At 45.3% G+C, this 71,808-nt stretch overlaps 1 protein-coding gene across 3 annotated transcripts; it reads left to right on the plus strand.

Annotated features, from left to right (window-relative positions):
• The first annotated feature begins 11,989 nt into the window (after positions 1–11,989).
• CD276 (CD276 molecule) lies at positions 11,990–57,335 on the plus strand. Of its 3 annotated transcripts, XM_088656476.1 has the most exons (9): positions 12,207–12,313; positions 16,784–16,910; positions 26,611–26,736; positions 32,457–32,807; positions 35,227–35,526; positions 48,730–48,870; positions 49,826–49,864; positions 52,987–53,022; positions 54,175–57,335. In XM_088656476.1, exons 3-9 carry the CDS (start codon positions 26,688–26,690, stop codon positions 54,195–54,197), a joined length of 939 nt encoding a protein of 312 aa, XP_088512602.1. In that variant the 5' UTR covers positions 12,207–12,313; positions 16,784–16,910; positions 26,611–26,687; the 3' UTR covers positions 54,198–57,335. The 3 variants fall into 3 exon arrangements, with proteins under 3 accessions (XP_034987330.1, XP_088512602.1, XP_088512601.1); XM_035131439.3 differs by lacking the exon at positions 16,784–16,910 and having other exon boundaries at positions 11,990–12,313; XM_088656475.1 differs by lacking the exons at positions 12,207–12,313; positions 16,784–16,910 and adding an exon at positions 22,364–22,499.
• The last annotated feature ends 14,473 nt before the right edge of the window (positions 57,336–71,808 follow it).

The following is a 71,808-nucleotide window of genomic DNA, read 5'->3' on the forward strand; positions in this document are numbered from 1 at the left end:
TATACTTGTTACAGGTAGGTAGCCGTGTTGGTCTGGGTCGAAGTAAAATAAAAAAAATTCCTTCAGTAGCACCTTAAAGACCAACTAAGTTTTTATTTTGGTATGAGCTTTTGTGTGCATCCCCACCCCCTCCCCACCCCTTCTCTACATAAGTGCCTGGGGACTCCTATTTCATTGTATCTGAAGAAGTGTGCATGCACACGAAAGCTCATACCAAAATAAAAACTTAGTTGGTCTTTAAGGTGCTACTGAAGGAATTTTTTTTTATTTTAATTATACTTGTGTTTTAGTTTAATTGATTTATGGAGCAGATCAGTTTGCACGCAAGCAGAGTAACAGGTTCACTGAAGAAAACCTAACACTTTCCACTTTCTTTGTTTTTAAGTGACAGAGACCTGTTATAGCAGGTATATTGTTCAGCTGGTGGCCTTTACTGGATGGGCTTCAAAGGGTTTGGAACTCATTTCACAGAGTGGGGCAAAATACATTAGTGTGCAAACAGAATTCCACCTCACAGGCTCACTTTTGACACTTTCAGGATGCAACAGTAGGTGGCGCATAGAGGCTTACTTGAATACATGATAGAATAGGACTGAAGTTGTGAGAAGGACATAGGAGTAAAATAATATTTTTCAAAACATCAGGAATGGGAAATGTGAGAAGATAAAATGGGGCCATATCTGGAGACTCATTCCACTGGGGAAGGAAAACCATTCCAGATGGAAGTATTGCACCTCAATGATGCATGTAGCCAGTGCTTTTTTAGGGGGGGGGGAGAGTTGCAAGTATTCACCATGAAGTTGTTACAGGGAGTGCCACACTAAACATTTTGGGGGGAGTGAGGAAAGATGCCAGTACTGTGTACCCTTGAGTATCCCCCCCCCCAAAAAAAACACTGCATATAGCCCATCTAAGATGATATAAAATCATTTGTTGAGTCTAAGAACATTTTCTCTCCAAACTACCCTAGCCTGGACCCTTTTTCCTGAATTCACCATTGCTGTCTTTGATTCACTTACAGTTATAGGGAATTCATACAGAGCCTTTCTTAAATCATTGTATCCCCGTGTTTAATGTGTTATTCTCCCACATTGTTCTCTCTACACACACCCACACCACCCGCATTCTGATTTTTAGGAAGCCTTTTTCTGCTATAAAACATCCTGTCCAGTGTGGAAAGGCAAGATGCTATGAGGGCTTTTAAGTGAACTATTCCTTCAAAACTGATAGCATTTTTGTTTGCACATTCAGATTGTTTGTTGCTGTGCAATAAGACCTGAATTGCCCCCTGATTGCCCCATATTTTGTTACCTTCTGTTCCCCAGGGAGCTGTTAAATTACTGGTTTCTTGCTATTTCTCTCTCTCTCTCTTATTATTATTATTATTATTATTATTGAAAACAAGAGGTAATTTAGCCCTAATCCTCAGCCACAAAAAGCAAAGAAAGGAGCTGAATTTGCAACCAAGGAGTTTTCAGTCAGTATTGGAAAGGCACGTTACTGAATGGAAGCTACTTGTGATTAGATATTAAAGAAGGGTCCCGGGAAGTCCTAAGAGCTTCTCAATAAGGTTGCCACATTGTTTCAGCAGGGTTCCTACATCTTTTTGGGCAAACCCTTGTCTCAGGGTAGAGCACATGCTTTGAATAAAGAAGCTCTCAGCTTTGATCCCCAGCATTTCCAGGTATGGAATGACTCCTGCAGGAAACCCTGGAGAATTGTTAACAGACAGTTCTGAGCTAGAGGGACAAATGATTTGAATCAACCTAAGACAGCTTCCTATTTTCCCATATCAGCAGTTTGCGACAGGCAGAAGTTCAACAGATATTCTTCCTCATCACTGCACCTCCACGCCACAGGATTCTTGACCTCCTGGTTTTTTTGTATGTCAAGAAGCTGTTAAAGGGGAGAGGGGAGCCAATGAATGAGACATTTGCTGCTTGGATTCTCCTTAGTGTGACATTTTGGTAAACAGATTGGCCTGGCTGCTGCTTCCTTTCTTCCTCTCGCCCAAAAGGCCTGTTTTTCACACTTCAGCTCAAAACAAAGCAATTATTTGACTATTTAATATGCATACATGTTCACAAACTCATGGATGCAGAGGGGAAATGCAATTCATGGTATTCAGGGGGCTAATGCAAAGCAGGCATGCATGCATAGGGGTCATGCAATTCACAACCAGGAAGAGGGGCCTCACACACACGCAGCAGAAGGGGTGGGCAGTGCAGCAATTGCAGCTCATGGGACTATCTATGTCACTGAGCAGCTTCTGAACCACACAGTTGATTGCCTTTCCCTGCGTCCTAACTGTACATTGATCTGTGATGGAACCAGCCAACCAGAAATGCCAATACTTTTGCTAAACGTTTTTAATTACAGTGAAATGAATACTATCAAGCAGCAGCATCCTTTTTGAGAGGCGGCTGTTGCTAGCTGGTCAGTACTTTGAGTTGTAGCCAGCTAAGTTAAAGCTATGGTTATCCCAGTACAGTGGTACCTCGGGTTACAAACGCTTCAGGTTACAGACTCCGCTAACCAAGAAATAGTACCTCGGGTTAAGAACTTTGCTTCAGAATGAGAACAGAAATTCTCCGGGAGCGCAGCGGCAGCAGGAGCCCCCATTAGCTAAAGTGGTGTCTCAGGTTAAGAACAGTTTCAGGTTAAGAATGGACCTCCGGAACGAATTAAGTTCTTAACCAGAGGTACCACTGTAGTGATGTATGGAAGTGAGAGCTGGACCATAAAGAAGGCTGATTGCCGAAGAATTGATGCTTTTGAATTCTGTTGCTGGAGGAGACTCTTGAGAGTCCCATGGACTGCAAGAAGATCAAACCTATCCATTCTTCAGGAAATCAGCCCTGGGTGCTCACTGGAAGGACAGGTCCTGAAGCTGAGGCTCCAATACTTTGGCCACCTCATGAGAAGAAAAGACTTCCTGGAAAAGACCCTGATGTTGGGAAAGTTTGAGGGCACAAGGAGAAGGGAACGACGGAGGATGAGATGGTTGGACAGTGTTCTCAAACATGAGTTTGACCAAACTACGGGAGGCAGTGGAAGACAGGAGTGCCTAGCATGCTCTGGTCCATGGGGTCATGAAGAGTTGGACATGACTAAATGACTAAACAACAAAAGTTATACAAGTTATACTTGTGGCTTAGTTAGTCAATGGGTCTGCTGTGAGTAGGACTAACATTGAATACCATCCTGAGATTCTAAGTTGTATCCTCCAGCACCCATTCAGTGGCTGACCACTTAAAGCTGGTGTGGGTGTGATGTTCCCAGGGCCCCTCAAAAGGTCCTGCCCCCAGGTGGTCTCTGAATCCAGACTTCCCCCAGACTATCTGCTGTCAAAATAACAAAGATCTGTTCCGTGCCCTTTTCCTTTAAAGTTCTGATTGGCAAATTCTTGGGCATTTCAAGGCTTCACTAGATTTATTACAGAGTTTCCAAAGTGCAGCAAAGGTGTAATCCATGCACATTCAAATTTCCCATATTCTACCGTCCCAAATTCAACTCCTATAGATTAATATCTCCAAACTTCTCATCCCACACCACTTCTAAACTGCGATTCTATCTCAGATGTTCAGAATTCTGTCCGCACCCTACTAAATCATGATTGTATTCACAGTTCTAATTTTTGCAGATCAGTGGTAGTACAGTTCGCCACATAATTCTGAGCCACAACATAATTTATTTTGTGTACTGAAAGCACAGAGAAGAAATTTGCTGTCAGTATCCTTATGGGATCTGAATAAATTGTTCCTTGTAGGATCTGAAATTAGACAGGAGGCATGCGAGAACAAGGCACTGCATCCTCCTGCCTCTTCAACATCTCCACCCAGCTGAGATTCTGGGCTGGCTGTGGCTACTGCTGAATCAGGGCACCACGTGTTCTGCTTACAAATGAGCTTCAACTTGTCTGCAGGGCTTCCTCTATTCCCTGCTCCTCCGCTCAGAAATCAGTCGGCAGCGAATGACTCAGATCCAAGATGCTACAAAAAGAGCACATTTCGTCCTCATGGATTCATAGTCTCAGCCACAGGCAGTTTTTTTAAGGATGTGGCAGCAACCATAGTTATATGGCTGCCACAAATGGCTTGGTACTATAATAATAATAATTAATAATAATTTATTATTTGTACCCCACCCATCTGGCTGGGTTTCCCCAGACACTCTGGGCGGCTTCCAACAAAGGTTAAAATACATTAAAATGTCACACGTTAAAAACTTCCCTAAACAGGGCTGCCTTCAGATGTTTTCTAAATGTCAGGTAGTTGTTTATCTCTTTGACATCTGATGAGAGGGCATTCCACAGGGTGAGCGTACTACCGAGAAGGCCCTCTGCCTGGTTCCCTGTAGCTTTGCTTCTTGCAGTGAGGGAACCACCAGAAGGCCCTCAGCGCTGGACCTCAGTGTTTGGGCAGAATGATGGGGTGGAGACGCTCCTTCAGGTATACTGGACCAAGGCCATTTAGGCAGCGTCATAGCTAGCCGCCTGGCTGTGCGGGGTGGCAAACCCGAAGGCACCCCGCCAGGGGGCAGGGTATCTGTCGCGCACCACGACGCATGCACGCACAGGAGGCATGCGCCGCGGCAAACCCCACGAGCAAGCCGCAGAGTGAGGCAGTCTCGCTTGCATCGGGGCTTCTCCTCCATGTCGGCGGCTGCATCGTGCGGCGGTGGCCGTCAGAAGTGGTCAGCCCTGTCCAGCCTGCTGCCCACCGCCCAGCCTGCTGCCTGGGGTGGCGCGCCCTCCCCGTCCCCCCGTTACTACACCACTGCGTTTAGGGTACTAGGAAGGTTTCCTCCATCCTTTTCCTTTTTTGCTCTTTTAATGTCAATAAGTTTATAAATTCAGTTCTGGAAATGGAACGTGGGCTGTTCGTTCCCTTTAGTTCATCTGTGTTGTTTTCCCAGACACAGATTCCTGATATATAAGCACACGTGTTCCTTCACAACTCTCAGCCAAAACCATGGTTTAGCACAAATGCACAGGATCTTGGGAGAGAAGACCACAGCCACTTTCCTCCTCCCCAGGTCCTTATAACCCACAAGGTTTATTCTTGGCTACAGATGATGGCTAAGAAGGAAGGGACTTCAAGCACAAGAAGTCTGGGTTCAGAAGATGCGCTAAGCCAAATGCATTAAACTAAAAGTACTGGGAAAGAGCAAAGTCAGTTCCTCTCTGCGAGCCAGAATAGTCACCTCCCCCTGGTATAGGTAAAGGTAAAGGTAAAGGGACCCCTGACCATTAGGTCCAGTCGTGACCGACTCTGGGGTTGCGGCGCTCATCTCGCTCTATTGGCTGAGGGAGCCGGCTTATAGCTTCCAGGTCATGTGGCCAGCATGACAAAGCCGCTTCTGGTGAACTAGAGCAGCGCACGGAAACGCCATTTACCTTCCCGCTGTAGCGGTCCCTATTTATCTACTTGCACTTTGACATGCTTTCGAACTGCTGGTATGCAAAGTCCTGGGTCCTGTTGCACTCAGGTCTCGCTTGCCCATTTCCCAAAGGTTCCTGGTTGGCCACTGAGATAACAGGATGCTGTTAAGTAACTCTTTCAGCAAACCCATCGCCTGATGCTGGAAGCCTTGTAAGAATCTGCTGCAGGAAAGGGACTGTGAGTAACATCATGGGAGGAACTTCTGCTGCTTCAAGGGTGATGCCAACAGGGCGGTGGTTCTTTGGGGAAGCTGAGATCTAGACTAACTTGAGCCTTTGGATAATTTGTAGCAGACACAGCAGCAGGATCCAGGGCCAAGGCGAAACTCTGTTCAGCTCCCCTTGTTAATTTTTTTTGCTGCTGCTAGGAAATGTAATGTTGCTACATTTTTATATGCTGTTGTATTTACTTTATGTGGCTGTTTTATGATGGCTGTTATAACAACATTATTATTGCAACTGTTGATTTTGTGGTGTATTGTTGATTTTTGTGGTGTATTGGTCTCATGATTGTAAACCGCTTTGAGCATTATGTATTGTGGAAAGGCAGCATACAAATAAAGAGGTGATGGTGCAGAAGTTTGGTTAATTATGAAATGGAAGCCAGGTCATTCATTAAACACTGCAAAAAGCAAAACTGATGTTACAACAGTAGGGTTCCACAATGTTTTGTGCATTTTCTTTTTTACCAGTGTTCATGTACCATGTGTCAGAATTGGTCCAAACTGAGAATTATCCCAGATTAATAATACACACCACCACATTTGCTACAATTTTCCATTCTGTAGTCAGGTATTAAAATGAATGAGCAATTAAGGGTGTAATCCGGTATCCACTTACTTACTTGAGAATAAGCTCCAGGCTTATTGTTTAGTGCAGGCACCCCCAAACTTCGGCCCTCCAGATGTTTTGGACTACAATTCCCATCTTTCCTGACCACTGGTCCTGTTGGCTAGGGATCATGGGAGTTGTAGGCCAAAACATCTGGAGGGCCGCAGTTTGGGGATGCCTGGTTTAGTAGAACTGTACAAAATTGCGCTGCTAACCTGTAACAGCCTTAGGCACCTCAGGTGCACTGATTTCCTTAGCCTGTAATGGGCTAAAAGAGAACATGATGAAGATGGTGATGTATAGATGGTATCTTACACCACTAAAGTTAGCTAAGATCTATCATAAACAAGATAATAAGTCCTGGAAATGTAAGAAAGTGGAAGGAACCTTTTACCATATGTGGTGGACTTGTCCCCAAGTAAAGAGCTTCTGGGATAAGATTTATAATGAGTTGAAGAAAGTGTTTAAAAACACGTTTATTAAGAATCCAGAAGCTTTTTTACTTGGTATTACAAGAAAAGAATTACCTAAGAAAGATGTTACTTTTTTTTCTGTATGCCACAACAGCAGCTAGAATTGTATTAGCGAGGAATTGGAAATCCGAAGATATACCTACGGTGGACAATTGGCAGATGAAGCTGATAGAATTCATGGAACTGTCTGAACTGACTGGGAGACTCCGAGACCAGGGAGAAGAAACAGTGAAAGAAGACTGGAGGAAATTTAAAGTTTATTTAAAAAAGAATTGTAAGATTAGTAATATTTAATAAAGGATTTGGAAGTACTGTATAAGGAGGTTGCAGAAGTAAGTTAGATTATTGTATCATGTGTTAAGATTTAGCTATATGATAAGATGTTATTTAACTCTTAAGACTAAAATCATATCATGAGGTTTTGGAAATTATTGATAGAAAAGGGATTAAGAGTAATATTTGGAACAGATAATTAAGAAATAGAATGTTATTAAGATTTAGAAAGTGCTAAGTAAGAGATATATAGAAACGTAGAAAGGAGGGGAAGGAGGAAGTCGACAAAGATATGGAGCATAAGAATGAGTGTTGTATCTGTATGTTCTAGTTTTGTTTTTGTAATTTGAATATGATGTAATTTGAATATGATGTGATAGATTGTTTCTTTATATGTTTTGTTTTTATAAAAAAAATCAATAAGTATATACTTAAAATTCTTATAACAATGCCCAGCACCATCTCCAGATATACTCTGGAAGGTTGGGGGAAAACCCAGAACATGTTGAGGGGTCATGAAGAGAGGCGGAGAGTGCAGGAAGGTCCCATTGCACAAGCAAAAATTATTGTGCTGATGGGACAGATACTTAGCACCGCATTCGATGTGGGCCGTTGTTCCTAAACTTGCATCTAAAGTCGTATCTCGGGTTACGACCACCTCGGTTTGCGAACAGTTCGGGTTACGAACTGCGCAAACCCGGAAGTGTTTTCGCCGCGCGCGCGCGATCGCGCAATTTGCGCATGCGCAAAATGGCGGCGCCCATCGCGCTCGGTTTGCGAACTATTCGGGTTACGAACTGCGATCCGGAACGGATCGCGTTCGTAACCCGAGGTATTACTGTATGTATAAAAATCAGCAAATGCCTTTTCTATAGAAATGTGCGTCTTCTTTTGTCGTTCCTTTTTGCATAAGTGACCCTCCTGGGGTTCCAGCAGCTATTCAAAGATGTTAGGCCTGCTTTGGAGCCCATGTGATGGGAGCCTACTATAGACTTTACTGTATGGGAATTGGAAAGCTACAACATTTGCCCACTGGATTCCTAAAGCATTTCCCTTGGTTTATATAACACTTCTTGGTGGTCAGGAGACTTGCCAATGGGCGGGAGGCACTCAATAGAATCGCCCCAACAGGGATGGCTGGGAAAGTCTGCTCTCCTTCTGATTCATTGCTTTTAACATCTCTTGCAGGGGAAATTGTGGAGAGGATGCTTAACAGAGGGTCAGTGGCTCATTGAGAGCAGCATGAGTCATAAAACTGAAAATGGCTAGACTAGAGGAAAAGGCGGAACACGCTGAATAATATTGAGCATTCGGAAAGTGATGCACAGAAAGCCCTATGTAATTGGGTCAATGTGGCAGTTCTTGTAGATGGCGCAAACAAATGCATAGGATATGGTGTGGAAGGAAGGGTTGCGGTACAGATTGGTAGGTTTAAGGATAAAGAGTCAAGTCCATGAGTAAGTGGCAGACTTTTTTAAAAAAATTTTTTTTATTAAGTTTTCCATTTTAAACTAATTAAAACCAAATTAAAACATTCCAAATCACAACAAATCACAAAAAAGCCAAATACAGATGCCAAATTATATACTGTATCTTTTTGGGTGGGTTCCCATGCTTTGAAGTTCGCAAAGTTCTGATCAAGCAATATCCCATTGCATTTCATAGTTCTTCAGTAAACCACTACAGTGTTAATCCTTCTGTCTTTTATTTATTTATTTAAATACTTTTTTATTGGATTTTACATAAAAAGAGAGAAAAAGAAAAAAAGAAAAAAATTTAAAAAAGAGAAAAGACAAAAACTTTAAGAAAAAGAAAATACAGAGATCTAGAACAATATCATCACGTCTTGTTTCTTCATTGTTCTTCACTTATCTTCCTTACTATTCTTTTATAGTTAACTCATAGCATTTCCAGAATCTTAACTAAACATCAAAAAGATACATCTTAGCTCTCTTATTTATAGATAATTCTTAATCTATTTATATAAAAGGGTGAAGAAAAAATGAAAAGAAGAAACCCATAAAAATAATAAAAAGACATAATTATATTTTTCAGTTTCAGATCTAAACATTTCGGACTTCCTCATTCCCCTTCCTTGAGTTCTTTATAATTCACTAATTATTGCAGTTTCCAACTCTAAAATTACATTCTTTCTTCTAGATTATAACTACTTTTTAACCATTAACCCTTCATACTTTTCTTTACCTTAATTACCCAATATTCTCTACCCTTTAACTCAAAAATATTCAAACTAATTTTCAAAATCTTTTACCCCCTTTATTTATATTTATATTATTAAAATTATTTTTATTTATTTTTATTCCTTCAGCCACGTCTGTTCAACTTTCGCTTTTATAAATCTGTGTGGAATCTTCCTTGTTGAAATTCAAATTATATTTCTGCTCTCAAGGGCCATAATATTTGAGTAAATGGCAGACTTTAAATTATTATTATTATTTGTTATTATTACAACATGTTGGTCGCTTATGACACAAAAAGGTCTCCAAAGAAAATGCTTTGGCTGCACAACTAGCAGCAAACCCCCCATCTCTGTAATCCACTAAAAAGCAAACAAACCTAGCATTGAAAAGGTGTCAGCGATGGTGCCAGGTGAACCTCACTGGGGAGAGAGTTCCACAAATGGGGAGCCGCAATCTGGGACCTTCTGCATGGAACCCTTTCCCACCCCAGCATTACAGTAGACTGGCCTTTTTGGTGAGCTTTGAGAAATGTTGTGTCTGAATAGCAAGCCACAGATTTCAGTACAACAAAGAGCTATCTGGGCAGTAGATGGCGATAACGGGGCCTATCTTGATTCTGCATGGGTCAACTGGCAAAGAAGGGAACCACAGTCCAGCCAATGGGAGCCTCTGCAGGGAGGAATCCTTGTGAGATCATTTCAGAAAAAGGCCTTCCTTCCTCACTCATCAGCAGGAGGCAATAGCAGGCTAACAGCTTCTTTGTCTGCAGACCATGCTTCCTGGTTACTGTCTGCAGCTGTTCCTAGGAGACAGATTTTTTTCAGCAACCTCCCTGTCCTCCCTTCCCAACCGAAAATAATAATAATCAAAGGCATGAATAGACAGATCATCAAAATCAGATCATCACAAAATAATTATGTTATTTTATTAAATTGTGCAGCACATTCAGTTCTACTCCTGGAATTCCTACGGCAATGCCACACATATAGTCCACTGTGATTGTCTTTCTATTGCAAATCAGGGAAGGGCCAATTTTGACAGATCATGAATTACAACAGCTCTGCAGTGCAGACCCTTGTCATTCTCTCCATATTGCTGGTTAGTGAGCTTGAGAAACAGAGGTTTATTATCTACTATACATTTTGGGAAATGGTTTGTACATTTGCTCCTGATAGGTTCAGCATAGGGTGGGGTGCAACATAAAATAAATTGCAAACGATCAATTTGATAAAACAAATTCCTGGAAATAGTTCGGGTGGTAGAGCATGAGACTCTTAATCTCAGGGTTGTGGGTTCAAGCCCCACATTGGCAAAAAGATTCCTGCATTGCAGGGGGTTGGACTAGATGACCCTGGTGACTCCTTCCAACTCTACAGTTCTATGATTCTGTAACTCATAAAATAATAGGAATTGTCCGCTTAGGATGGGAGTTAGTTGGGGGGGGCAGTTAAATGATTCCCCCCAAAACCAGTCTATAAAATTGTAGCATTAAGCAGATACCATGTATCATACTGTTTCCTCTGACAATCCAATACAGAAAACTGTGGAAACATCACAAATAATCACCAAAATTCAATGGCTTGACTGATTTCCTTGGTTCCAACGGCTAACTCCTCTGGAAAAGGGGAATCCAGGGCTCCCCCTGCCTCCATAATTCCTTACTTTCCCTAAAAAACCAGAGTACTTTCTGTTGGGGATAATTCAGACTGAAATCTGCAGGTGTCAAAAAAGGTTATTTATGTATGTCACTATACTGTGGCCCGTGTTTTGTTAGCTCAAAATTGGAAAATGAGCCAGGTCCCAGCCAACGAATGGCAACTTAAGTTGACAGAATATGCGCAGCTTGCAGACTTTACATACAAAATAAGAGAACAAGAAAAAGAAATGTTTAGAGAAGATTGGAAAACGTTTATTGAATATTTGGGAAATACCGTAACTGTGTGCAGCTGAAAACGCTGGCAGCATTAAGAAAAATTCAACAGTGTAAATAAGTTTTGATGGATGTAATAATGGAATACTGAATGGTATACAGTAGTATAGTTTCTATAAAATATGCAGGGATTTATGGTATGTAAAATGAACCAATAAAAGAGAAGAAGGGAAGTCATGGATATCTTAAGAAAGTAAGAATGAGCACAGTAGCCTACTTTAAAGTGTAAAACAGAAAACTTAATAAAAATTACATACAAAAAAAAAAGAAGACAACATTCCAGTTGTCCTATCATGGGGCACTACCAGGGCCAGATTTAGGGTTGATGAGGCCCCTAAGCTACTGAAGGTAATGGGGCCCTTTATATGTCCAGCTGTCCTTTGTCAACAAAAAATTGTCGCTGTTTTTTGTGTTGAATATATATGGTAATTGATGGACCTAGTAGGTATTCAAAGCCATTTGCACATGCAGAAAGTAGGCACCCTATATATAGAAATGAGCAAACCAGTGATATTTTAGGGAGCAGACTAGCAGGCAGGGCCCATGATAGCAGCCTACACAACACCAAACACTGTTGCTGTATGTAGGTTTTATTTTATTTTTTATCTTATATTTTGGAAATGTACATCCAGGTGTTTTTTCCCTTTAATTTTTTTTTTTGGGGGGTCCCCAAGAGAGTGGGGCCCTAAGCTATAGCTTGTTTAGCTTTGCATTGAACACTTCGTGGCATCTTCCAGCCTTGCAGCCGGTTGGACGAGATGACCCGCACCCGGAACCCCTTCCCATTATCGGATTCCTTGATTCCATTTGCACGGCAGCAGCCACATGGCGCTCCGGCCCCGAATCAACCCGGAAGCCAGGGGGGCTCGCGCTCCTCTCCCCGCCTCTCGCTCCCCAGGCTCGCTCCCGCGGTCTCCTCCTCCTCCTTCCCCCGGCCGGGAGCCGCGCACCGACCTCTGCCCGCCGGAGGGAGCTGGGGGCGACGGGGGCTGGGGCGGGGCGGGCAGGCGAGCGAGCGGGGAAGACAGTCCCGGGCCGGCGGCGAGACCCGCCCTGCGCCTCGGGCGCTGCAGAGCGGAGGGCGGAGGACGAGCCGGAGGAACAGTGCGCGCGGCTTTGTCCGAAAGCGGAGTCGCTCCCGGGAAGGACGGACTCTGGCCGAGTAAGTGCCTGCTTGGCTGTTGGTCTGAATGGGGGGTGGGAGGGGGGAGAGAGAGGGAGCGACACCCAGGCGAAAAGAGGCAGACAAACCGCCTTTCTTTCCTTCTTTCGGCCCCTCTTCCCTTCCTCCAAAAGCGCTGCCAAAAAGATCATGGATTCCTGGTGCTGCTGCAAAACTTTTCGTTTTTACTGGGCGTCTTCCCTTGGACTCGCGCGCTATCTATCTATCTATCTATCTATCTATCTATCTATCTATCTATCTATCTATCTATCTATCTATCTATCATCTCTCCAATGTTACCCACAGGGGTGCCAACTTGAATAAAATATTGGGGTGGGGGAGAGAAGATAAGCCCTGCCCCATACAAGACGCACACTCCCATTGGAATGGCAATGCAATGCCAATTAATTTGGGGGGAGGCCCCCCTCAAATATTTTATTGGGGGGGGGCAAAGGCACATCGGCCGCTAGGAATTGGCTCAGAGGGAGGGAGGGTGTGTGTACAATGTTACCTATACCCAGAGAGCATACCTATTGAAGTGAAGGAACCTGGTAAAATTAGGTTCCATGATTTCAATAGGTCTACTTTAGGCAGGACTTAGATTGGATGCCAGCCAGTTTACGTCATATATGCCATTTGCCAGCTGCTTAGGATACCTCTTTTAAAAGGGGGAAAATCTGAGGCAGGATCGATCAATGTTTTAAACAAACAGCTTTATTTTGCTGCTTCTGCCTTGATAATACAGGACTGTTCTGCCTCAACTTTTTTTTGTATCTTCTGACCAACAGTTGAGAATGGCCAATACAGAGGGCACTTCTATGCCTGCTTAAGTCAACCCTGTAGGATGCAGTCAGGTCTACTTCTGAGTAAAGTAGCACAGCATTGCCCTGCAAGGCACGGTGTGTGTGTGTTTATAGCTGTATTTGTTCAGCCACCCCTCCCTTTGCAAGTGGGTGAGTGGCGCTTTCGAACAAGAAAGATCTACCTCTCTGCCAACATTGCTGCTCTGATCAATTATTAAATTAACAAAATCAAATGGATCTGTGGCACACAGGGATTGACTGAAAAGAAATGGTGGCAGTGTTGGTCAAAATATGGTTTTGTGGTTTTGTGTTTGAACTATAAGTCCTTCCGGACGAGGTATTTGCTGACTGTTCATTTTTGTTTGTGGGGAAGTTAGACGACATTCTATCATGCAATAGTAATCTCATGCTTCCCAGAACATCCCCCCATCTCGTCACTTCCCTTATCACAGAAAGTCTGAACATATATATATATATATATATATATATATATATATATATATATATATGGAAGAAGGTTTGTTGGGCAAGAGCTCCACGTCAATTTTAATTGCGCAACCTGAATTTTTTTTTTGTGGGGTGGGGACCCTGCAGTCATGTAGTCCAGGGGTTCCCAACAAAATTTTCTCGAGGACCCCTCATCGAGCCGCTATTGTGACAAGGACCCCTATTAATTCCTAATCCTAAAATTAAAAAGTGAGAGCCAAATTAAGAGTCTTTTTATATTTTATATTTATATGTTTTTTACAGTTACAACAGAGTACTCCATCAGTATACAGTTAGTTTTAATTTTCAGTTCTTAATGACATAAGTTAAATCTGTCCTTTGAGTCCATTATTTCTTAAATATTAGGTTCCAAACTTGAAACTTTCACTCTGAAATCCGACCGCATGTCGAGCCGTTTCCTATATTTGTTTTTCATGAAACACATGGAAGAAAATGCTTGCTTTGTTTACAAACACTACTGTTTTGCAAAGAGGCAGCGCACACCAGGGAGGAGGGAGGGGAATGGAGAAGACAGGGTACCTGCGCAGTAGCGCACAAATGAAGCCGACGTGCGCAAAGCATCTTGGGGAGGTGAGCGTTAGTAGAATGCGCGCGCTACCTCTTTGCAAAACAGTAGTGTTTGTAAAGCGCCACCTAACAGCATACAGCAGAACTACTGTCTCTATCTAATTCTAGTTTTGCGCTAGACTCTGCTCATGCAGGAAGCGGCCAAAACAAAAAATCTGTTATCATACGAAATATATTTAATATATTTTTTATTCTAATAGCATCTTGCGGACCCCTCTGGCATAGCTCGCGGACCCCTGGGGGTCCCCGGACCACCTGTTGGGAACCACTGATGTAGTCCAAGTGTTTCCTAAATTGTGGTACGGCTGCCCCCAAGGGTATACAAAAGGGTTTTTAATGGTACAGAGTATTTGCTCTAGTCTAGATAAAATAATATTATTAAAACTACCCCCAAATTATCTTTGCTTGAGGTACATGCACATGCAGGTAAGACTAAACTTATCTTCTTCCCGGCCGGGTTGGAACATTTAACATTGTTAGACTCCTCCCATTCTACCTGGAAAGTCTCCCTGTTTGAAAAGATAAGAAGCCTGGGACTCTCCCCGCAGATCTTGATTGCGGCAGGAGACGAGAGAGCCAGGACTTTAATCTGCCAGCATATCTGGGACGTAGAATTACAATGCCACATGAGTGAAATGACCAAATATTCAGCAATAAGGGACTATGGGAGAGGTTTCTCTCCAGCTAACTATCTGTCAGAAATTCAGACTAAACCTTCAAAAGCCGTACGTAGCTACCGCAAGTTTGGGGAACATTGCTGTAGCGCTCTGGACTTTGGAAACGGGCATCGTTTGTTTCTGTATGACAGGGATGTCCAACCGGTCGATCGCGGCCTACTGCTTGATTGCAGGGTGTCCCTGGTTGATCCCCCCGGTTGATCGCTCAACAACTTTGATGAAGCTTCCCCCCCCAAAAGCTCAACAACTCTTGTCAACCCAATGGGTAGATCACTGCCAGTTTGTTTTTTTAAATAGTGGGAGTAGATCACAGTCTCTTGAAAGTTGGGCGTGCCTGCTGTATGGCATTTGCCAAGTTCTTCCCCATCCCCAGTTTGAGGATCTGAAACAAGGATGTTATCACTTCTTGGGGATGACTAAACAACTGCTCACCAGTGGTTCCCAAGCTTTTATTTTTCCAGTTGCCACTTGAAAACTGCTTAACGGTTTTTCTGCCTGTTGTAGCAATTGTAAAGCTTGATGATGTGGGATTTTCTAATTGTATTATGTTTGCTTCTTTTATTTTGAATCCCACAGAATTTGGATCACAGTACAATAAAAATACAGTACAGTGGTACCTCCGTTTAAGTACACAATTGGTTCCGGAAGTCTGTACTTAACCTGAAGCGTACATAACCTGAAGCGAACTTTCCCATTGAAAGTAATGGAAAGTGGATTAATCCGTTCCAGACGGGTCCGGGGAGTACTTAAACTGAAAGTACTCAAACCGAAGTGTACTTAAACCAAGGTATGACTATACAGGAAACAAAAGAAGTAATAAGAATACAATTAAACATCAGCATGCATATTCAATCACAAATCCACAGAAATTCTGCGGACCACATGAAGGAAGCTCACAGGCCACTGGTGGCTCATGGACCACAGTTTGGAAACCAGCGCTTTAAAACCTTTTTGACATTAATCCCAACAGCCACACACGCCCCTAAACTGTGCGCACTTATTTTTGCAACCCTGACAAAGCATGCAAATTAAAGCTGCAGCCATATACTTAATTATGTCTCAGTAATTTCTGCTGATTTCAGTTATTTATTTTTGCATATATAGAGAGAGCATTACCACCCCACTCTTCAGCTGAAAAGGCTCCCAGTGTGGCTTGCAGAAGATCAGTAACTTACAACATAGGTTGGCAATCTAAAAGACACGACACAAAAGAAAAAAGGGATGGGGAGGGAAGAGGAAGATGAACAAACTCCAGTGGCAATTATTACGTGGCAGTTCATATAAAAAGCCAGCTTGGATGGAACAATTCAGGGAGAAGAGAAGCCCCAATGGAATTGGCCCCCTAGCCTACTTAGTTGAGTGTGCTTCCCATTTTTTCTTCCTGCTATGGCCATGATGGCAGCTACCATTTTAGGTGTAGGGAAGGGTTTTGAGCTCAGTGTTTGAGCACCTGCTTCACATGCAGTCCAAGGTTAAATCCATTTCCTCAACTCCAAGAAGAAAGTCCAGGTGTTGTGAAAGACTTGCTTTGGCCAAAACATGGAAAAGATGTTGCTAACCAATACAGAGCTGAACAGCATGGCATATATATAGGATAACAAACTAAGTACATTAGGATTAAATGCTAGTTTGGAAACCCTACAATTTTAAAAGGCCAAGGGAGTGACCACCTGTGCAATGGGTGATGAATAATAATAATAATAATAATAATAATAATAATAATATAATAATAATAATAATAATATACCCTGCCCATCTGGTTGGGCTTCCCCAGCCACTCTGGGTGGCTCCCAACAGAATTAAAAGCACAATAAAACATCAAACATTAAAAACTTCTCTAAACAGGGCTGCCTTCAGATGTCTTCTAAAAGTCAGATGTTTATTTCCTTGACATCTTGTGCTTCCTTTGCATCAAGCAAACAACAAAGAATGCCAGAGAGAATTTGAAGAGACGTCTACCCAAAGATGGACGTGAAACACTGTCGAAGAGGAATAAATGTGGTTCCCACATCTGAAACAGAGCCAGTGTTGCATAGTGGCTAGGTCAGTCTTCCCCGTTCTGGTTACCTCCCAAGTGTTGTTGGACTTCCAGCAGACCCGGCCAACAAGATCACTGGTCAAGGGTGATGGGATTTGCAGTTGGAAACATCTGAAGGCAACCGAAGGGGGAACCCTGGGCTAGCGAGTGTGTTGATGAGCGTGGTGTTGACAATGCCGCAGATGACAGATCTGAAGAACTGGGTACCACTTTGGGGGATCTTTCTGATGTCACCCAATGGATGTAAATACTCTGTTGGTGACTAATGCAAGAGGCTGTACTGTTGGGAAGCACAAGAGCTGGTTTGCAACCACCCCAGTCCAGCCTACAGAGGAGACCAACCAGCTCTTTACTTGGTTACAGCGATGAACACCCTCCCCCCATTCAATTACTGATAGAAGCATCATATTGCTTTACTGTTTTGGAGAATCAAGCCTCGAGTGTGTAGTGTTGCCTGGAAGATGTAGATGGTTGCAACAGTGCTGGGAAGTTTTAATTGTGGCCCTGGGCTTCCAGCCAGAGTAGTGGTGTTCCAGGATGACTGATGCTCAGGGCAAGTCAACATTAAATTGTGGGTGCTCTGGGAACAGTCTCCCCTCCCCTCCCTTCACACCAGGGCTTAAGAACATCAGGACCAAATTCACACACCCCCACACACACCTGTAATCTTCTCTATCTGGACCTCTGATTTGGGCTACATCCCTTCTTCCTAGAATACACATTTCACTCTGAGAAATGTTGCACCCCAAGAGGTTCTGTGTGTGTGTGTGTGTGTGGCCTGGCTGGAATGTATCCATGTACTCTAAACTCTGATAATCAGGGTGGATTTGATTTAAATCAAATCAATTTAAATAACGATTTAAATCACTAGTCAGTAAGACTTGATTTAAATCTTCTTCTTTTTACAGAAAGGCACTCTTGCTGGTATAATCTTAATATTTACAACCAGATGAAGGTTTCATTTTTGGAATAATAAATTTTCAGAGTAGTTTTTTACAGTTACATCAAAAATTACTGATTTGGTTATACTATTAGAAATGCATAGATAATTATGAAACTGTTGTGAGGTTTAATAAGTTAACTCTTTATATTTGGACAACTTTTCTGCTGTACTTTATTGGAAGGAGAAAAATAATCATTTCCTGAATAACAATTTCCTTAAAAACCAACTTAGACTGAGTTTCAGCACACATGAAAAACTTATTTCCTGATGAATAGCCTTTGGACTATAACGTAACAAATAGAAAACTATCTTTAGAAAGATTTTTTTCCTCCAAAAGCATTTAATTTTTAAAATCCGATTTAAATTTTAAAAAATCCGATTTTTTTAAAATAAAAATAATAATTGATTTTTATCCACCCTGCTGATAATAGAATCATAGAACTATAGAATTGTAGAGTTGGAAGGGACCCCCTAGGGTCATCTAGTCAAACCCCCTGCACTGCAGGAATCTCAGTTAAAGCATCCATTACAGATTCCTCTTTGCTTGTCTGGATGAAGGACAGAGGTGTATGTAGAACTGTACAGAGGTTTAATCTGTTGCTCCATGCACTTTTGCCTTTGGCCATGCCTGCCACTGAACCCTGGAAGTTTGCCCAGAAGGCAACATAGCCCCCATACTGCAAATGTATTCCCACCAGTGGCTGTATAGAGTTTCAAGCTCTCTAGAGTTTTCCCCATCTGTGGCTGGAGATGTGAGGCATTGATCCTGGAACCTTTTGCATGCAAAACCCGTCTTCTGCTACTCCCAAGTAGGCCTGTGTCTGCAACAGGATTGTTGCAGCACACTGGACTTTCCTTTGATTTGAGTAGTGCTGCTGCTGCAGCTTCCTTCCTCGTTTCTTTCTCGCCTCCATCTCCCTGTCTGCTGAAAGAAACAGAACTTTCAGTGGCCAGAAGTTTGAAGGCACTTTCTTCTGCTTAGCAGAACACGGCTGGGTGGGCAATGACAAAAATATAGCAGGCTTGGTAGGGAGTTCTCCCTCCTTTTGAGAAGGGACACTTGGGAGGATAGCTTCAAAGAGATCAATTGTTCTTTAGAGGTGGGGAACTTGTGGCTCTCCAGACTTTGTTGAGCTACTGCTCCCAGGGCCGTCTTAAGCCCATCCAGCGCCCTGGCGCTAAGGTCCCTGCAGCGCCCCCCTCCAAGGACCCGGGAGTGCCAAGCGGACCGTGGCAGCAGTGGGAGGCCACCTCCAAGGACTCTGCGCTGCGCCTCCTTCTCATTTCCCCAGCGCTGGGTTCCGCTCAGTCAAGCTTCGCCACCAGCGCACGCACCGCGGGACCATCAAGAGCTGCTTGGGCACTGTGCGTGCGCTGGTGGCGAAGCTCGACTGAGCGGAACCCAGCGCTGGGGAAACGAGAAGGAGGCGCAGCGCGGAGTCCTTGGAGAAGGAGAGAGACGTGGCGCAGCCTCTCATCTCGTGGAGTGCAGTCCTGGCCAGATCGCTGGAACCCTGTGCTCACTTGGCGCCCTTCCAGCGCCCTCCAGCGCCCGGCGCCGTGGTTCTCAGCGCCACTAGCCTCTATGGCTAGGACGGGCCTGACTGCTCCCATCATCTCAGACCATTGCCCATGCAGCCTGGGACGGATGGGAACTAGAGTCCAGCCAATCTCAATTTAGGGCTCTATTCAATTTAGCAAAGCCCAGTGACAAACTCACAACCAGGGTAGGTATCATTTGGGTCCTTGGGCTAATGCCCCTCAAAAGCCCAGCAATTGCCTTCTCCTTCAGCCACTTCTGTGCCCTGTCATTTTCTCACATTTTCAAGGCAAAATCAATACGTTACTTTTCCAATAGGTTGCATCCCTATTTATTTCCCTGGAGGATCTGAAGCACACCTGCACAAATTTGATCTCTCCTTGTGGCTTTCAGTAGAAGCCTCCAGCAATAACTTCCTCCTCCTTTAAAAAACCCCAAAAAACTTAAGACCAGCTCTTGGAGTTAGGTAATATGCCGTGTTGTAATTTTATACAGTTGAATTGAATTCCTCACACCCCTCTGCTTTATGGACCGGTTTTGGGAGAGCTTGCTGCCCTTTCCTTAGCCATCTGGTTGTGCTGTCTGCAGAGTTAACATATCTAGTGTGTTGGGGGCATGGAGATGACTTCATCCAGTAACCCTCAAGCATTTCGGACTTGACAATTACAGTGGTGTGTTGTGGCGAGGAAAGGCAAAACCAGGAGAACTCTTGGAGGAAGAGGCTGCAACATCATATGGCTTAAAATACAAACACAGACAAGCTTTTATAAATAGATACTTCCAGGGTTTATATGAAAATAAATACACCCGCCACAATGAGAATCATAATTAGAGTGCCAGGAATCTGTGGGGAAAGGGCAGTAGCTAGAATTAGGCAAGTCTTTGATAGTTGTCTGCGTTTTGTAGAATGTCTAAGGGATCTTCCCAGACGGGGACACCTAGACCAAGTTTTTGACTTACCAGCTGAGGATTTTGCCTACAAGCTCCCCCCAAACCAACTAAACTCCTCCACCGCCATTCTTTTTATATATACCCTGCCCATCTGACTGGGCTACCCCAGCCACCCTGGGCGGCTTCCCAAAAAATATAAAGGAACAAAACAAAACATCAAACATTAAAAGCTTCCCTATACCTTGGTTCCCGAACGGCTTAGTTGACGAACAAATTGGCTCCCGAATGCCACAAACCTGGAAGTAAGTGTTCCGGTTTGCGAACATTTTTCGGAAGCCAAATGTCCGTTTCAGCTGTCGGCATTTTTTCCGGGGCCAATCAGAAGCCGCGCCTTGGTTTTCAAACGTTTTAGAAGTCGAAAGGACTTCCAGAATGGATTGAGTTCGAGAACCAAGGTACCACTGCACAGGGCTGCTTTCAGATGTCTTCTAAAGGTTGTATAGTTGTTTATGTCCTTGGCATCTGATGGGAGGGTGTTCCACAAGGTGGGTGCCACTACCGAGAAGGCCCTCTGCCTGGTTCCCTGTAACTTCGCTTCTCACAGTAAGGGAACTGCCAGAAGGCCCTCGGAGCTGGATTTCAGTGTCCGGGCTGAAAAATGGGAGTGGAGACACTCCTTCAGGTATACAGGACTTTAAACATCAGCACCAACACTTTGAATTGTGCTTGAAAACATGGCTTTCCCCATGGCTTTCCCCAAAGAATCGTGGGAGGTGTAGTTTGTTAAGGGTGCTGAGAGTGGTTAGGAGACCTTCCTCAGAAATCTATAATTCCAGAGTTGCTTGTAAAGAGGGACTGATTGTTAAACCACTTTGGGAATTGAACCTGTTTGGTCACTCTGGTTATTTAGCACATTTATATTTCACATTTCTTATGCAATAATAAGTCACTTTCTATTCTCTGGGGTGGAGGCTTTAATGGCCTGTTTCATTTGCATTGAAGCTTCCACAATTTCTGGCATAGCTGTTTAATGAAAGCCATACTCTTGATTTGCCATGATCTGGATCAACCCAGAGAATAAACTTGGGTTTTTCTGTATTGGAAATACATCTAAAAAGAGGGGGGAAATGTTTTAAGATTTCTGTTACTGTATGTATTCTGTTTACGATTTTTATTCTGTTTGTTGTAGCTCAGGGCTAAAGCAGCTAAATTTGATTAACATCCCATGCCCTTTTAAAATGTGGGGGTCTTTTGGGGAGGGGGCGTTGTCTTTATATTGATTATATATTTTGTGGTTTTATATTTTGATTTTGGTCTGTGAACTACCCCGAGACCTCTGGGTATAGGGCAGTATATAAATTCTAATAATAATAATAATAATAATAATAATAATAATAATAATACCAAACTGCTATAATATGGAGTCACTGCAGTTGACTGTGTCTCTTGTACTGTACTTGAAAGGGCATTCACATGCTCCTGGGCACATGCTTAACTGTGTGTTTTCAGATATGGGAGTGCCCTGAGGCATTACAGGGGGGAAAAGAAACCGTCATCCTGTATGATGATAGCATTGGTGTGGCTGCTGGCCCACAAACTGGTCTGTGGTTGAGTCACAGAATCACATAGTTCTAGAGTTGGAATGACCCCAAGAGGAATCACAACTAAAGAGTCCCTGACACATGGCCATACAATCTCAGTTTATAAACCTCAAGGAAGGAGAGTCTACAACCTCCCAAGGGAGACCGTTCCACTGTCCAACAGCGCTTGCTGTCAGAAAAGTTCTCACTGATGTTTAGCCAGAATCTCCTTTCTTGTAATTTGAGTCCTAGCCTCTAGAGCAGGAGAAAACAAGCTTGCTTTTCCACGTGACAGCCCTTTAGATATTTGGCTATCAGATCTCCTCTTAATCTTCTTTTTTTCCAGGGTAAACATACCCAACTTCCTCAACCAAATTTCTCATAAGGCTTGGTTTCCAGACCCTTGATAATCCTGGCCATCCTCCAATGTAAATGTTCCGGCTTGTCAATAACATTCTTGGATTGTGGCACCCAGAACTGGACACAGGACTCCAGGTGTGGTCTGACCAAGATGGAATAGATGGGTACCCTTGATCTGGATACTAGACTTCTGTTGATTAGACCCCTAGAATCTTTTCACATGCACTACTGTCAAGCTAGGATTTCCTCGTCCTATATTTCTGCATCTGATCTTTCCTTTGTAAGTATAACCTTTGTCCCAACTGAAATTCATTTTGTTAGTTTGGGCCCAGTTCTCCATTCTGTTAAGGTGGTCTTGAATCCAGATTCTGTTTTCTGAGGCAGTAACTACCCCTCCTAGTTTGGTGCCACCCATAAATTTGATTAGCGTGTTACAAAAAAGCATTACAGTGGTACCTCGGGTTACAAATGCTTCAGGTTGCAAACGCTTCGGGTTACAAACTCAACTAACCAAGAAATAGTACCTCAGGTTAAGAACTTTGCTTCAGGATGAGAACAGAAATCACGCGGTGGCGGCGCAGCAGCAGTGAGAGGCCCCATTAGCTAAAGTGGTACCTCAGGTTAAGAACAGTTTCAGGTTAAGAATGGACCTCCGGAACGAATTACTGTATATTCCTGCGTATAAGACTAACTTTTAACCCCAGAGAATCTTCTCAAAAGTCGGGGGTCATCTTATCCGCCAGGTCGTATTTCTTATACGGCGAGTATATCCCAAACTCTATATTTTAACTGGAAAAGTTTGGGGTCGTCTTATACGCCCAGTCGTCTTATATAAACGGTAAGTTCTTAACCAGAAGTACCACTGTAAAACGTAAACATCCATAGAACCAGTGTGATATAATGGTTGTTAAAGTGTCAGACTGGGACCTGGGAGACCGGGGTTCAAATCCCCACCCAGTTATGAAGCTCACTGGGTGGCCTTGGGGCAGTCACTGCCTCTCCGCCGAAACTGACCTCACAGGTTTGTTGTGGGGATGACATGAGGAAGGGGGGGAAACCAGGTACGACACCTTGAGCACCTTGGAGAGAAAAAGGTGGGCTATAAATGCAACAAATAAAGGTAAAGGTAAAGGGACCCCTGACCATTAGGTCCAGTCGTGACCGACTCTGGGGTTGCGCGCTCATCTTGCATTATTGGCAAACCAGAGCAGCACATGCAAACACTGTTTACCTTCCCGCTGTAGCGGTTCCTATTTATCTACTTGCATTTTTGACGTGCTTTCGAACTGCTAGGTTGGCAGGAGCAGGGACCTAGCAATGGGAGCTCACCCCGTCACAGGGATTCGAACCGCCGACCTTCTGATCAGCAAGCCCTAGGGTCAGTGGTTTAACCCACCACACCACCTGGGTCCCTTCTAAATGCAACAAATAAACGGATAAGAAAATGCACTTTAAAGCAGTCCCTTTGGTCAGGCACACTGAGCGTCCTTTGCAAATTGCACAGAACTGGGGGAACAACATACCCAGCTGAGTTGCAGCAAGCGGAAGCCTGGCACATAACTTATTGTGAGACAAATGAATCTCCTCGCTGTTTGGATGCTTCCTCCGCAGCCACAATATCCTCTCCGCCCCGCCCCCCCTGAAAAAACCTCCACAGCAAATGGGAGGAAGAGCAGCCCAGCTGCAGCTACTTCCTGAGCTGGTAGCCCCTTCCATCCTTTTCTGTCTCCGGAGCCCCAAGGAATAGGATGCCTGCAGCTGTTTTCAAAAAGCATTTGCAGCCACAACTGGGTATTAGACCCATCAAGGTCTGCTAAATAATGGCCAGGTATTTAAAGCACTGTTTTAGTAGAACAAAGAGGTGGGGGGAAAGAACGACTTTGGGGCTTTTAAAAGCCCAAGTTAGTTAACAGTTCCCCCCCCCCAAAATGATGGAGTTGAATTCTCAAGCATTGTAAACCAGGGGTGCCAAAACTTTCAAAGAGGGCCATATTTGATGAAGTGAACATGTGTGAGGGCTGACCAAAGTTCTACAATTTTACCCCAAAGTTGTTGAGCTTTTTTTTTTTTTTAGGAATTGAAGTTGTTGAGCTTTTTTAAAGGATTTATCCCCAAAATTGTTGAGTGTTTTTTTTTTATATACAATTTTGCCACGGGGGGTGGGGTGGGGAGTCCGCATTAGGCTCCCAAAATGGACTTTGGACATGCCTGTTGTAAACAATTCCTTATAACTTAACAACATAATGCAAACACAAGATGTAAGTGGGAACATGGTCAAGAGAATGAATCATTCTTTCCATTTATTTCGGAACTTTAGGAAATAGCACGCCTGCTTACAAATTCTGAAATTGAATGAAGAAAGCATGCACACCAAAGAAAGTAGTCTGTCTTCAAAATGTAGGCAGGGTTATAATGCAGGGAAGGGGAAAATGTATTTTATTTAGATCTAGGGGTCTTAGGAGACCATATCAGAATGTGGTGGCCTCTCCTTCGGAAGGTTGGATGGCCATCTGTCAGGGACTCCTTAGTTGGGACTCCTGCTTTGCAGGGGGTTGGACTAGATGACCCCTGGAGTCCCTTCCAACTCTGCAGTTCTATGATTCTATCATTGGTACAGGGCCGTCTTAAATTCATCGGGCGCCCTGGTGCAGGGATCCCTCGGGCGCCCCCCACCCCCAGACTTAAAAATACATAAATCTCGACCTCCAACTCTTCCCTTCCATTAAAAAAAAGGAAAGCTCTTACCTTCCCAGGAGGCGCTGGGAGGCTTCCCTGGAGGCGCTCGCCATCTCCCCCGCGGCGGAAGGCCTCGGGGCTCCGCCTCGGCTGAGTCGAGAGCCGCAGGGCCGGGAAGGGGAGAGCGCGGCCTGCGGAGAGGCCCGGCATCCTGACCACTCCGTAGTTTTAAGAGAGGGGAAAGGACAGCCCCTTCCCCTCATGGCTCTCCCCGCCGAGGGAGCCAGCAGGGAGAGCCCCGCTCCTGCAGTCCTGTCGGAGCCCTCTCACCGGCAGCGGAGGCCATGGGTGCCATGGAGCCAGCGGAGAGAGCCCCAGACTGTGGGAAGGCATCCGAGCCTTCCTGCCAGCAGGGATGACCCTGGCTCTGCGTTTCATTGGTAGAGCTGCTGCCACGTGGCGTCGCCTCTACCAATGAAACGCAGCGCCGGGGGGGAGGGATGGCCCTGGCACTGCAGAGCGGAACAGGGTCCCCGAGCCCCTGCTCCGCTCGCTTACCTCCCTGCTCTCCCCTGAGCGGCGCGGCTGGCGGAGGGAAAAGGGAGGCTGCCGCGCAGCTCCCCCACTTGCTGGGGCGCCCCTGAGTACCCTGGCGCCCCGCGCCACTAGAGTCAATGGGCGAGACGGCCCTGCATTGGTATACTCCGTAAACCATTTAAAAGCCTATTTTGGCATTTAGCAGGATAGTAATTTCATTAGTAGGGACCCAGGTGGTGCTGTGGTTAAACCACTGAGCCTAGGGCTTGCTGATCAGAAGGTCGGCGGTTCGAATCCCTGTGACGGGGTGAGCTCCCGTTGCTCGGTCCCAGCTCCTGCCAACCTAGCAGTTCGAAAGCACATCAAAATGCAAGTAGATAAATAGGTAGCGCTACAGTGGGAAGGTAAACGCCGTTTCCATGTGCTGCCCTGGTTTGCCAGAAGCGGCTTTGTCATGCTGGCCACATGACCTGGAAGCTGTACGCCGGCTCCCTCGGCCAATAATGCGAGATGAGCGCGCAACCCCAGAGTCGGTCACGACTGGACCTAATGGTCAGGGGTCCCTTTACCTTTACCTAATTCCATTAGTAACAATAATGTGTACCTTACTGGTCTTTTGGCAGTCTCCGACACAGCCAATGGGTCTTGCAGATAGAGACTTTGCTTTGTTTCAGTGTCCTTGTTTTGTACAGAAATGCTGGCTTGGCACCACCAATGGGGCTGTGTCTCTTCGGATGCCACAGGACCACATCTTCCGCCATCCCTTCCTGACCATTGGCCCTTCTGGCTGTAGCTGATGTGAGTTAGCGCCTGACAGCGTCTGGAGGCCCACCGGTTTCCCAGCCCTGCTTTACAGAGAGAAGCTCCCTGCCCCAAAGAGATTCCAATCTAAAATCTGGAAGTGTCAGGGGACCACAGAGGGATAAGCAGAGGCAGGATGTGTGATTATTTCAGGAGTGGTGACGTTGTGACCCTCCATATGCTGTTGAACTACAACTCCTCTCATCCCTGACCATTGGACCTGCTGGCTGGGACCCTGGGGAGTTGGAGTCCAGCTGCATCACAGAGCGACAGGTTTGCCCTATCTTCTCTAGAAGTCCCTGAGGGTTATCAAAAGGAGCTGACTAATCCAGAGATGGAGTCGGCATTCATGCTTCCCCCCCTTTTTTTCCTCCTAGGAAGGTGTGAAGATTTGCTCTCACTAAAATTGCATCCCAGCGTTCTGGTCCGTAGGGGAACAAACATTGCAAGAAAGATGTGCTTCCGGTTGTGGATCGCTGGTCTTCTGCTGTCAGCTCTGGCTGGTAAGGGGTAGGGGTGCTTGTGGGTTGCAAGATTCTGTCCTGGATTCAGGGGCCTCTGATTTTCGGGAGTGAGACCCAGACCTTCACACATATTTCAAAATGTTTCCAGGATTTTGCAGGCTGGAAGAGAGGGGAAATTGAGGTTGTCTGACCATGCCCTGCTCTCTTTAGCCTTAGGCTTGTCCGCTGGCTCATAGGTGGCCAGGGATGAGAGAGTCTCTCATCTGAGACCCTGGCATAGGCAGGCATAGGCAAACTGCCCCTCCAGATGTTTTGGAACTACAATTCCCATCATCCCTAGCTAACAGGACCAGTGGTCAGGGATGATGGGAATTGTAGTCTCAAAACATCTGGAGGGCCGGAGTTTGGCTGCCAGTCAGAGTAAACAATACAGTGGCACCTTGGTTCTCAAACGCCGAAAACCTGGAAGTAAGTGTTCCGGTTTTCGAACGTTTTTCGGAAGCCGAATGTCTGATGTGGCTGTTGGCTATTGTTTCCGGGGCGCCTGCACCAATCGCCTTGGTTTTTGAACATTTCGGAAGTCAAACGGACTTCCGGAACAGATCAAGTTTGGCGCTTTTGTTTTTGCTATTTATTTTGCGTTTTTGTGACTGTGCGGAACCCTTTTCAGCTACTGATTGATTGATTGATTGATTGAGTGTGTGACTGCGGAAATGGATAAAAGCCCCCCATCCAAACAATGACCATCATCAGTGCAGGTAAGATTTTTATTATTATTATTTTTATCATCTGCTATACTCTCCTATTTATTTTATAGTGCAGTACATTGATATTGCTTTTTATTTTTTATTGCTTTTTTATGGATCAGTGATCTCATTAGATAGTAAAATCCATGTTAAATTGCTGTTTTAGGGGTTGTTTTTAAAAGTCTGGAATGGATTAATCCATTTTGCATTACTTTCTGTGGGAAAGTGCGCCTTGGTTTTGGAACGCTTTGGTTTTGGAATGGACTTCCGGAAGGGATTAAGTTTGAGAGCCGAGGTACCACTGTACTGGGTTCGGTGGCTCATGAGCCTGATTCAGTGCAAAATAGCTTCCTACATTAACTCAGGACTGAGGAACTCCAGGCAAAGGTACTAAGTGTGGCTTGCAGCCTTCTGCATGCAGAGGAGATGCTCTAACCACTCAGCAACAGCCCATGATCCCTCCCTCTTCTCCTTTCCCAGGTTGGAAAGGAATATTACACAGGGTTTTGCATGGAGCTGAATAGAAAGCTCAGAAAGCCCAAGGGGGAGCCCTCCTCACTGGAGTTTACGCTGGCTTGGGAGACACCTAGAGGCGGAGATTTAGGCGGAAGCAGGAGGGGCCGAGGGGACCCAGGTGGCGCTGTGGGTTAAATCACAGAGTCTAGGGCTTGCTGATCAGAAGGTCGACAGTTCGAATCCCTGCAACGGGGTGAGCTCCCATTGCTCGGTCCCAGCTCCTGCCCACCTAGCAGTTCGAAAGCACATCAAAGTGCAAGTTGATAAATAGGGACCGCTCAGGCGGGAAGGTAAACAGCGTTTCCGTGCGCTGCTCTGGTTCGCCAGAAGCAGCTTTGTCATGCTGGCCACATGACCCGGAAGCTGTCTGCGGACAAACGCTGGCTCCCTCGGCCTATAGAGCGAGATGAGCGCCGCAACCCCAGAGTTGGACAGGACTGGACCTGATGGTCAGGGGCCCCTTTACCTTTACCTTAGGAGGAGCCGAGAGCTAGTCTTGGCAACGTCCCCTGCATGCTCTCTGCTTGTGTGCTATTGTCTTGAACAGGCACCAGCAAACTTTTTCAGCAGGGGGCCAGTCCACTGTCCCTCAGACCTTGTGGGGGGGCGGGCAGACTATATTTTGAAAAAAGAGAGAGAGAGAATTCCTATGCCCCACAAATAACCCAGAAATGCATTTTAAATAAAAAGACACATTCTACTCATGTAAAAACATGCTGATTCCGGGACTGTCCGCGGGCCGGATTTAGAAGCTGATTGGGCCGCATCCAGCCCCCGGGCCTAAGTTTGGGGAACCCTGGTCTTGAATAAAAATCTGGCTTCCAGTCTCCAAGTCTCCGTTCTGACCCCTGACACTCAGGGGTAGAGCATCTGCTTTGCATGCAGAACGCCCCAGGTCCAATCCCTGGCATCTCCAGGTAGGGCTGGGGAGATGCTGCCAGTCAGTGCAGGCACCACTGAACTAGGTGGACCAGTGGTCTGAGTCTGCAGAAGGCAGCTTCTGATGTTCAGTTAACTGTATGACTGGGTTTTTGTGTAAATTTGGGATCTGTCCGGGATACACACACACACACACACACACACACACACACACACACACACACGAGTAGTCGTACTCTGCAATGATGTTCAGCCTGTGATTTTCTTTCATGACGCCCAGCACAGATAGACAATGCACCACTCAGGTTCCTTTTGCAGCGACTGGATTCATAAAATCAGAGCAAGGGTGACATCTAGTGTGCAAATGAAGGAATTTCCAGTCACCCTCTCCCCCCGCTGCATAATAAGGCAGCTCAGGGGAAGTCAAACTCGGAATTGCTTAGAAACAATAACAAGCCTGTTTAGTAATAAGCACTGTGGGTAGTCAGACGCCTGTGCTTCCTTACTCTCAACCCTGCTCACCAGGGGAACGGAAAAGGTTCCCCATGATTTCAGATTAAACAATCACTGTTTCTTTGAGAAATATTTCTGTATTTGGGTGTATTTGCATAGGCCGTTGCTTCTGAACTTACCACAGTTTTGCTGGAGAACATGCCTCTGCTCTGGTCACACAGTGCATGATTGAACTATGGAATTAATTATCACAAGGTGCATTATTTCCAATGCAGCAATATTGGTCTTTTGGCCGTGGTAAGGGCACAGAGAATCCATTTACGTTGTCCAGTTGTCAAATACCATATTGTGGGTATATAGCTCAAAATAAGAATATCCTCTGAAAATTTTAGCTTTTTCGCACAGTCATATTTATATAATCCACTACGTTCTCCCAAGACTTAGTAAGTGCAGGTCGTTGTAAAAACCTGTTTTAAAGAAGCATTATCCTTATTACATCTCCAATAAAATGCTGTCCTAGACAGTCCTGTTCTATACCAATGTAGTGGAGTCCAATAAATTCTAAAAATTGTGTTTTTGTTCTATAAGTTGTAATTTAAGGTCCATTGACACCTTTGCTATAGAAATTAAAACCATCGCCCATTGTCTAGGCAATCAAAGGTGGACAGATAAAGTATACATCCTTTGTATACCCACTTTTACCTCCGGCCCTGCCCACCCCAGCATGTGGCCCCCAAAAGGTTGCCCAGAAAGAAAAGCGTCCCTTGTTCTGAAAAAGGTTCCTAGCCTCTGCTGCAGTGCTCTTACTCAGGTGGCACAATTAGATGAATTCCCAGAGGAGAGCTCTGTTGGTTAGAGCATGGTGCTGATAATGCCAAGATTGCAGGTTCGATCCCCATATGGGACAGCTGCCTGTTCCTGCATTGCAGGGGGTTGGACTAGATGATCCCTAGGGTCCCTTCCAAGTCTGCAATTCTAGGATTCTAGGTCAGTGTATGGATTTTAACCGCAATGGCTGAATAGAGACTCTGTGTTCAAAGGCAGTGTACCAATGAATACCAGTTTCCCTGTGTGAGTGTGCATAGGTGGGATTTTTAGAGGACTCTGTTTGCCCCCTGTGGGATGGTAGGCTTGGGCAGGCCTTGCGTCTGACCCAGCAGAACTCTTTGTTAGTTTTTGTCTGACACTGTCCTTTTTTTAAGGCCTCCCCTCCATCTGGTACAGAAAAGAGAGGGCAGATATATCCTGCAAAAGAAACCTCGAGCCTTTGCTTGTTGCTGTCACCCGTACTTGATTGATGGAAGATGGCTGTGGGCTTTGCACCTGCAATTAATGCTATTGTCAGTGTCTAGTCCCCATGCTGGTTCATTTTTTTTAAAAAAATAATAATGATCAGGAATAAGTTGCAACACCTCCTGCTGGACAGCAGGGGGCAGCAGTGCTCCGCCATGGCTCCTGGCTCCTTTTGGTCCTAGTGCTGTCTTCTGGAGCCAAAAGGGTCATACCGTTTGCTCAGTATCAATGCAAGCAGGTCTTAGGCAGCCCAGATGATGGGCTTACTGGTGTGGTCCAATGGAATGCAGAGCAATGCATCTGGCAACAGCTTGGCTGCAGACGTTGCTGGAAGGAGGCGCATGAAGCGCCATCCGACTGTTTTAGGGACTCCCCTATGGATTTGTGTAGGTTTTAGTCCTTACCCTTTTCTTCTCCTGAAGATATCTCACCAAGCAGCGGAGGTTTAGGACCAGAGTTTTCCTTCTCCTAGATGGAGTACCTTTCCAGGTTCATGAGCCCTGTCTGCCCCTCATAGCTGCCAAGTCTCCCGTTTTCCCCGGGAAATCCCCGTTTTTCCAGCTGTTCCTAGTTGAAAAAACGGATTTCTTTTGTTTTCCCCCGGTTTATTCTGGCACGGCGGCCATTTTGGAACTGGGCAGAACATGCTCAGAAGCGACTTTTGATGCTGCTCTGCCCAGTTCCAAAATGGCTGCAGTGCGACTTCTGGCGCGGCGGCCATTTTGGAACTGGGCAAAGCAGCATCAAAAGTCACTTCTGAGCATGTTCCGCCCAGTTCCAAAATGGCGGCAGCGCTACTTCCGGTCTGCTATTTCCGGCCCGGTCCCTTATTTCTCTGACAGCAACTTGGCAGGTATGCTGCCCCTCACATCCCTCTACAGCATGTGCAGAAACTGCCTTCTTGACCATTGGACCCGCTATTGATCTTGTCCGCTTAATCCACTAGAGCAGGCACCCCCAAACTCGGCCCTCCAGATGTTTTGGGACTACACTTCCCTTCATCCCTGACCACTGGTCCTGTTAGCTAGGGCCGAGTTTGGGGGTGCCTGCACTAGAGCATGTCTTCGCATTCAGGAGAAGTCCCTATCTCACCAAGGGCTGGAGACCCATCAGCCACCCTTACCTGGTTTTGCCATCCAGTTGAAGCCGTTTCCTGGGTGTGGCCGCTGTCTCATGCTGACAGTTTCTGGAAGCCACAGGCAAGAGCTGAGTGCAGGGTGGGGACCAAAGATGGACAAACTACCCCAGAAGGAGCACAATTGGGCTCTTTTGCTCTCCTTTGCCCCTCACCCTGCCAAGCGAGAATAATAATAATAATAATAATGATAATAATTAATAATAATAATAATAATAATTTATTTATTTCCCCAGCCACTCTGGGCGGCTCACAACAGAATATTAAAAACACGATAAAACATCAAAGATTGAAAACTTTCCTAAACAGGGTTGCCTTCAGATGTCTTCTAAAAGTCAGATAGTTGCTTATTTCCTTGACATCTGATGGGTGTTCCACAGGGCGGGCACCACCACCAAGAAGGCCCTCTGCCTGGTTCCCTATAACCTCACTTCTCACAGGGAGGGAATCACCAGAAGGCCCTCGGAGCTGGACCTCAGCAGAACGATGGGGGTGAGGATGCTCCTTCGGGTACAACTTTGGCTTGCTGAGTGAGTGCAAGCTGCGGTTGGCACCCAACAGCAAACTCTGGTTTGCACAAACCAGGACGCAGCTAATACAGGCCATTCAGCCAAGAGAGGAGCGAGAGCATGAGGCTTGTTCCAGGGCTTGGTGTCGGTGTTTGTGTGACCTTCCCTTTTGCTGCCGAAATCTCACTGCTGTGTGCCTTCTCTCCCCGCTTGCCTCCTCGCAACCAGGAGCTGTAGAAATCGTGGTCCCCGACGACCCCGTGGTCACCCTCTTTGGCCGCGATGCGACTTTGTGCTGCTCCTTCTCCCCGGACGCCAATTTCAGCCTGGACGAGCTCAGCCTCATTTGGCAGCTGACGGACACCAAAAGGCTGGTGCACAGCTTTGTGGAAGGCAAGGACCAACTGGCCAACCAAGGCAGGAGCTACACCAACCGCACGGCTCTCTTCTACGACCAGCTGCCCAGGGGAAATGTCTCTCTGCTGCTGCGCCGCGTCCGGATTGCGGACGAGGGAAGCTTCACGTGCTTCGTCAAAGTCCAGGGCTACAGCAGCGCGGCCGTCACACTGCAGGTGGCAGGTGAGAGGGAGGGCACCAGGGCTCCCCAGGGGCCGTGGCGGCTCCTGGGGAAAGTCCCTTCTCCATTGGCCTCCCTCCCTCAGGGAGTCCATAGGCCAGGGGTTCTCAAGCTTTCCCCCCCAGGGACACCCTTTCAGAATAAAAATTTGCTCATGGCGCACCAACATTTTCATCAATAAGAAATGCATTGTAAAACAAGCAGGAACAGCCCCTAGCAGTGCTTGATTTGTAACACAGAACACAACTACTTTATAATATGATCACAGGACATCTAGAAAGTTTAAAACCATGCAGCTACATAATAATAATAATAATTTATTATTTATACCCGACCCAGGTGGTGCTGTGGGTTAAACCACAGAGCCTAGGGCTTGCTGATCAGAAGGTCGGCGGTTCGAATCCCTGCAACGGGGTGAGCTCCCGTTGCTCAGTCCCAGCTCCTGCCCACCTAGCAGTTCGAAAGCACATCAAAGTGCAAGTAGATAAATAGGGGCCGCTCCATCGGGAAGGTAAACAGCGTTTCCGTGCGCTGCTCTGGTTCGCCAGAAGCAGCTTTGTCATGCTGGCCACATGACCCGGAAGCTGTCTGCGGACAAACGCCAGCTCCCTCGGCCTATAGAGCGAGATGAGCGCCGCAACCCCAGAGTCAGACATGACTGGACCTGATGGTCAGGGGCCCATTTACCTTTACCATATTCTGCAAATAAAAAATAATATTTTGATACTATACTGTACTATGCCCAGTATACCTGAAGGAGCGTCTCCACCCCCATCGTTCAGCCTGGACACTGAGGTCCAGCACCGAGGGCCTTCTGGCAGTTCCTTCACTTTGAGAAGTGAGGTTACAGGGAACCAGGCAGAGGGCCGTCTTGGTAGTGGTACCCGCCCTGTGGAATGCCCTCCCATCAGATGTCAAGGAAATAAACAACTATCTGACTTTTAGATGTCATCTGAAGGCAGCCTTGTTTAGGGAAGTTTTTAATGTTTGATGTTAGATCATGTTTTTAATACTCTGTTGGGAGCTGCCCAGAGTGGCTGAGGAAACCCAGCCAGATGGGCGGGGTAAAAATAATAAATTATTACTATTATTATTATTATGCTAAACCACACTGAAATGTTTAAATGTTGATTGTCCTGGAATCTTTCTGCCACACTTGCCACCCTCTCCTGCCACACCCCCTGGACTGATTGTAAGTCAAAAGGAAGGCAGTTCTGGTGGGGCTGTGCCCAATTTGCCCAAACAGACCAGCCTCTACTGGTTAGAGCATTCGACCAGGATCTGGGAGATCAGGGTTGAAATCTCCACTCAGCCATGAAGCTCACTGGGTCATCTTTCTACTCTTAAATTCAATGCTCCACATTTTGAAGCAATTTGTGATTACAGGGATATTGTCAGGGACTGGGCAGAGGAGGAATGGTGGAGACCACCTCCCCATCCTGACCCTTCCAGGGAGGAGAAAGCGGAAGACAGGATAGATTTCCAACAGGGGTTTGGGGGAGGACACAGCTCAGAGGCAGATGAGGGGGAAAGCTGGGAAATCATGGGAGAGACGGAACAACACCCAGCTGAAACATCATTAGAAAGCATTCCAGACCCTCTATCTCCCAGAACCTGGCGAGCCTTAAAAGTAGGAGAGCAAAGAGCTCAAAGACAGGGGGCATGTAGCAGCACCTGTAGAAGTGATGAATGAGGAAGTGGGAGAGACAAGGGTGGAAATTCACTCAGGACAAAACCATTATCCAAGAGGCTGGGTTCTATAGCCTCTCTCTGTAAAGACTGAAATAAAAAAGGACGGTAAGAAACTTTCCCTTGTCCTTATCCTTTCCTGGGCAGTCAGCCAGGAGCCGCTGACAGCATCCCGACAGGTACACCATGCACTTTGAGAACCATTGCTAGAGGCTGAGTCTTGGTCCCCCTTCCCCATCTTGCATTTAGTCCCTTACACTTCTTCATCAATTTGCAATTCTTTAAACAGAAAAAAGATCATAAAGATTCCTTAGCATTCCAGTTAAATTTCTTTGCTAATACAGTGGTACCTCTGCTTACGAGTAACACTACTTACGAATGTTTCTACTTATGAACAGAGCTCCGTCCGCCATCTTGGATGCGGTTTAGATAGGATATTTTCTACTTACAAATTTTTAGATAGGGTTGCTTCTACTTACGAATTTTTTCTCCCAATGCATTCCTATGGGATTCAACTTACAATTTTTTTCGACTTACAAATGTGTGTTCGGAACGCATTAAATTCGTAAGTAGAGGTACCACTGTATATGCATTTTTTGCAAGCAATATAATGCATTTAGTATAATGTGAGGTTTTTTTTAATGTTACCTTTGTTAATATATGATAAGGGATGTACTTACTAAATTTGCGGGCTGAGCAGCATTCCACCTCCTCCTCCTCCTCATCTTCCAGCTTTCTACTCTAAGCCCAACTTGAACCTGGAGCCCAACAAGAAGAACCTGAAGCCAGGAGATCCGGTCACTTTGATGTGCCACACCTTTTCCGGCTACCCTGAGGCGACGGTGCTGTGGCAAGATGGCCGTGGCAACAACCTAACGGAGAACATCACCACCTCCCAGGTGGCCAACGAGGAAGGCCTCTTCGACGTGCAGAGCATCCTGCGGGTGGTGCTGGAGCCCGACAGCACCTACAGTTGCTTAGTGAGGAACCCTTTGCTGCGGCAGGAGACCCACGCCTCCGTCACCATCACAGGTCAGCTCTGGCAGCCCGGGTGGGGTGGGAGCAGGGAGGGAAGAATGCGGCGGTGTGAGAAAGGTCTGGCTGTTGCTCAGGACGGCCATAGGATCAAGACCGGGTGGGGAAAGGGAAGCAAAGAACGTCGAATTCTAAAGTTGGAAGGGGGGCCTCTTGCCGACCCTCTGCAATGCAGGAATCCCAGCTCAGGAATTCCTGACAGATGGCCTTCCAACCACTGCTTAAAAACTTCCAGTGAAGGTTTTCTGTGTGTGTGTTTGTGTGTATAGTCTTCTCTTTTTTTAATTTAAATTTAAAATACATGTACACAATTTAAAATACACATTTTACATCCTTAAAATATCTGTGACTTCCCTTCTTCTCTTTCCATGGTTCTTTTTACATATCATAAATCCCTGCATATTTTACAAAAAAACTATACCATTCAGTATTCCATCATTATATCCACCAAAACTTATTTACACTGTTGAATTGATCTTAATGCTGCCAGCGTTTTCAGCTGGACACGATTATTTCCCATATATTCAATAAACGTTTTCCAATCTTCTTCAATTCACTTTCAATATACCAGTAATATTATTATTTTTACATTTGGACTTCCCATCCTTAGATCCGTGATGTTCCCGTTGTTTTCCTTTATCTGCTGCCACAGCTGCCATTTATTGTATTATAACTTATGTGACAGTCATTTATTCGTTCTCCTTCCTATTATTCAAATCCTGCTTGTGATTACATTTGAGTATAGTTTCCCCCCTCACATAGTCTGAAAAGAACCTCCACCAAAGTTCTCATCTTTCTGATCTCTTATTTTTGCCCTCAGCTTCGCCATATCTGCAGAGCCTATTATCTTTCACTTTAAAACCCATTCTTCTTTTGTTGGGGCTTTAGAAACCTCCAATGAATGAGCTTCAAAAGCTTCAATGAAGGACAGCCCACTAGCTTCCGAGGGAGTCAGTTCCACTGTTGGACAGCTCTTATTGTCAGAAAGTTCTTCCTAATGTTTCGTTGGTTAGTGGTCCATGTAGTCTAGCGCCCTGTTTGGATAGACAGGTGTTTGTAGAGAAACTAGCCAAATCTCCAAACATAAAATTTATAGCAATTAGAATCATAGAATCATAGAGTTGGAAGAGACCACAAGGGCCATCCAGTCCAACCCCCTGCCAAGCAGGAAACACCACCAAAGCATTCTTGACATATGCCTGTCAAGCCTCTGCTTAAAGACCTCCAAAGAAGGAGACTCCACCACACTCCTTGGTAGCAAATTCCACTGCCGAACAGCTCTTACTGTCAGGAAGTTCTTCCTAATGTTTAGGTGGAATCTTCTTTCTTGTAGTTTGAATCCATTGCTCCGTGTCCGCTTCTCTGGAGCAGCAGAAAACAACCTTTCTCCCTCCTCCATATGACATCCTTTCATATATTTGAACATGACTATCATATCACCCCTTAACCTTCTCTTCTCCAGGCTAAACATACCCAGCTCCCTAAGCCGTTCCTCATAAGGCATTGTTTCCAGGCCTTTGACCATTTTGGTTGCCCTCCTCTGGACACTATTGCTCTGCATAGTTCTGTCTCTGCCCCTATCCACTGCCTGCTTGTGGCCCCTGGAAGGTTATCTAGAAGATAGTGTGGCCCCTGGACTGAAAAAGTTCCCCCACCCCAACTTTCACCCTGACTTGGATTTGAAAGCTGAAGAAGTGACCTCTCTCCCTGACTCCCTTCCTTGTACGTGGGCACGGGAGGGATTTTTTAAAGGTTTTTTTTGTGTGTGTTCCCTCCCATGATCCAGGACAGAATTTCTGAACAGGTCCCTGTTGCCTGATCCAAGCCCTTGTTGATCTGCATTTTTTGGGCTGCGGTTAACTCGGTGCTCGAAATATCCTGGCTGGCTGTCGGCAGGCACTCGGGAGCGGATGTTTAATGGCTCTTGCAGGGCTCTGGGATGCTGCTGCTACTGCCTAGTGACAAGCTCCAGGAATAAGAGCATGGGAGAGGCAGACGCCGAAACAACTCATAAATAACGGCGGCAGGGACACTTTATTAAGCGCTGTTTATTGTACAGGACGCTCCTTCGGCAGGGCTGCTTCTCTGGCCATTAATGTCTTGATTCTGTGTAAGAGTTTTCGGTGCTGTTTATTCCAGCCAGCCTTAGTGGGGAGGGAGGCTCCTAGAACCTTTGCAGTGAAAGGGATGGCTTGAGGTTGGGAGAAAGTGGAGAGGAGAAAGTACCTCGTAGTACTGGACCAAACACTGTCATCCAGATGCATATTGTCACGGTCCGGTCGGCAGGCGGTTGAAGCCCTGGCTGAGGACATCAGGACCAGAGGCAAGATGGTGATGTAGAAGCAGGAACAGGTGCAGGGCTGAGGGTCCAGCAGCAGGCAGTCGCAGGGTCAAGGAGCAAGGCAGAGGCGAAGGTCTGGGAGTCAAGGAGCAAGGCATCGGCAAGGCAAAGGTCCAAGGGTCGAGGATCAAGGTGTCAGCAAGGCAAGGGTCCAAGGGTCAAGGATCAAGGCGTCGGCAAGGCAAGGGTCCAAGAAGCGAGAGGCCACAGGCAACCAGGCAAGGATAGCGTTGCTGTGGCAAAGAGCTGAAGGGAAATGCTGAGCTTTTATCCCTCCCAGCTCCTGCCACCAGGTGCAGTGAGGTATCAAGTGGCCTCACCTGAGTGACCACTCCTTGCCTCTCCAGCACAAGCTGAGGCAGGCCCCAGTCCTGCAAAGCACTACAGGCCCCAGAGCCTGACTCCTGCCCATACTCTTGACACATATGGAAGAAGTGGACTTTCCATTCTTCTCGTCCCTAACCCTTGGCTTTGCTGGCTTGGGCAGACAGAAGTCGGAATCCATCTGTAGACCTGGGCGATATGCTGGTAAATTGTCTGAAACTGGTATGGTGTTCATGTCATGATACCAGTTTCAGACATTTTTGAGCTGGCAGTGCATCGTGGTGGCTGGGGAGCTGTGATGTATTCCCAACTCAAATTGCCTGCAGATGGCAAAGGCGCAGGGAGGCAGGCAGAGGTGCGAGCCAGGGAGGTATGGGGGCTTGCTCAGCAGGGCTGGGCGATGTATCTTGGCTGCTTCTTCTTCCCCTAAGGTGCGGTGGGAGAAGCAGCTAAGATACATCGCAGATGTCACAACATTTTAGCATATCTCAGTATGCAGAGGGCCTTCTCGGTAGTGGCGCCCGCCCTGTGGAACGCCCTCCCATCAGATGTCAAAGAGAAAAACAGCTACCAGATTTTTAGAAGACATCTGAAGGCAGCCCTGTTTAGGGAGGCTTTTAATGTTTAATAAAGTTTTTTATTTCATTTTTCTGTTGGAAGCTGCTCAGAGTGGCTGGGGAAACCCAGCCAGATGGGCGGGGTATAAATAAATTATTATTATTATTTAGCTGCTGGTATATTGATGCTGAAAACCAGATATCGCCCAGCCCAACCATCTGAAGGACCATGGATTTCTCACCACTGGTGGACAAGGAACTAATGTGTGTGCCCACTGCTCGTTGCCTTTAGTCCAGCCAGAACACTGGACCTAAGGCAGCTGCCTCACTTTGTCTAATGATAGAGCTGGCCCTGCTTTGAGAGCTGGTGGGAGGGAGCAGAATTTCAGAAACTGAGCATGACCACTGAGAAGGCCCTCTCCTTAACCCTTGTCCCCACCCTGTTTTTTGTGGTTCTGCCAACCTCTGAATTGCCTCAAGGATGTTGATAAACCACCACCCCTTCCACCAGACTATTTCTTACCAGTCTTGAGTTTATATATATCTATATAGATATATAAAAGATTTCTTGGTTTACAAATTATCAGTCTTGTTTTGACTACAGCCCTGTTGGCACTCACTCCTGGTGATTGCCATACCTGCCAAGTTGCTGTCAGAGAAATAAGGGACCGGGCCAGAAATAGCAGACCGGAAGTAGCGCTGCCACCATTTTGGAACTGAGTGGAGCATGCTCAGAAGTAACTTTTGATGCTGCTTTTCCCAGTTCCAAAATGGCCGCCGCGCCAGAATAAACCGGGAAAAAACAAAAAAAATCCATTTTCCAGCTAGGAACAGCTGGAAAAACGGGGATTTCCCGGGGGAAACGGGAGACTTGGCAGCTATGGCGATTGCTGTTAGAAGGACTGATGGGCAGGACTTTGAATTGTGCATCATCATCATCATCAATTGAATTTGCTAGTCGCAAATTGTATTTGCTACCGGGTAGTTGCAAATTGAATTTGCTATTTTGTCCAGGGCAACCCAAAGTGACTTCCAACCAACCAAACGACACCCCCCCCCCAACCGCCACATAAATACATTAAAACCAAGATGAGAAAGGAATACTTTAAGCAGACCCTGTCCCCTTCAAAAAGCCCACAGATGTCAAAGCCTGGTTATAAAGGAAAGCTTTTGCCTGGTGCCTAAATATATATATATATATATATATATATATATATATATATATATATATATATAAAGACGGCTCCAGGCGAGCCTCCCTGGGGAGAGCATTCCACAAACAGGGAGCCACTGCAGAAAAGGCCCGTTCTCATGTTGCCACCCTCTGGACCTCTCGTGGAGGAGGCACATGAAAAAGAGCCTCAGATGACAATTGAAGGGTCCTAGTTGGTTCAGATGGAGAAGAGGTGGTCCTGAAATGGATTAGAGGCCAGCAAAGCTGTTGCATGTTGTTGGCTGCATGGAATTATCCCAGGAGTTCAGAATTTCCAAAAGAGAGCAGGGGCGTACCCAGGATCAGAACTAGGGGGGGGGGGCAAGCCATGGGGACCATGCCAAGGGATCCCCGGCTGCGCTCGCTGCTCTCCGGCAACCTCCTCGCCTCTCCTCCCAGTGGCGGAGAGGAGGAGCGAGAAGAGGCTCTTTGGCTGCCTCTCTGGAACTCGCTCAAGGGCTGCTGGCTGCGCGCTCGCCCTCCCGCTCGCTGATTGGGCAAAGGGGTGCTTCTCCCAGAAACTGGCCCCTCTCCAAGGGCGGAAGGGGAGCTGGCGCCCCGCTCCAGGTGTGAGGGGTGCAGGAGGCACCGGGCCAGCAGAGCGGAGCTGCTTTGCGCTCGCTGCGGCGGCGGCGGCGAAGCTCAGCGTTGAGGGAAACGCGCCTGCCTTCTCTCCGCAAAACTCGCTGGCAAAACTCCTCCCCCCAATCTGCCGCGCGTTTACAAGAGCTCAAGCGGCTCCCTCTGAGGATTCCCTTTCCCTTCTGGGTGGCTGTGTCGCCGGCGGGATGCCTGCCTTCCTCGCTCGGCTGCTGCCTGTTTCATCACTTTATAACTGTTTAATTTTTTGCTTCTGGGGAGGGCAGCTGCCCCCCCTGCCCCATGCTGGGTATGCCCATGAAAGAGAGGCTTTCCCCTCTGGCCCCATTAGCACAGCATATGGAGGCGCTATGCACCAGCTTGAGGATGATTCCTGAATCTTGCTGCAATCGCCGCTGAGACTCACTCTCTTCTTCCCCCCTCTTGACAAATAAAACTTGTAAGTTCTGAGAGACAGGGGCCTGTCTCTTTTGCTTAGGCCGAGCATTCTGTGCATTGATGCTCTCTCTATTCCCAACCTAGTGCCTTCCATATGTTAACTGAGCTACAACCTCCTATCATCCCTGACTGTTGTCCGTGCCACTTGGGGCTGATGGGAGTTGAAATCCAACAATACTCAGATGGCACCAGCTTGGGGGAGTCTGCCTTTTTAAATAAAATATTTTTATTAAAGATTTCTTGAATTACAAAGGTGTCTGCAGTGTCACTCATATTTTAACATGTATCATTTTTGCAAATCCGTTTCATTTGTTAAGACACTAATAAGAAAGAGGGAAAACGAGGTAAATAGGGGATGGGAGGGTGGATGGGGGTGAGAGTAGGTGACGATGTTTCTGTTTTGCTTAATATATGTAGGTCAGCTTTGTTTGTGTTTGTACTCCTTTATTCGCTTGTGTTCTTTTTTTTTAAAATAGTTTTTATTGTTTAAAATCAACAAAGCAACAAATACACACTTACATATAAAAAGGAATAATAAGGTGGGGAGAATAATAAGGGAGGGGAAAAAGAATCAGCGATACAATGAAAAAGATCGATAAAAAAAAAGAAGAAAAAAGAAAAAAAAGAAAGAAAAAAGAGGGCAAAAGAAACCCTTATTCTTCCAATATTTCGTCAAAACTTATCCTCACAGGTTTACAGAACAAATAAGAATACAAAACAAATACACTCATCACATCTACATATAGATACTTCCTGTCCCTTTTGTTGCACACTTTTCTATATCCTATGTTTCACAGGCTTATATTAATAATATCTCTTTTTTCTCCTCATTATTATTCTAATCCTTTCTGTTTCTCTCAAGCATCATTCAATGTCCATGAGTAGAGAGCTATTTGGGTAATATGTTTTAAGATAGTTCTTATACACTCTCCACTCTTTCACTGTCTTTTGTACGGGTATATCTCTCATTGAATCTGTCAACCATGCCATCCTAATATAGTTTAACATTTGTGTTTGCCAGTCTATTACTGTGGGCAGCGTCTCGCTCTTCCAATTTTTAGCTACCAAAATTCTAGCAGCGGTCACAGCGTATAGGCATAAAGATCTTATTTCCTTATTTATTTCCGATGGTAGGATATTTAAAAGGAACATTTCAGGCATTTTTTTAAATGTTATTTTAAACATTTTCTTTAGTTCTTCATATATCTTGTTCCAGTATTCTTTTATGTTTTTGCAGGACCACCACATGTGGTAGTATGTGCCATCTTCTTTCTTTCTTTTCTTTCTTCGCTTGTGTTCTTTTGATGGTGAGAGAGATTTGGGTTGGCCAAGGATGTAGTTGTTCATTTGTGATTGGCTATGATGGTCTTTGTTTTCATGTGTGAGTGGGGTGGGCGGGTATTTTTGGGTTAGGTTAGCCATACTGATTTGCATGCTGGTGGTAAATTTTTGTCATTATCTTGCTGGGCTGCGTGTGTGATAAAGGGGAACCATACCGGGGTGAAGGCGTCCTCTTCTACCGTATTTGTCCCCGTGTCAGTTTCAGCTTGTGGGTTAGTTTTTCTAGTAAGGCTGTTTCCCATACTACTGCCTTCTATAAGTGATAGAATCATAGAATTGTAGCTTTGGACCCCTGAGGGTCGTCCAGCCCCCTACAATGCAGGAATCTCAGCCAAAGCATCCACGACGGATCACCATCCAGCCTCTGTTTTAAAACCTCAAAGGAAGGAGATTTCACAACCTCTGGTGGGCTCAGATCAACTCCTTGGCTCAGATCACAGCCGACTGCTTAGTATAGAGCATCTTGGATTTTAGACGGATGTTATAAAGCTTTCCAGAGGCCAAACATCCCTGTGCTTGTCTTCTCTTCTAAAAAGGGTCTCCTTTATAATATTGCCCTGTGCTAAACCTTATTGGGTTTCAGGTTTGGATCAATATGGCAGTTCAGTCCTGCCTATGTTTGCTTAGAACAGCCTTCCCCCAACTTTTGACGACAACTCCCACCTTCCTTGACTGTTGGCCATACATGGGAGTTGGAGTCAAAAACATCTGGAGGGTCTGGTTGGGGAAGTAGGTCTTACAGTTTTCCGGGTAAATATGTTTAGGATTGCAGTTTTTGCAATAGGAAACATGGATCGGTGGGATTTACTCAATTAATATATAGGATTGCAGCCTTAGATCTTTGACGGAAGTTCGATCTCCCTGTGAAATCCTGTTCACATGACTTTTCCCTGGTTCTTCCATGTGGCTTCCAGTTGTCGTCACGCCACCTCAACTTTTATAGACACCCTGAAGCTCTTTGTAACCTTGTTCACTTGCAGGTAACATTAATTAGTGTTTAATTATCCTTGGCACAGCAATTGCTGGCTTGTGAAGGAGGGTCCCTCAAGGAACATAAACCTTTTGGCTAAATGCATGGTGCCACTTGAATGGCGATGGAGAATGGCTGGGCCTCGCTACACCTGGCAAAACACCTTGGGTGCAGCCTAAACAGTATGGCAGCCATGCCTGTTGAAGAGATGCTTATGGTAGCCCTGCATCGCAAAGGTGCAATTGTGTGTGTATGTGTATGCGTCTGTTTGCATTTGTGCTGGAGCTCTATATGAAATTCTGCACCTCTCACATTCTGCAACCTGAAAACTCCAATTCTGCGATGGGAATACATTTTACATAAATTTAGCAGCATCACAGATTTGTTTAATCTCTGTGTTGTTGTTTTTTTAAAAAAATAGTTTTACTGTGGTTTTTAGTTTAGCTGCCTTCTAAATATCTGAACCAGGAGATGGTTGGGCTGAAAACCCTCATATCTGAACCACGGCCTGCCCTAAGGGCTGCTGGTGAAAAAGGAATAGCACTCTGCACATGTTTAAAGGCATTTCCTTCTTCTTTTTTGCCTTTAATTTTATTTTACAAAAGTGCCAAATATACCTTGGCAAACACACCAAAACACCAGGATACTCTCAGAACAATATATGTGCACGTGAGATGGATGGATTGTATTTTGCCCTTGTATCTATCGATGGACACCAGAAATCTTCAGCCCTATTTGAAAGGTATACCTTGGTGCAAGACCAATGCTTGGTGCAAGATCAATGAGTAGCCATGCCCTGAACACCAGATGTGTTCACTAGCCTTCTCCCTAGCACCCACCCCTTATTTGTGGACACCAGTGGGTAGGGCTAATCTGCACTTTTGAATAGGAGAGAGGTGGCAAACCTTTTATTTTTTTATCATGAAGGCCACGCTTCCTTCTGAGTGTGCCAGTGGTGTGAGAGGCAAAAGTGGGCAGAGACATGCATCTAAATTCAACATCTCTAAAACAGGCTGGCTTCTACTTGTGCACTGCTCTCTGTCTCTCCCCATCCTGACAAGCAAGAGGCAACATCATAGTTCCAGGACATGTTCCAGCCAGGCAAGAACATTCCAGGAGGATGCAAAGCAGGGCTGGAGCGGTATAGCCTGGGGAGAGTCTGGAGGACCCAAAACAGGACGGCTGCACTCGGTGGAAATATGGATGCATATGAGTTTGCACAGTTCCAATCCTTTTTCCCTCGCCCTCTTCTTGGCATACACGGAATTGCTGTCTTTGCAGGAGATTGGTCCTGTTTTAAAGTGCCTTTAGCCGAGACTCCCTTCCCTAGCAAAGTGTGACAATCAGCATCTATTTGAATTTATTAGCATAATTATTTAAAGGTTAATGAAGTGTTTTATGGGGTAATTTCAACCTGCTGTTTCCTCGCCTCCCCTGGTGTATCCGCTGGCCCCGTAGAAAGGCAGCGATTGGAAGCACCCGCTCACATCGCTTGGCCCCTGACTCCCACAATCTGAGCGGACCGTTGTCATTCCGTCAGCTCTTATTATTGGGCGGGGGATTTTGGCTCCTGCAATTGTGCAAAAGTACACGACTGACTCCAGTTTTGCAGGGCGGTGTCCCTTTATTCTCCACTTCTCCAGCTGATTGTGCTTCTCCCACCCCAGCAGCCCTTTAATGAAACTTAAGAAGCACATTCTTCAAAATTCTGGACATCGCCATCTGTGTGCAAAGCTTCTCTCTTCCATTTGCGCCATTTGAATTTGCTTGATTTCTCCTGCTCTGGAGGGTAGGACTCAAACCAATGGCTTTAAGTTACGAGAAAGGAGATTCTGACTAAACACCAGGAAGAACTTTCTGGCGGTAAGAGCTGTTTGACAGCGGAATGGTCTCCTTCGGGAGACTGTGGACTCTCCTTCCCTGGAGGTTTTTAAGCAGAGGTTGGATGGCCACCTGTCATGGATGCTTTAGCTGAGTTTCCTGCGTTGCAGGGGGTTGGACTAGATGACCCTTGGGGTCCCTTCCAACTCTACGATTCTATGATTCTACCCCCACCTTTCTCCCAAGAACCTCAAGGTGAGTTATAGTTCTTTCCCACCCACCCCTCTCAACAACCCTGTAAGGTGGGTTAGGCTGGGTGAGAGAGCCCATGGTGAATGTTGATGGTTGGGCAAGAATGTTTCCCAGGTCCCAGGACCTGGTGCAAATATCATTGTTAAATGTGGGGTGATTGCAGGCTGGACAGCGCCCGCCACCCCACTACCTGGGGATGAATGGGCAAAGTGAGAAAAATAGAACCAGGGCTGCACATAGGCGCCAACTCCCAGATTGAAAAATCCGGGATCGGCAGCAGCGCGGCACCGGAAGTTGCGCTGCGGCCATTTTGGAACTGGGCAGAGCAGCACCAGAAGTTGCTTCTACGCATGCTCTGCCCATTTCCAAAATGGCCGCAGTGCCGGAAGTCGTGCTGCGGCCATTTTGGAACTGGGCAGAGCAACACCAGAAGTTGCTTCTACGCATGCACTGCCCATTTCCAAAATGGCAGCAGCGCCAGAAATTGCTTCTGCACATGTCCAGAGACTCCAGACATGCACAGAAGGAGCCTCCCCGGGCTGGTAAGAATCTGGGGGATTTACGGGTTTTTTTTAAATCCGGGCTGCCAGCGGGAAACGGCTGGAAAAACGGGGGTTTCCCAGGGAATACGGGAGGCTTGGCAGCTATAGGGCTGCAATATCCTCTTCCCCCAATCCTCCAAATGCTTGCTACCCTGACCTACACCAGAGTGACACCAGAATTATCAGGCCGGACAGTGACTTCTATAGTCTTCAACTTGCTCAGTTAGTTTCAATATACTGTACTTTTCAGTGTATAAGACTTACGTTTTTTTTCTTTAAAAATCATGCTAAAAATGGGGGATCGTCCTATACATGGGTAGTGCGTAGGCTGGACGTTTGATTGGTTGCTGCCAAGGCTGTCAGCAGCTGTTGTGCGTGTTATTGGTTGCTGCGTCAATGGGTGGTGTTGATTGGCTGACACTCCTGCAGTTGGGCGGGCGATTGGCAGCTTCTGCCAATGATGGGACAGACGGGAGGCGGACTTATTGACGCTGGGTGATATTCCACAAAAAAAGCTGAACAACTCTGTGCCCTCTCCCCCCAGTTTATTAAATTTGAATCCCCACAAACATGGCAGCGTCTTATAGACGGAAAAGTACGGTAGTTTCATCTTGCTAAGTTGAAATACCTGGCAGGATTTGTGGGCTTCTCAGGCGATGGCTGTGTTTGAAAATGAGGGTGGCAGAAAACAGGGGGACATCCCGCAAAAGATGTTGGGCACAATATTGAATATGACGCGTGGTTGAAATTGTGGAATCAAACACTGAAGTTTACAGCATGTACTGCTTTGAAAGAGAATGTTCTGAAGATGATGTATAGATGGTATTTAACACCAGTAAAACTGGCTAAGATGTATAGAATGAGTAGTAAAATTTGCTGGAAATGCAAAGAAAAAGATGGTGAATTTTATCATATGTGGTGGACATGCGATAGAGTTAAAAGATTTTGGGAAATGATATATAATGAACTGAAAAAGATTTTTAAATATACCTTTCCCAAAAAACCAGAGGCATTCTTGTTAGGAATTATGGGAGGAGAGATTGCGAAAGAAGATCAAATACTGTTTATGTATGCGACAACCGCGGCTAGGACTTTGTTGGCCCAAAAATGGAAAAACCAGGAAATACCAACGATTGATGAGTGGCAGATGAAACTGATAGACTATGCTGAATCAGCAAAACTGACATACAGGATCCGAAACCAGGGAGAGACAAAGTTCCGAAAAGACTGGAGTAAATTTGTGGACTATATGGAGAAAAACTGTAGAAGTTTAAAAACACTCGCAGGACTGAAATAAATCCTACGAATTGACTGAAGTAAGGACAATGGTAAACTGCGAGACAGGAGTAAATAAGAAAACCGCGAGAAGCAAATTGAGATGGGTGAATTTAAGATGAATTGTGTTAAAAATGTTGTTTTGTTTGTTTTATTTGTTAATGTGGAAAAATTGAATAAAAATTATTATTATTATATATATATAAAAAAACAGGGGGACATCCCAACAGAATGACAATAATTTATTGATATGCTGCCCGTCTTGCTAGGTTTTCCACAAAGGAGCTCACAGTTTCTGGTGAAGCAGATTGGTGGCGATCATTACCTTGTAGGCCAATGCAGAACATTGTCAAGTACATTTTCTTAAAAGCTGTAATTAAGGAAGCAGCCGTTCTTGTCCTGCTGCCTATTTAGCATGCAACTTAGTGCATACGTGGTTTTGATGGTGATATTGGAGAGCTGTGGAAAAATAGGCAGGACTTTCTGTCATGAGCATTGGACGGAGCCCAAATCTGGGGATATCAAATCAGCATATCAGCTGCATACTGGAGCTTCCCTTTGAAAGCAGCAAAGCAGTTAATACAGTGGTATCTTGGGTTACAGATGCTTCAGGTTACAGACTCCGCTAACCCAGAAATAGTACCTTGGGTTAAGAACTTTGCTTCAGGATGAGAACAGAAATTGTGCTACGGCGGCAGCGGGAGGCCCCATTAGCTAAAGTGGTACCTCAGGTTAAGAACAGTTTCAGGTTAAGAATGGACCTCTGGAACGAATTAAGTTCTTAACCCGAGGTACCACTGTATAGATTTTAATATCTTGGAAAAACTCTGGAAAAGCGATCTGAAGTTTACAGCATGTTATTCCTTGAAGGAGAACTACTTGAAAATGATTTACAGGTGGTATTTAACTCCGAGTAGGCTTGCTAAGATGTTTAAGACAGAATCAGATAAGTTGCTGGAGATGCAATGAGATTGAGGGAATGTTCTTTCATATGTGGTGCACTGTAAAAGGCCGCAAGAGTATTAGGAAATAATTTATAATGAATTGAAAAAAAATGTTTAAAAGCACTTTTCAAAACAACAACAACAGAGTCCTTTTTGTTGGGGATAATTCAGATGGAAATTCCCAAGTGTCAAAAAGGGTTATTTGTGTATGCCACCACAGCGGCCCATGTTTTGTTAGCCCCAAAGTGGAAAACGAGCAAGGTCCCAACCAAAGAAGAATGGCAGCTTAAACTGATGCACAACTTGCGGCTCTAACTTAGTTGTGTACACTTGAAAACGTTGGCAGCATTAAGATAAATTCAACAGTGTAAATAAGTTTTGATGGATGCAATAATGGAATATTTCCATACATCTTAAATGGGACGCCTGTTAGGATCTCCTTGTATAAAGTGAGATCTGGTATGTGTGCAGATGACCTTGTGGTACCCCAGTGGATTTACCTGGTTCCCTTCAGAGACACTTCCCATCAATGGCATTGACAGAGACTTTACCATCTTCTTTACCCTGTTTTCTCCTTTCCAGGTCAACACCACCTGTTTCCTGCTGTGGCTCTCTGGGTGACAGTAGGATTGGCCATCTGCCTTGTCATCCTCCTGGTTGCCCTGGCATATGTGTGCCAGAAGAAAATTCGCCAGAGCTGCAAAGAAGAGAGAGAGAGAGCTGGTATACATACATATAATCAAAGTGAAAGAATGTCTTGTTTGCATGAAGTCAGGGCAGGGGAGGGGAGCACAAGTGACAGCGTGGCATGGGACCAAGAAGGAAGAGACACTGAAATTTTGGTTTAAAACAATGGCAGAGGTTCGAGTAAAGTACTATGGGATATTTGAGGGTGCCACATCCTTTATGAGACAGCGGAGGAATGGAAGATGCAGAAGTCTGAGTAGAGCAAGTTGGGAAAGATGCTGAAAGGAGAAAAGAAGAGGATGTTTTAAACAACAGCAGAGGTTTGAGTATAGCAGGGATGGAAGGACACCGAGAGGGGGAAATGGTGGTTTTTAAAAGTGGCAGATGTTTAATAAGAGCGAGCAGGGGATGAAATTGAGGAGGAAAGTGGCAATTTAAAGCAAGTTTTTAGTACAGCGAGAAAGGAGTTTGGAAAGGCTCTGTTGTGTTAGTTTCTGAGTTGTACCATCGCTGCTAATTCTTGTTGCTAAAAGTGGCTTGTTTGCTTATTAAAAAAAAACAACCTCTCAATGTTTCTGTAGTGTGGACCAGCTTTCTCCTGCCTGGTGTTACTAGACTACAACTCCAGTGCTATTTTTTTTTGGGGGGGGGGAATTGGTGCTGGAACTAACAATGAACGCTTCCCTTGTTCTCTTATAATGGCAATGATGCCCACCTGAGAGGTGCCAGAACTGTGTTCTGGCAAGTTCCGGCTGGGAAAAAAAGCCCTGCCATTACCCTGATCATTGGCAGGGGCTGATGGGAGTTGGAGTCCCACAACAGCAGGAAGACCATATGTTCTCCCTCCTTGATCTGTATCTTAATACCGTAGTATCAGTGAGCCCAGTACTACACAGCTCCACCTGGCCTGATAATGGGGATATTTAACCACTGGATGGCAGTGTTTGGTTTTTATTTTTTAACCTTCCTTTTTGCATTTTGTTCCCTCCAGCAAGAGAGGAACAGGATGAAGGAGAAGGATCCAAGACAGGTTAGTCGGATTTCGTATCTTTCTGAAGCCCCAGGGCAAGAACTCTGGGTGGGTCATGTGCTAACAACTGTAGCTTGCCAATTTATGCATCCTGGCCAGTGTGAAACTGTGCATGGGGGGGGGGAGCAGCCTGTTTCTGATTGTATGTTCTGGGCTGAAAAGTCTAAAAAATAATAAAGTGGTATCTTGCTTCTCAAACGCCTTGGTACTCAAACAACTTGGAACCCAAACACTGCAAACCCAGAAGTAAGTGTTCTGGTTTGCGAACATTTTTCGGAAGCCGAATTTGCTCTGTTTTGAGTGAAAAGTATGGAACGGATTAATCCATTTTGCATTACTTTCTATGGGAAAGCGCGCCTTGGTTTTGGAATGCTTTGGTTTTGGAATGGACTTCCGGAAGGGATTAAGTTTGAGAACCAAGGTACCACTGTAGTACTAGATTGGGTCAATATTATTCCCGCTGTTCAGGCTAGGAGTTCTGTTCAATTTGAAGCTGGAGCAGCACCATATTTTTCCTTCTAACTTCTTTTCCCCCCCAAAAATATTTTTATTCAATTTTCCAAATAAACAAACAACACAGAAACAAAAGGAATACAAAACCTCTTATCTCCTCCTCTTACACATCGCTCTGCCGAGCTATGACTTCCCTCCCTCCCGCCATTCGGCTTTATTGTTCAATCTTATCTCGCAGTTCCCTTTTACCCACATTGTACATCATTTCATAGGATTTATTTTAGTCCTGCAAGTGTCTTTAAACTTCTACAGTTCTTCTCGATATAGTCAATGAATTTACTCCATTCTCTTTGATACTTTGAATCTCCCTGGTCACGGATCCCGCAAGTCAACGTTGCTAATTCTGCATAGTCTATCATTTTCGCCTGCCACTTCTCAATCGTCGGTATCTCCTGTGATTTCCATTTTTGAGCTAATAAAGTCCTAGCCGCAGTTGTAGCATACATAAATAGTCTCTGGTCTCTTTTTGCTATTTCATCTCCCATCAGTCCCAATAGAAAAGCTTCTGGTTTTTAAGGAAAAGTATACCTAAAAATTTTTTTTGAGCTCATTATATATCATTTCCCAAAATCTTTTTACTTTTCCGCATGTCCACCACATATGATAAAAATCATTATCTTTACATTTCCAGCAAACTTTACTACTCGTTCTATACATTTTAGCTAGTTTAACTGGTGTTAAGTACCATCTATACATCAATATTTTTCCTTCTAACTTCAGTGTTTAGGCTAGGGGTGCTGTTGCATATGTAGCCAGAATGGTTCGACACATACATCTTTCTTCCAACATGGAGTGCTTTGAGAGCATCACCACCATGGATGCATGCCTAACTTGGGTGCCACGAGGAAGGGCTGTGGCTCAGTGGTAGAGCTCAGGCTTTGCATGCAGGAGGTCCCAGGTTCAATCCCCAACATCTCCAAGTACACCTCCTTATTTTGCCTTACGAACTCATCTGCACAATACATTTAAAGCAGCATCGTGCCACTTTAAAGAGCTGTGTGTTCTCCCAAAGAATCATGGGAACCGGCTTGTCAAGAGTACGACCAGTTTTTAAGACACCCCTATTCCCCCCACAGAACTACAACTCCCAGAAGTGTAACCATCAATCCCTGTTCCCAGGGAATTCTGAGGATTGTAGCTCTGGGAATAGGGGTTGCGTAACAACTCTCAACACCTTTTGCAAACTACAGTTCCCAGGAGTCTTTGTGGGGGGAACCAGGACTGCTTAGAGGTACTGCTTCAAATATGTGGTGCAGATGGGGCCTATATTAGGATGCACTCTATTCTTCTGACGTTATTTAACAGATTTTAATAGGGTCTCTTTATATGATTGTAGCCCACCCTTGTGAAGGAAAACTTAGAAGTCCTATAAATGCACAATAAATAAGCTTGAGTGGGGGGGGGAACTGTGTCTGAACCCTGGAGAGCTTCTGCCAGCAGATACTGAGCTAGATGGACCAGGGTTCTGACTCTGTCCAAGTCAGTTTCTTATGTCCCTCCCACCCACCAATATTGACTTGGAGCAGAGAATTCCCTGATGTGCTGCAGCAAGCTCTCAGCCACGCAGGCCTCTGATAAACTGGATTATCATTTTAATAAAGTGTGATAGCTGCACTCGGCTATAATCAAATGGATTAATTATAAGCCTGGTGATTCCCTTTATCTGCTTCTGAGCACAGCAATAGACACATTGCACATAGGTTGCCGGGTTTCTAATCTTTCCTTGAGAGTGCGGAGGCTTCAGGCGTCGTCGTCTACCTGTGTGACTGCGGTATTCGGAGGGGGGGAGGGAAGCAGGCAGTGAGGTTTGCAGAATTGTCGCCCTCCTTTTGAGAAGTACTCTCGTCGTTCTTCACACCCCCATTAGGCAGCGGAGCACAAGGATGCAAATTGAGGCTCTATAGCTCTGTGGTGGAGCACACAGGTAAATTCTGCAGTTCGAAGGTAGCAAGCGGTGGGAAAGACTTCTGCCTGGGAGCTGCTGCCAGCCAGAGTAGGAAGCAGTGGGCCAAAGGGGCACACAGTCTGCCCTAGTGGGAGGCAGCTTTGTATGTTCCTACTGGATTCCATTTTGAAACCTTAGCTTCTCCTTCTACTCCTGTGCACCGCGTAATTCATTGCCTCGAACCACAGGCTCTGCGTTGCCCCCAAGATTGGGGGAGGGGGCCGGCGTGTGTGCGATGTCACATGATGTCATCTGTGTATGTGATGTGTATGTGATGTCGCATGATGTCATCTGCATCTTTCAATGCCATGCAGACCAAACCGGTGCAGCCTAGCGGAAGACTGCACTGGCCTGCGAGGTGTCTGGAGACCCCTTTCCACTTTCTCCACCCCACGGATAGTTTTGTGCCCCTCTATCCTGCACTTTTCTGAACCTTTTCCAGCTCTATAAAGCAGCCTTTCTGAGTTGGGTCTGGGGATGGAGCGATTCTGCTGTCTCTCTGGAGTGGGGTAAGACACACACGTTTGGGCTCCACAAGAGTTGTAGACCGAAAGTCATATTCTCCACGATTCATGCTACTCTGTTCAGTACATTTGCTCAGCGTTACGCCCTAGGGCCTAATAATCTCATGTGCTGTGCTCTCTCTTTCTCTTTCCCCTGACAGCTTTGCAGCCTCTGAAGAACACGGAAAACAAAGAAGGTAAAGGAAAGTCTGCTCTCAGTGGTTGCTACCCGTGTGTTGAGCTGCTTTGAAGTGAAAAGCAGCACTTTGCAGTCAATGTGCAGATTGTCACTGCCACAGGTCAAGCACGATACGTGCACCTTGGCAGAGCTAATAACCCCCAAATCGTTGACCTCCTTCTCTGATGGCGGTGGTGATTGCCCTCACTTGATGCCAGAGCGAGGGCAGGAGGCATTGCCCTGCGTCTGAATTCGAATGCTTTGATGGTGTTTCCTGCTTGGCATGGGGTTGGACTGGACAGCCCTTGTGGTCTCTTCCAACTCTATGATTCTATGATTCTATGAATTGGCTTCAGTTGTCATTGCAAAGCCAACTCAAGAGTGAGAACATATTTTGGATAAAAAGAGAGAAAGTGTCCACACGGTGGAGCCCTGTTGCAGAACCGACTTTGTGTGTGTGTGATTTGCCGGGGGGGGGGGGCTGCCTGAAACCTGCAAATGCAGCATTAGAGTTGGGTGGAACCTTCCTCCTTCCTCCCCTGATCTCTCTGGGTTTCTATTCCTCTCACTGTGCAGATATGTGGGATTGGTTCATCCCATGTCTGTGTTATGCATTCCAGCACAAAGTGTTGGAATCACCGGAGCGGATGTTTACTGTACTCTGTTTCCGTTTGTTTTTGTTTTCACTTCTGACTTCTCTCCGAGGAAGACCAGAGAGAGGAGACATGTTTTCTTTTGTTCTGCCTTATGCTTAATAAAGTAGTTTAGTGCTCACAACCTCAGCCTAGCTCTGACTGCGTTTATCTCTGCTGGACTCTGAATGTGTGCTCAAGGTCTCCAAGGCATGAGTCACTATAAATTGTCAGGGAAGGTGGTTCAGAACTCCCTGGAGCTGCAGGCTGATGGGAGAGACAGGCTGGAAATGTTCCTGTCTTATGCCTGGGGGGGTCATTCTAGCCCCCCGTCGACCTGACATTGCCTAGTCCAAATGTTTTCCTCTCCCTTATCACTACATAACGCATCAGCGATGGGCTTCTGAACATGCCCCCATAACTGCTTCACCTTTTAACGGGCCTGCAGGAGATAATGCATACATCTCCCTTCTTTTTTCAGTTTGGTTACTCACCCATTTTTGGCATGGTTTCATTTCATCCCCTCCTTTTCTTTCCAGACATTGGAGAAGAAATTGACTGAGCAGAATTGGAAGGGAGGTGCAGTTGTGCTACCACGAGGCTCACATTGGCAAGCTCTGATCCTGGCTCTCCATCGATGGACCACCAAAAATGTGACAGATGCACAGAGACCTTTCACCTGGCGCCTGCTGCAGTTTGCCGATTTTGGCCACGACCAATTGCCTTCTCCCCCCCCCTCTCCACAAAGATACAACCCTGAACCCTGTCCCCATGAGACTCTCTTCATCCCATTAGAAGCGGATCGTCGCTTACTGATGACGTCCTCCCACTGCCAAGCTCCCAGGACTGGGATGCTCCGAGATCCCATTCCATAGCCTTACTGGGATGCTCCAAGAGTTCAACCACCAATGATCCTGTCAACTGATACAAAAGGGAAAAGGAACGACTTCCTGCTTGAATGAGAGTAATTTGGACAAACCACGCGTACTGTAAAGAAAAGGGGAGAACTCACAGATCAACTTGCCACTCTTAACAGAGGAGATCATGGCACTCAAAGCTGTTTTGAGGGTCAGTTTTCAGTTGGATTTGCTTGTAGGCATGCCACCTGTCCAATTTTAGATCAGCACGACAGGGGTTGCGTTGTGCTCTCTCTTATGTTTGCTGGAGGCTGGGAAATGACCACTGACTACATCAGTATCTATATAACGGGCAGGGAGCCCCTTTCAACCTGAGGGCTGCGTTCCATTCTTTCAAGGCCCACATGGCCCTGCTAGGAGCAAAAGTGGGAAGGGCAATGAATGTAAAATTTAACTTTGTAGGCTAGCTTCACGTGCACCTCCTTGGCCTTCATCCAGGGAAGGGAGAGGCAATGTCAGAGAATTCCAGGGCACACTTCAGCCAGGCAAAAGCACACCAGTTAGATGCGAAGCAGGGACACTAGGGGTGTAATGTGGAGAGTCCTGGGGGGCCAAATAAAAATGGCCGCAGGGCCACATTCAGTTCCCAGGCCTGAGGTTCCCTAACCCTGCTTTTTAACCTAACTCAGGGGTGTAACTCAGGGGTGTAATGGACATGCTTGGCAAACAGAAAGTCACAGCCGCAATCCTTGATGGCTCCACCTGGAAGAGTGTTGTCAGGAAGCACTGCTAGGGAAGATCTCTACTGTAGATCCTGGAGAGATTTGGATCCTGTTTGGAATCAGCAGTGCTGGGCCAGGTGGACCAATAATCTGACTCAGTGTGGGAGAGCCTCCTATTTTCCTGACTGAGCATAACTAAGAGATGCACGAGAAGGCATTATCTTTTTTTGAAAAGAAAAACCATGTAAAGTGAATTGCTGTTTGAGGTCTCTTGGAAGAAGGGGATAAGATTCAGCACTAAGTCCTGCTGGATGAAGCCATAGGCCCACCTCAGGGCCAACCAAAGGGCAATCACAGAACTCTCTCCCCCCACAGCAGTTGTTTCTCAGAGGCTAAGTCCTTGTGGCACTGCAGGTAGAAGCATAGCTATCACAGGCCAGTAGCCCTTGAGAGGCTTCTCCATGGAATTTATCCAATTGTCTCTTAAAGCCTTCCAAGTTGGTGGCCATCCCTCTGTTTCACGGGAACAAATTCCATAGTGTGCTGTGTCGAAGCCCCTCCTTTTGCCTGTCCTGAATTTTCCAATATTAGCTGAATGATGGCCTCGAGTTTCTAGTATTATCTTTGTGAAGCTTGCCTTCAGGTATTGGTCTCTTCTCCCTCTCGCCCTTCCTTCCACAGCTGGAAAACAACCACAGGCAAAATGGGTAGCCTCTTTCCTGAGCTGAAATAGGAATCTGGCGCTGGCGGTGCCTTTACTCAAACGATGGCCCCACTAGCTGAATGGGGCTTACTCTCAGCCAAGTCCGCATAGCATTTCAGAAATCTTCTCCCCTTTACATCTCCCAACTCAAACCCAAAGCCTTTATTCTGCGGAACGGGAATGTTTCAGAATTGAGCGTGCTTCTGTTCCGTTGATGTTTCCTGTGCCTGGGGCAAAACAGCATATTGTAAGGTTCCTGAAGATGCTCATATGATTTGAGAGCCCACCGCAACCTCCAGCTGCTGTTTGCCATGTCTGGGAGCAAATCCACAACTGTGGGGGGCGAGTGGAATTTGCAGGGATCTCTTAATATTAGATGCAAACAAGGGGGAAAACTATATGGCAGATCAACTGCTTTGGCCCAGCAGTTGGGCTGCTGCTTCCTCCTCTTTTGAGAGAGACACAATTTCCAGTCACTGTTGACAATGGAAGACTTTTGGAGCCATGTTTTAAGATTCTGCTTTTGGTTTGAGCATTGCAACACAACAGGGTATGGTGTTTTGTATGCACCAGGGTAGCCTTATTTTGCCTTGTGCTTTCCTCCCAGTTAACCACCTGGTTCACTGGAGTTAATTTTGTTTTTTGTTTTTTCCCCAAGAGAGGCAAAAAGAGAGCATTCAGTTCTGTCTCTTTGGTGTTTTTTTTAATATATAAAAATACTGGACTGAAAATGGATGGCTAGTCCTGGTACTAGTGAGGGGTAATCTGCTGGTCAGATGGCTCCCTCCACCCCATAAGATGAACCAAAGAGTAAACTTGGTTTTCTTGCATTTCTGATGAGATTTCCACCCAACATAGTCTACATTATTTAGCATGTTATTTGCAAATCTGCAGAGATCTGGTTTAATGGGGAGGGCAGGGTTGCCTTGCTCCTTTTTATCCCAACCCCCAAAACCAGGGTAGCTGCCATGGTGCTTTCCAAGTGTTTGGGACTACAGTTCCCATCGGCCCCAGCCAGTGCGCTCAAGAATGATGGGAGTTGTAGCACGGCAACACCTAGAAGGCACCATGTTGCTTACCGCTGACCAAAGAAGTTGAGGAGTACAGCTGGGAGACACTGAACACTTCAGAAGTAGAGTAGGTATTAGAAAGTTTGGGATAAGGGCTGAGGCAGGGAGGGTGTGCAGTCTCTGTTGAACTGTGGTCGGCTAGATGCCAAATTATCACACTTCTTGCTTTCTAAGTCTAATATTTTCCGAGGATTCTCTCTCATTCAAAAGGGCTTAGAAACTTGCTGTGTTTTTAAATAAATAAAAAAGTACATTTTAACTTTTTAAATTAATTAGCTATTTAAAATGTTAGGATTTGGATTCCTTAGTGCCTTTGGAGAGATCTAATAAACATTTGGTTCTTTGGGGGGAATGTCTCCTCTGTGAATGATAGAGGTGTGAGATACAGTGGTACCTCGGGTTACAAACACTTCGGGTTACAAACTCCGCTAGCCTGGAAGTAGTACCTCAGGTTGTGAACTTTACCTCAGGATGAGAACAGAAATCGTGTGGCGGTGGTGTGGCGGCAGCGGGAGGCCCCATTAGCTAAAGTGGTGTCTCAGGTTAAGAACAGTTTCAGGTTAAGAATGGACCCCTGGAACGAATTAAGTTCATAACCCGAGGTACCACTGTATCTGAAAAGGTTGGGGGGGGGGTTCAATTATTTTCCTGTCCAAATATTTCTGTGGGGTTCTTGCCCATCCTCTTCACCTCAACGAGTGCATGATCCAAAGGCAGGTGTAATCCTTACCATCAGAGGCAGGTACAGTAAGGAGGCTGTTGTCGTTTCAGCAAGTGATCTCATAACAGGAAGATTTGTAACCATGGGTGGTGATGCAGTTTCAACACAATACATCCAATATACTTTATTCGACTGATAGTCAGAAACAAGGAGTGTACCGTTCTTCGGTCAAGGGTATACGATAGCTGCGCCCCCCTGCTAGAACCTCCAAACAAGATCTGGTTCTAAACAAACTAGCCCACACAGCCTGTGCCACGTGGGTGTGTCTTGGCAGGAGAGGTTGTTTCTTCCACTTACCCACAGTCTTCTTATCGCTGACCCGCAGCTGCAGACGCCCCTCCTGAATTATCTGGTGCTCCGTGAGGTCAAGGTGCTGCACAGAGGGGCAGAAAAAGGCAGCATTTCAAAGAGGAGGAGAGCAGGACAAGGCCAGGGATTGGAGGGGAGGGCGAAGAGGAGGCCCTACCTGGAACTCCCTGGCCAGTGGGTGGCTGCTCTTGCATGGGGATTGGACTTTCAGGCGCTGTTGATAGCCTTGCAGCTGGCGGTGGTTGACTGCCTGCCGCAGCTCCTACTGAACGCCCTCCAGGATCCCCTTGACCTCATCCCGGGCGAGGCAAAGGCACTGGTGCTCATAGGTGGACTCTGAAGGTGCAGAGAGAAGAGGTGTGAGAGAGGGGGGGGGTCAAAGAGGCTGCCTGCAAAGTTGGTTTTATTTACAGCAACTCCCAGTGCAAACTAAGAACAAGGCTGCATTTAAAAGCAAACAGGTCTGGAAGGCAGATGAGTAGCAGCAGCTCAGATGCATAAGGCAAACAGATCCTTGTTTGCTGATAGGAAAGTGGAATCATGGAGAGAGGCAGCTCTCCTGGGACACCCTCCCCTCCCCACCTCACCCAACACACAAAGATATGGAGAAAGAGAGACATACCATTGGTGTGCTGGATGATCTTATTCAGCAGCAGAGGGTAACTGGCCAGGCGCTGCAGCTCGCAATCCAGCAAATCGGTCAGCCAGTGGTGCTGGCATTCAGGGCTGCTCTCAATTTCCTGGGAAAGGCAGAGAAGGAAGCAGACAGACAACATGTTTCTGGTCCCCAGAAGGAGCCAGCCACCTCCAGGGTCACAAGCAGCAAAACCAGCGGGGTGAGCCTTGCTGCTCAGCTGCTGCTGGCTTAGGGGCTTCTCCTTTGGGGCCGCTGTGAGAGAGGAGGTTGCCCCTCATTCCAAGGACACCAAACCCAGGGAAACCCAGAACCCCTGCAATCTCACATCACCTGGAGATTGTGGGGGGGGGGGGCATGGAAGTAGGCTTTCCAGTGCCTCAGACAGGGGTCTCTCCTTCCCAGGCCTTCCTGGAGATGCCACTGCACTTGGGGCTCATGCAGGCAAGGCAAGTGCTCCACCGCTGAGCTATGGCCATTTGCCAGCCTGGGCACCAGGAAGCACCCCATGGCTCTGGCGGTTTTAGGGCGGCATGCCCAGTGTGGCCGCACTGGGTGCCACACTACAGGGGGTGCCAAAACAATGCTTTGGAACAGAGGTGGCAGCGGGCTGGGGGGGGGGAAGAGTTGCACAAGGTGGCACTGGCATTTGAGAGCCCAAAGGCCACCACTGCCATTCTGGGTCTTGTTTGGAGAAAAATTCTCTCCTGGCCATTTTTGAGAACTCAAGAGTTCCAGGCTACCCTTGGGAGGGAGAAGGACCCACTTCCCAGCAGATCTCCCAGCCACGCTCTCCCTCCCCATGCTTTAAGAAAGTGAAGATCCCCTTGGACTCCCTTGTACAATATTTCTGAGGGCGATCTGAGGTAAGAGCCACAGAAAGACCCTCCTCACCATGGATGGCATCCTGACCGAGGACCTCCTGTGACGGCAGAGAACTAGCGATGTTCCGGCTGGCCGTCTCTCTCCATTGCTTTCCATCATACAGGAAGACTTCTTCCAGCTCAGAGGGGAGGGAGGGGTCCGCCTTGGCTCTCACATCTGAGACTCTGGCTGTTCTGTGGAAGTAGGGAGAAGCAAAGATATGTTAGACTGTAATGTTAAAGTGATGACTAAACTGCATAAAATGTTATTGGAATGGGAAACAAAGGATGAACAAGTGAAATCTTCAATGATACGTTGGGCAATAGATATTGGTCATAACATAGAAATGGAAGCATGAGATTGATTGTGGAATACAGATATAAAATTTACAACTTGCTATGGTATAAGAGAAATTTATATGAAAAATGTTATATAGATGGTATTTAACACCTAGTAGACTGACAAAAATGTATGAATCAAAAGCGAATAAGTGTTGGAAGTGTAAAGAGAAAGAAGTTCCCCCCCCCACATGTGGTCTTGTAATGAGGTCAAAGATTACTGGGAAATGATATATAATGAATTGAAAAGATGTTTAAGATAACATTTGTAAGAAAACCAGAAGCTTTTCTCTTGGGAATTATAGGATCAGAACTACCTAAACAGTATAGAAATGTATTTGTACGGTATATGCAGCTACAGCTGCAAGAATGTTATTTGCCAAAAAATGGAAAGAAGTAGATGTCCTGACGAAAGAAGAATGGATAGGAAAACTAATGGATTATACAGAAATGGCAAAGCTTACCAGAAGAATAAGATACAAAAGAATAAGAAGAATAAGACACTAAACTTTTTATAATGGAATGGAAATGGGTTATTGAATATTTACAAATAAACTGTAAACAGATCAAGACATTGGAGGGATTATTGCAAAAACCTACAGTTTCAAAAATATATATGAGGATAGATGATTAAAAGAATGAGTTAAAATAATTTGGAGTATGCAGAAAATGTGAAAATAAATATAAGGAACCACAGCAAGAGGGGGAAGGAAGTCGAGGTTCAAAAGGTTAGAATTATAGTTGAACTATTGTTGTAATATAAATGAAAATTATAAATAAAATTATTAAAAAATTCACCTAACTCTGTGCCAACCACAACTTTTTAAACAGACAAAAGGCACCACCAGTTACTTCTCATTTTGCAAAGAGTGCAGAGCTGATCCCCAAGGCTGCTCTCCTGCAGATGACTAACAAGGTCCTCTGCTCCACTTTCCACATTGGACAGCGAGTGGCTGATTCTGGCTACTCCTGATCAGAGCCAGGATAAATGTCTGGCCAGACCAGTCACCCGGTGTTACGATGCTAAAATACCCTGATGTTTTCTCCATCAAGCCTCCCCAAACCTGGTTCCCTCCAGATGTTGCTATGGGACTTCAACTGTTGCAATTTGGATGGTAACAAAAAAAGAAACTCAGAAAACTCATCAGAAAACTCCCTGGGAAAATTGCTGGCTCATGTCACACACAGCATGGGGGTTAGAAAAGTCAAATAACCAAGGAGCATCTTTAAAAACTAGGCATGTTGTGGGGGCACGAATCTTCAGGATGCCTCCCCAGCGGCATAGCTAGCTGCACAGGTGCCTGGTGGGGGGCGTGTCCTGCAGCCAGGGGCGGGGCGAGCTGCCCACAGGGAGCCTCTCTGCCGCCTCCCCCTCAGCTGTAAGGTGGCTGAGGAAGAGGCAGTAGGCAGACGCAAGTCCCACGCTGCTGTTCCAGGCAGTGCAGAACCTACAGGCGCCTAAGCCACCACGTCACTCCTAAAAAGTTTCGTGAGCCCAATATTTTTTTAAAAAAAATCTCATTTTGTCACCACCCTGCAGTGATGACACCCGGGGCACCCCCGCACCCCCTTCCTCTGCCACTGTGCCTCCCCTCTTTCCCATGACTTTACCTTCCACGCCACCAGCGGCACATAATGCTAAAGATCTCCAGAACCAAAAAGGCCCAGAAAGTCAGTCAAACAGCTTTCAAATTCAGAAAAGAAGGATCGCTGCTTTATGGGCTGCTAACTGATCCAACTGGCTTTCAACTGACCCGGGGATCCTTTTAAACAACTCACCTGGCCTCCTAGGAAACAAAACATTCCCCAGGATTCCACAGCTGGTTGTGAGGTCAGAGCCTGGCCAAAGACTGGAGCCAATGGGCTCTGGGCTCCAGGAATGCTCTTTCTCTGCCAGACCCATGGCACCACTGGACAACTTCAGGAAGCTGCCAAGTGTCTGGCCCAGCCCTGCATTTACCCCCAAGCAGAAGGCTCAGGCAGCTGGATCTAGGCTTCCCTTAGAGTCCCCCCAAATCTTCCCAGCTTTGCATCTCTCTGGATAATTGAGAAAATTAGGCAGTTTCTGGCACCTCCTTAACACTCGCCTGTTTGTCCAGGTGTGGGCTGGCTAGTGGTCCATCATTTGGTCACAGTGTATTATAAGTTCCAGTGGGTTGAATCTTCTTAAATTTTTTTGTGTGTGGGCTTTATTGTATTGTGGAGCCACCTTTTCTCTCTGCCTGGGTGCTCACCCACATTTGCCACCTCTAGGGATCTTTTTTAAACATGTTTGTGCACCTAGAGACCTTTCTTGGTGCTTTTTTGTATTATTACATGAAAACTCCATCTTTTCTCCGAGGAACTGAAAGTGGTGTACAAGATGCAATTCTCTCTCCAAATTATCCTCACAATAACCCTGTGAGGTAGGCAAGGCTGAGAGCCCAAAACCTAGTCCAAGGTTCTCCGCTCCTGTTCTGGATGGAGGGAACTCTTTGGGAACCAAGGCTTTGCCCTCCTCCCAGCAGAGAAATGTGTCCAGCATGTCCTTGGCAAAAACGCAAGCAGCCAGTAGTTTGAGACTGGTGCAGGCTGAGGATCAGAAAGCTTAGCTGGAGCTGGTAAGAGTTCGGGGCTGCCTGCTGTCAGAGGTACCGGCTTATTTTATGACTACGTCTTATTTCTCGGAGAAACAGGGTAGCACAGCCAGTTCTGTTGCATTGGTTGCGAAGCCTTGCGGGTGCCACTGGGGGCTTCGCAACCGTGATTTAGAGGAGGAACCATGCCAAATGTAGATGTTGCAAGGGCACCACTGAAATTTGAGACCCTAAGGTCTGCCACTAAAAAGGGCTGTGGCTCAGGGGCAGAGCACTTGTTTTGCAGGAATAAGGTTCAGTTCCAGGCATCTCCAGGCAGGAATGGGAATGTCCCCAGGCAATGTAGACTATACTGAGCTTGACGGACCAGAGTCAGACTCAGTTTAAGGCAGCTTCTGATGTTCCTGTGTCGATTTGTAAATGCATACAACTTTTGCAAAATGTCAGAAGGCTCTGGTGACCTCATTCCAAAGGAAACCAAGCCGAGAGAGCACTGCCCACCTGAAATGTATGCACTTGGAGAATTACGACTCGTGTAACAATAGCATATTTCTGATTTAGAAATCAGACATGTGGGCAAACCTTAAACGGTAGATCTGGAGATTCCCTTACCCCCGGTAAGAAGCTCAAGCTCATTATCTCCTGTGCACAACACCCACTTGCTGGGTGTTGGACTAGATGACCCTCGTGGTCCCTTTCAACTCTGCAATTCGATGATTCTGCAAAGGCACCCATTCCTTTGCCCCATTTGTTGATCTGCTTGCCCAGGCACATCGCAAAGCCAGCCAAGGTTACCAAGCAGCAAATCAATACTTCCCGTGGAGTAGCCATAAAAATATTAAAGTGCTTAAGTGCTGAAATATCAAAGTCCTTAATAAAAATGCAACAAGGCACCAACAAGAATCTTAATGAGGTATCATTCCACTGGAGAACATCTAAAACTCCAAGAGTGATTATGCAGATTTCGGGGTATGTTCCCCCCACCCTATTAGCCAGTGCAGAAACGAGAGCTTCAGAAAGGATTGTGCAATAAACAAACAAACAAATGAATAAATATTCTTTAAAATATACTGCAGATTGAATGTGGAGCTATTTATTTATTTATATTTCATTTATCGCATTCATAGCCCACATTTTCTTCAAAGGAGCTTGGGAGGAATGTTAGGCATATGAAGGCAGCCCTGTATTGGGAAGTTTTTAATGTCTGGTATCTTCTTATGTTTTTATATACATATGCTGGAAAACCTAGCCAGATGGGTGGGGTATGAATAAAAAAATTATTATTATGATTAGGCTGTTAGGCAGTGACTACTCAAAATCACCCAATGAAGAGGCTCCTCATGAGGCCGGAAGAACATCACTCGGGTGTGGGGTGTGAAGGCCGCTCCCTGCAAGGCCCTTTGCACCTGACCTAGGGGCTGGACCCACACTCACCAGCCCTACTACGTTAAATATGTATTCTGTAGTTGACCTCCTTTGTAATGTTTTATTTTGAAATCTTTAAGATAATATTTTGTTTTTGTGTTATGTTGCTTTGACTGTATACTCTATATTTGACTTTCTTCAGATTGTCTTATGTTTTATTGATTTCATATGCTGTAAACCGCTTTGAGATTTTTCTTAAAAATATAACGCGGTATAGAAATTAAATGAAATCTATCTATCTATCTATCTATCTATCTATCTATCTATCTATCTATCTATCTGGTCACACACAGGGGGAGGATGCTCCAGAGCCAGGCCTGTCCAAAGTCTGTTTCGGCAGCCTAATCTGGCCCACTGGTCGGTTTAATCTGGCCCCTGTGGCAGTTTATTTCCTGGGGTAAAATCCTAAAAAAAACCTCGACAACTTCAATCCTAAAGAAAGCTCAACAACTTTGGGGTAAAAGCATAAAAAAGCTCAACAACTTCCATTCTAAAAATTACTTTGGTTGTCCCTTAGGACAGCTCTCACGGCCCTTCACTTCATCAAATCTGGCCCTCTTTGAAAAAAGTTTGGACCCCACTGCGAGACCAGGTGTGACAAGAAGTCCTCCTGGCTGGAGCAACATTTCCCTGTGTGTCCACTCTGTGCAAACAGGAAATGTTGCATTTGACAGCTTTTGTAATGTTACATCCCACATGATGAAACAGACAGGATAGCCTTTCCTGCAGAATGCTGCGATAATAGAGATGATCTTTTATGCATTCTGGACCCAAACTGTACTGGAACGATAACACCTTTATGCAGCACTGTAAATGTGAAATCTTAATTTTTTTCCTAGTGAGAGTAGAGACATCCCTTAGAACTTAAAGGTAAAGGTAAAGGTGACCCCTGACCATTAGGTCCAGTCGTGACCGACTCTGGGGTTGCGGCGCTCATCTCACATTATTGGCCGAGGGAGCCGATGTACAGCTTCCAGGTCATGTGGCCAGCATGACAATGCTGCTTCTGGCGAACCAGAGCAGCACACGGAAACACCATTTACCTTCCCGCTGTAGCGGTACCTATTTATCTACTTGCACTTTGAGGTGCTTTCAAACTGCTAGGTTGGCAGGAGCTGGGACCGAGCAATGGGAGCTCACCCCGATGCAGGGATTCGAACCGCCGACCTTCTGATAGGCAAGCTCTAGGCTCTGTGGTTTAGAACTTAGATTCCAACATTTCTGCTTAGTGGCCAAGGCAGTGGGGGATCAGAAAGGTTCCACTGTGGTCATGTGGATGTGGCACCCCAAAGTAATTTGGACCCAGGCTCCCCAAGATGCTTATTTTCTTGCTACTTCAGCTATCGGGAACATCCATCATTAAATGAATCATTTTTCAAAAAACAGTTTAGACCTTAACTGTTTTGAATGCAATGCATATTAAATACAAATACATCAATCTAGTACCATTCTAGGCACAACAATTCCGTTCCAAATAGTACTGCTCGTCTCAAGGAGTCCTTCTCCCCAGATGTCATGTTGCCCTTTGCAAATTCAGCTTGAAGGTTTTTTTTTTTTGCAAACCAAGGCGGTAAAAATTGGCTTCCGGCACATAATGAATAAATCAGTTCCATTTAACAGATAGGAAATCTTTTGTGAGTTGGATCAGCCAGAAACTCTGTCCAAGAGTCTTTATCCGGCTTAATTCCAGGAGATTTGTCTAATGGGAAAGAGGCTGTTTTTTATTCAATGTGCCACAGGTGTGCTTTCTGGGACCATATTCTACATTAGCGTATCATCCTTCAAGCGTCATTTGGGACTTTGTTTAAAGAAAGAAAGGAAAGCTGGAAAGGCCTGCTGCATTTGCAAGAAAATTTAATTGCTCAAGCATTTCTCCAAACAGTATTGATGCAGAAGATGTTCTCAGTCATGGCAAGAATTCTGGGGCTTTTAATGGTTTCTGAATCTATACCTTGTAGTCTGCTTTTGGATATATACTTTCCCAGATCAAGCTCATCTGTTCAGAACTAGCCCTACTATGAGGTGGCCTGAGGTGTCAGAGGGATGTTTTGTGCAGCAGCTAGTTCTAGGATTTAGGTTTTCTGCAGAAAGTCCTAAAGTGATTTATGACCGAAGCAAGTATTTTTTTTAAACACACACACACACACACACACACACACACACACACACACACACACACACACCAGCTGTGAACTAGAGCACACCTAACGTTCTAAATTCACCTTTCCTTCCTGGAGAGGCTTCAAAATATGTGTACATTAGTCAAAACTACATATAAGAATGGGTTTATTAGGATAAATTTGCACGAAAATGCTGATGATTCTCCATGAGGATATATATATATCTGTCAGCAGCTTCTGGCTGGTTGCCCAGGAAAGTATAAAGACAAGGAAAAGTTTCTTTTTTTAAAAAATAACTATTTATTGATTTTCCGCAAAAGAATTAACAGAATTTTGAAACAATATAGAAAAAGAAGAAACAAAACAAAAATACAAAGTACAAAAATACAAAAGGAAAACGAAAAATAAAAAGTATAAAACATTACATCTTATCTTCATCACAGTGTAAATTGGGACCTCCTCGGGTTCCCGTCCCTGTGGTTCTTATACACATTTCTGAGTAGCAAATTCTACCTTCAAATAATCACCTTTTATGATACATCTCTTTTTTCCTATTCTAAATAACCTCTTCAAATATTCCACAGTTTTATTTACCACTTAATTTCTAATCTAAAATATTACTTTAGCATACTTTTTAAAATACAATTTAAAATCTTTCCACTCCTCTTCCATCGCTTGTTCTCCCTGGTTGCGGATTCGTCCGGTCATCTCCGCCAGTTCCATGAATTCCATCATCTTCATCTGCCATTCATCAATCGTTGGTAATGCTTGCTGCTTCCAGTATTTAGCAATCAAAAGTCTCGCTGCTGTAGTGGCATACATAAAAAAAGATACCTTTTTCTTAGGGATCTCCTTTCCTACAATGCCCACTAGGAATGCCTCTGGTTTCTTAACAAATGTGCTTTTCAGCACTTTCTTAAGTTCATTATAAATCTTATTCCAGAAGTCATTCACTAGTGGACATGTCCACCACATGTGGTAAAATGAACCTATTTCTTTCTTACATTTCCAACATTTGTTGTCGTGGTTGTGGTATATCTTTGCTAACTTTACTGGTGTAAGATACCATCTATACATCATCTTCATTATATTCTCCTTTAATAAACTACACGCAGTAAACTTAATATTCTCCTTCCACAACTTTTCCCAATCCTCAATCATAATGTTATGTCCCACATCCTTTGCCCACAAAATCATAGCATTTTTTGTTTGTTCATCTTTCGTATGCCATTCTAGCAACAATTTATACATTCTAGAAAGTATTTTCGTCTTGGGTTCTAATAATTCTGTTTCCACCTTTGACTTCTCTGTTTGAAAACCAATTACTCTATCCATTTTAAACACTTCATTTATCTGATGGTATTGGAGCCAATCATCTAATTTACCTTTCAACTCCTCATATGTTTTTAACTTAAATTGATCTCCATCTTCAATCAATAAGTCTCTATATTTCGGCCAACTGGTCTCCGTATTTAACCTTTTACGAGCCTTGGCCTCCAAGGGTGAAATCCATTTAGGTGTTTTCCTTTCTAATAAATCTTTATATCTGAACCAAACCTTATACAATGAATTTCTAATTATGTGCCTTTTAAAGCCTCTGTGAGCTTTTACTTTATCATACCACACATATGCATGCCAACCGTATACATTGTCATAACCTTCTAAATCCAAAATATCTGCATTTTCCAATGTAAACCACTCTTTCAACCAACAAAAGGCAGCTGCTTCATAGTAAATTTTAAAATCCGGCAGGGAGAAGCCTCCTCTTTGCTTATCATCTGTCAGTATCTTATATTTGATTCTTGGCTTCTTCCCTTGCCATATGAATTTCGATAGCACCTTTTGCCATTCCTTAAAACAATTCAGCTTTTCAATTAGTGGCAATGATTGAAACATAAACAACATCTTTGGCAATACATTCATCTTAACCGTTGCTATGCGGCCCAACAGAGACAATTTCAATTTGGTCCACATTTCTAAATCTTTCTTAACTTCATTCCATAATTTCACATAGTTATCTTTAAACAGATTTAAATTTTTAGAAGTCATATTAACAGCAAGGTATTTCACTTTCTTGACAAAAGATAGACCAGTTGCTTCTTGCAATTTTTCTCTCTCCTCATTACTCAAATTTTTATCGAATACTTTGGTTTTTGATTTGTTCAATTTGAAACCTGCTACCCTTCCAAACTCTTGAATTACTTCCAGTGCCCTCTGTGCACTGGACTCTGGGTCCTGCAAAGTTAATACCAAATCATCAGCAAAGGCTTTAAGTTTATATTGTTTCTTCCCTACAGTCACACCTCTTATTTCATCGTCTTTTCTAATCCTATCGAGCAAGACTTCCAGGACCGATATAAAAAGTAAAGGAGAGAGGGGACACCCTTGTCTTGTACCTTTTTCAATTCTAATTTCTTCTGACACCATATTATTCACAATTATCTTAGCTTTTTGCTCTGAATTGATTGCTTTTACTCCATTCAAAAAGTTCTTGCCCATCCCCATTTTTTCTAGATTCCTTTTTAAAAACAGCCAAGAAATATTATCAAAAGCCTTCTCTGCATCTATAAACATCAAAATAGCTTTTTTGTTTATTTTCTGCTCCAGCATTTCCAAAATATCCACTACATTCCTAATGTTATCCTTCATATGCCTCCCCGGAAGGAAGCCGGCTTGATCTTGATGAATAAAATCTTTCAAAACCTTTTTCAATCTGGAGGCTAAAATGTTGGCAAATATTTTGTAATCCACATTAAGTAGGGAGATTGGGTGGTAATTCTTGACTTGCGTTCTATCCGTGTCCGGTTTCGGTATCAGCGTGATGTAGGCCTCTTTCCAAGATTCGGGGGCCTATCCTCCGTTCAAAATTTCATTACATAAGTCTTTCAAAGGTTGGACTAACCAGTCCTTCATTGTCTTATAATAAGCAGCTGTTAAACCATCCAGTCCTGGGGTCTTGCCCGACTGCATTTGTTGTATCACATATTCCACTTCTTGTGTTGATATCTGTTGGGAAAGTAGGGATTTTTTTTCCTCTGGGATTTTATGCAATCCGAATTTATCCAAGAACTGCTCCACCTCCTCTTTATTTTGATTTTCTTGCTTGTACAGTTGTTTAAAATACTTTTGAAAACATTTTTGTATCTCTGTCAGGTGCTCCAGATGTTTTCCGTCTTGCACGAGATTTGTGATAGTATTCAATTTCTGCCTCTTTTTCAATTGCCATGCTAGTAATTTTCCACATTTATTTGCTGAATCAAATGATTTCTGCTTCATCCATTTAATTTTTGATTCAATTTCTTGGTTCATCAATTGAGAAAATTGGGTTTGCAATGCCTTGATTTCTTTCTGAACCTGTTGATTCTTAGGATTTCCTCTCAATTTCCTTTCTTTTTCTTTCATCTGGTTTAAAATCTTTTCTTTGTTCGCATTGCTTTCTTTTTTCTTTATTGCATTCTGTTGAATTAGAAATCCTCTCATCACTGCTTTACTGGCGTCCCAAACAGTTTTTTTTCTCAGTTGTGGTCGTCAGGTTTATATCAAAATAGTCTTTCAATGTTTTTTGAGCTTTCTCCACTATTTTCTCATTTCTTACTAAAGCATCATTCATTCTCCATCTGAAAGTTCCCTGAAGAGATATCTTTAAGTCCAATAGTACAGCATTGTGATCAGAGCACGTTCTTGGAAAAATTTCTACGTCATTTATTCTTGGTCCTAACTCTCTTGTAATCCATATGTAATCGAGACGACTCCACGATTATTGAGAATTTGAGAAAAAAGTTTGGTCTTTTTCCAATGGATTTACTTTTGTCTGAGCCCTCTGTTGTCCCCTCCTCCCCTGTATCTCCATACATTGGCCCCTGCGCACGCACCATGAACATTTCTATATGTTTAGATTAAGGATCGGGGGTGATGATGTGCCCTGGGACCCAGAGAACTACTTAAAGAATCCCAACCAGGGGAGGGGGGGTCAAATAGTGAAGCCCCACAGCCCTGTAGCAACAGACAGGCCCAGACAGAAGGAGGGGGATCATATGGGCCACTTGGCGCGGGCCTCCGAATTCAAAGCGGGCCTCGGTCAGCATATTCACTATCAGTAAAATGAAAAAAGTAACAAAAGGGTTAAAAACAGGGACACATTATCTTATCTACCTGGGCCAGGCCTGCGTTCTGAAGTACCCGAGTTGTTCAATTCCATAAAAAAACCCAGGAAGTGGCAAGGGGAAGGTAGGGAATTGTAAATGGGGTGGGGTGTGCGCACTGCAAATATCTGAGGACTTAAACTGGGGAGAGAAAGTGAATGGTTTTTTAAAAAAAGACACAGAGGCTTACAATCAGTTGTTTCTCCTAAAATAAGACATACCCATAAAATAAGTCATATTTATTTTTGTCTTGTGGATTTTTGGGGGGTAGTGGTGCTAAATTGTAAAGTAAAAACCCCTTGCAGTGTAGGGGCCTACATAAATCAAAGGCCGTGCTGCGGTCTGTGGCAACCCCCCCCCCCCAGGCAGGCCCCGACCTCCACTTGGCAATGTTGGTTTTGTGGTGGGGTTTTTTTTGGGTGGGGGTAGTGTTGCTAAATGGTAAAGTAAAACCCCTTGCCGTGCAGGGGCCTACATAAATCAAAGGCCGTGTTGCGGTCTGTGGCAACCCCCCCCCCCAGGCAGGCCCCGACCTCCACTTGGCAATGTTGGTTTTGTGGTGGGGTTTTTTTTGGGTGGGGGTAGTGTTGCTAAATGGTAAAGTAAAACCCCTTGCCGTGCAGGGGCCTACATAAATCAAAGGCCGTGTTGCGGTCTGTGGCAACCCCCCCCCCAGGCAGGCCCCGACCTCCACTTGGCAATCACCCCCCCCCGGCAGACCCCGACCTCCACTTGGCAATGTTGGTTCTTTGGTGGGTTTTTTTTGGGGGGGTAGTGGTGCTAAATGGTAAAGTAAAACCCCTTGGCGTGCCCCCAAGTGTGTTGCTGTGGGTTATCCCCCTCCCCGGGCCTAGTGGAGGCCTGGCAGCCTGTCAGGGGCCTAAAACAAAGGCCTAGATAAAATGGCTACCTTGGTGTATTTCAGTTGCTTGGTTGATAATGATGTCATTCGGTTTGTGGGTGTGGCTTAGATTTCTCAGGAAGGGAGGGGGTGGAGGAGGGTACTACGCCACTTGAGGGCGCTGTTTGACTTGGTGGAAAAGCAGGTCTGCACCTGGGCAGGTGTGCGATTTGAGGGATTTTTGCCCCCAACAACGCTCTAGGAGTGGCCTGGATCGTTGTGTCAAAATTTCAGGACGATCGGTCAAGCGGTTACGGAGAAACGTGTCAAACGGAATTTCACGATTTTTACATTTTTTTATATATAGATGGTTTTCTCAGTTTACAAAGACGTGTGCAATGTCTCTCATGATATTTTTACAGATCAGTGTGCGTGGGGGGGGGCAGCGTCGGTTGTGCAGGTTCTTTGTTGTGCATTTGTTTTCCTTTGATGGTGAGAGTTGTTGGGGTTGGCCTAGGATAGTTTTCTTTTGTGGTTGGCTGTGGTGGTCTGTTTTATGTGAGTGGGGTCGGTGGGTGTTCTGGGTCAGGTTAGCCATATTGATTTGTATGCTCTCTAATGATGTTTCAGCTGGGTGTTGTTCTGGCTCTCCCATGATTTCCCAGCTTTTCCCCTCTCATCTGCCTCTGAGCTGCCACCTCCCTCAACCCCCTGTTGTCAATTTATCCTGTCTTCCTCTTCCTCTTCCCTGGAAGGGTCAGGATGGGGAGGCGGTCTCCATCATTCCTTCTCTGCCCAGTCCCTGACAATATCCCTGTAATCACAAATTGCTTCAAAATGTGGAGCATTGA

The sequence above is a fragment of the Zootoca vivipara genome, chromosome 13 (assembly GCF_965207765.1).
Source record: "Zootoca vivipara chromosome 13, rZooViv2.hap1.1, whole genome shotgun sequence".
Taxonomy (NCBI): Eukaryota; Metazoa; Chordata; class Lepidosauria; order Squamata; family Lacertidae; genus Zootoca; species Zootoca vivipara.

Excerpts from the sequence above, each read along its gene's own strand:
- CD276 (XM_035131439.3), top strand. The coding sequence starts at position 26,688 with ATGTGCTTCCGGTTGTGGATCGCTGGTCTTCTGCTGTCAGCTCTGGCT. Across the intron at positions 35,527-48,729 it reads CGCCTCCGTCACCATCACAG|GTCAACACCACCTGTTTCCT; the intron begins GTCAGCTCTGGC and ends TCTCCTTTCCAG. Across the intron at positions 49,865-52,986 it reads AGGAGAAGGATCCAAGACAG|CTTTGCAGCCTCTGAAGAAC; the intron begins GTTAGTCGGATT and ends TTCCCCTGACAG.